Source organism: Xenopus tropicalis, chromosome 1 (genome assembly GCF_000004195.4).
Source record: "Xenopus tropicalis strain Nigerian chromosome 1, UCB_Xtro_10.0, whole genome shotgun sequence".
NCBI classification, from domain to species: domain Eukaryota; kingdom Metazoa; phylum Chordata; class Amphibia; order Anura; family Pipidae; genus Xenopus; species Xenopus tropicalis.
In genome coordinates, this window is record NC_030677.2 from 36,354,749 (window position 1) to 36,409,363 (window position 54,615).

A 54,615-nucleotide genomic window follows, 5' to 3' on the forward strand; every position below is an offset into this window, starting at 1 on the left:
GCTCTCTTCCTCAGGCCTGACATGCCTTTTCATACAAGCTTACATCTACAATCAAGTGCAATGTGCTTTTTTTTCTTTAATTGATGGTTGTAAAGAAGAGTTACCATATGGTATGATACCTTCTGTTTTCTGGTAGTTACTAGTTAAATATATTGATATCCATCGTGTCTGATACTCTGTATATTGTAAGAAATGATTTCTTGAGTATGACTTTATCTATTGCCATTCAAGTAAGCTGTAAGTGACATTGTAATTCTCATTTGACAGCCAAGTCAGTGACCTTCTTAAGATAAACAAAACCCAGTTACAGGGAAGAGATCAGTTCTGTTCTTGACTTTATTATTGCATTCTAAAGAAGTTTCCAAGAGCCATGAAAAGCTATGGAAATGTCATTTACTTATACCTTCAAACTTCAATGAACAAAATATTTATTAGTTCAGAAAAATCCAGGCAATGCCTCCTCCCAGGTTATCAGAGCAGCTATTAAACAGGATATCATGGTTTCTATCTCAGTGTGTTGTGAGTGAGCAGGAAGCGGATATGTATGTGAATTATAGCACACAGCAATTATGACACATCTTTGGTTTCTTCCTCCTTTTCTCCCCCTCCTCCACACAGCAGCCCCTCGCACACCTTCAAACACCCCAACTGCTCTATTTCTGCTTGTTCTGATGGTCTGCCCCTGTTGTGCCGCTGACTACAACAAAGTAGAAAGAAAAGATCTGGCCTTCGGTTTCTTTATTTCATCCATCTAAGGTAACTTTTATTTACTGTTATTCTTCATAACCAGTTCCTTTAAGGCTGTTGCTACTGAGATCTCAGCACCATTAGGCAGATATTCTAATGTAAAATAGAAGTCAGATATGATGGCAGTGAATCAAAACGTAGCACAGTCTATACAGGAACTAACATGACAAGTTAAGCAATAAATGTATATTTATTGATACTTCCTGGCTAGCACTGCATAGACATCTACTATATTCAAAGTAATAAGTTAAAACATTTATGGCGAAGTTAGATATTCACTAGATAACATTTAGTGCGAAGCACAGAATTCTATTATTCGTTTTTACATGCATGTCTGTATCACTAGCATGTTTATGTCACATATAGACATTCTGGCATCTATATCATTCCACAAGTTCTTTCTAAGTACCATAAACCACATTTATTTAATGTTATGAGGATACAGTTATAATTATTGGTGGCATAAGGTATACATTATATACATTTCCTCATTACCTGTTTGACTGTATACGTACATTTCAACATTTGTCTTTGGGATACGTAGACAGACAAAGAAAGAGAGAGAAAAAGAGGTTATAGATATATGGTAGATGATTATATAAATTTGTCAGGGGTACCCCTGACAGCCAGGGGGCAATTAAAGTCCCTTGAAGGGGCACATCCATCCCAGTGGGACTCCAGTTTAACAGTCTATACTTAAAACATGTGTGAATAAAAAGCCTAGTAGCTACTCTGTATTGTATTGTTCTGTAATTCTCAAAAGCCATAAATAACCTGTAAAATATATCACTATAAAGGGTGTTTAGATATAAATGGTTCTTATTGATATCAACTGTCCCATATGACTTCATTAGGGCTGTGTATTATAAGAATTAATGTAATAAAGAAAAAAGTAACCTGTAAATTCCATTAACCTTTATATTCAGCAGTTATGTAACACCTGGGCAGTGGTATAACTAGATGGTATTGTGGCCTCACAGCAAATTTAGTTTAAGGCCCAAAAAATTGCTAATTATGACTCATTCTAACAAGATATATTGAAACTGTTTATTAATTAGGGTCTTACTGGGCCCCCTTCACTCTTCCTCTGTAGTACGCCCCTGCTCCTGGCTAACTTTTAATTATATTTATACTTTACTTTTATTTATACATAGGTACGTTATATCCTATGACTAATATGTAGCTGTGCTGTTCTTTTATAAATCTTCCATTTATTAAGAATCACTCTTCTCCTTTTACTTTTTTTTATATATATATATTATGGTGCCTGACCAGCTGTGCTCTCGGAGCTAGTTAATTGTCGAAAAGTTTCATATTTATATATATATATATATATATATATATATATATATATGCAGAGAATAAATGCCGCACTCACAGGACTTAGTGCAAAAAATAAAGGTGTTGTTTATTTTAAACATCAACCTAACGTTTCGGCTGCTTCCATAGCCTTTCTCAAAGTGAGAAAGGCTGTGGAAGCAGCCGAAACGTTAGGTTGACGTTTAAAATAAACAACACCTTTATTTTTTGCACTAAGTCCTGTGAGTGCGGCATTTATTCTCTGCATTCTTGTTTGTCTTCAATACTGCACCCAGGCCAATTTATAATATATCAGACGTGAGTGCCTGTTGCTCAGGACTTGTATATATATATATATATATATATAAAGCGAATAAACGCAAAGCACTCACGGCATTTGTCCTGAAAAGTACTAAATATTTATTGTTTCATAAATTTGCAGTCCACATTGAAGCGTTTTGATCCACCTGGGACTATCGCCAGGATGTATATATATAATTATCCATGTAATAGGTAAGGCTGTTAGCTTATTAGCTTATTCCTGAGTGTTTAGGGAAGACAAACCCGGATAACTGCCACCTCTAATGCTTGGGTACAAAATTGTAATATACTTGCAAAGACCTGGTGAGAAATGATCCAGAAGCAGCTGTGGTGTCACTTATCTAGCAAAGATCCCTACTGGCACTTGTTGCAAGAATACAACAGTATTCACACTGCCTGGGGCAGTTTTATTGCAAAATACAATTTCATCTGTGTAAGGGGTTATATCCAATATACAAGAAAATTTGACCTCTTGAACCACAAAATAATTCAGGTTCCAATTTAAAATGTACCTTTCAATACTCAGTAGAGGGAGTCATCCAAGTATATAGTATGGTACCTCTTGTGTGGTGTCATGTGCTTGCAGTGGTACCCCAAACTGCCTGGGGGTGCAAGGTGTTAACAAATGTCCCAAAGAGGCCGGAAATGTTGGCTTTTGCTATATACATTTTGGACTGCATAAACAGCTAAGAACGTTATAAAAATGTATTCAGCATTCTGTTACCTGAAGGTATAAGTGATGGGGTTTTTGGGAACGGAATTGGGACAGGAATTCACATCATCACTGGATGAAAAAGTTGCCTGGAACCTCAACAAAATTTTTCTAAAGTGTTTACTAAACAGGAACCTGATGGCGCAGTTCACAATATTTGTCACAAGTCACATCAAGCATGAAAGGAAGACATCTGCATGCAGCCAACTACTTACTGCACACTAATAATAATTATACAGATGTGACAATTTATTAGCAGCTAGAAACATTGTGCAGGGTCTCTTGGGCCTTACACTAAAAAAAACAGTGCAGTAGATAAAAGTATTAGGAATAAGGGCTCAATATAAGCCCTGACCGAGCCCTTCTGGTGTCTGTTCCAGCTGAACTTAAAGTCACCTTTTTGTGTGTTAGGATATTTGTCAAAGATCACAGGGCACGAAGGCATCATGGGGATGGATTTCTTTACTGTTGGTGAGCTGTATCCATTATAGAATTACAAAGCATTCGTACATAGTACACTCCTGTGATTAAATTGTAACATTACACAACAGCACAGCTGTTCAAGTAAAGGGTTGTGTGTGCGCTCGCCATGTAATAGATATGAAAAACAAAAACCCCTTTTCACTATAACAAACAATATTAATATCTTAGCAAAATCGAGTTTGTATTTTGCATTGGTGTTTCCAGTGGCACTTTTGATATTTTCAAGATGATCCTATATTTTACTAAATTCATGCTTTTTCACAATTTGTTTTAGTTATAAATGCTTATATTTTACTTCATACTTTTGCACCGTATGACATCCAGTCTGCATAAAATAACATAGCTTAAACGCGGTGTGGTTTTATTTCCTCTATTTATATCTATTATATATCTCATATTGTTTTATATATTTCTATATTAGGGCCTTACCATGCCTCAGTGGTGTAAAAATGTAATCCTATCTGTCTTGCACATATCAGGTCATACCACTTGCTCTGGCCCTTTTTTTACTATAAAGGTATGGGACCCATTATCCAGAATGCTCGGACCTGGGGTTTTCCGGATAAGGGATCTTTACATACTTTGGATCTTTGTACTTTCAGTCTACTAAAAAATCATTTAAATATTAAATAACCCCAATAGGATTGCTTTACCTCCAGTAAGGATTAATTATATCTTCTATATATCTTAGATGGTATCATGTACAAGGCACTGTTTTATTATTACAGGGAAAAACTAAATCATTTTTAAACATTAGAATTGTTTGGTCAAAAAGGGGTCTATAGGAGATGGCCTTCCCGTAATTTGGAGCTTTCTGGATAACAGGCCCATAACTGTTTCTCTCTCTCTCTCTCTCTCTCTATATATATATATATAAATATATATATATACAGTGGTGTGAAAAACTATTTGCCCCCTTCCTGATTTCTTATTCTTTTGCATGTTTGTCACACTTAAATGTTTCTGCTCATCAAAAACCGTTAACTATTAGTCAAAGATAACATAATTGAACCCAATTGCAGTTTTTAAATGAAGGTTTACGTTATTAAGGGAGAAAAAAAACTCCAAATCTACATGGCCCTGTGTGAAAAAGTGATTGCCCCCCTTGTTAAAAAATAACTTAACTGTGGTTTATCAATTTCAATTTTCAATTTCAATATCAATTTCTGTAGTCACCCCCAGGCCTGATTACTGCCACACCTGTTTCAATCAAGAAATCACTTAAATAGGAGCTACCTAAAGCACCTCAAAAGCTAGACATCATGCCAAGATCCAAAGAAATTCAGGAACAAATGAGAACAAAAGTAATTGAGATCTATCAGTCTGGTAAAGGTTATAAAGCCATTTCTAAAGCTTTGGGACTCCAGTGAACCACAGTGAGAGCCATTATCCACAAATGGCAAAAACATGGAACAGTGGTGAACCTTCCCAGGAGTGGCCGGCCGACCAAAATTACCCCAAGAGCGCAGAGACAACTCATCCGAGAGGCCACAAAAGACCCCAGGACAACATCTAAAGAACTGCAGGCCTCACTTGCCTCAATTAAGGTCAGTGTTCACGACTCCACCATAAGAAAGAGACTGGGCAAAAACGGCCTGCATGGCAGATTTTCAAGGCGCAAACCACTTTTAAGCAAAAAGAACATTATGGTTCGTCTCAATTTTGCTAAAAAACATCTCAATGATTGCCAAGACTTTTGAGAAAATACCTTGTGGACCGACGAGACAAAAGTTGAACTTTTTGGAAGGTGCGTGTCCTGTTACATCTGGCGTAAAAGTAACACAGCATTTCAGAAAAAGAACATCATACCAACAGTAAAATATGGTGGTGGTAGTGTGATGGTCTGGGGTTGTTTTGCTGCTTCAGGACCTGGAAGGCTTGCTGTGATAGATGGAACCACGAATTTTACTGTCTACCAAAAAATCCTGAAGGAGAATGTCCGGCCATCTGTTCGTCAACTCAAGCTGAAGCGATCTTGGGTGCTGCAGCAGGACAATGACCCAAAACACACCAGCAAATCCACCTCTGAATGGCTGAAGAAAAACAAAATGAAGACTTTGGAGTGGCCTAGTCAAAGTCCTGACCTGAATCCTATTGAGATGTTGTGGCATGACCTTAAAAAGGCGGTTCATGCTAGAAAACCCTCAAATAAAGCTGAATTACAACAATTCTGCAAAGATGAGTGGGCCAAAATTCCTCCAGAGCGCTGTAAAAGACTCGTTGCAAGTTATCGCAAACGCTTGATTGCAGTTATTGCTGCTAAGGGTGGCCCAACCAGTTATTAGGTTCAGGGGGCAATTACTTTTTCACACAGGGCCATGTAGGTTTGGATTTTTTTTCTCCCTAAATAATAAAAACCCTCATTAAAAAACTGCAGTTTGTGTTTACTTGTAGTAGTAGTAGTAGTTTACTTGTAATAGTTAAATGTGTTTGATGATCAGAAACATTTTGTGTGACAAACATGCAAAAGAATAAGAAATCAGGAAGGGGGCAAATAGTTTTTCACACCACTGTATATATAGAACGTCATATAAAGCAGGGCACTCACAGGACTTAAAAGTAAGGTGAAAAATAAATAAACTTATAATTTTAAGTCCTGTGAGTGCCCTGCTTTATATGATGTTCTATATTTACTCCTTTGCGGTGTGCACCTAAGCGCTCTCTCCAGTGAGTGAAGCTATTTTTTGCATTATATATAATAATTCCAAAAATATAGGTGCACACAGGGAACATCTACAAATTTTAAAGACTCGTCACTTTATTTAATTTATTTAAAAAAACAAGCCAATGTTTCAGTCTCCTTCTAAGACCTTTATCAAGGTCTTGCTAAAGGTCTTAGAAGGAGACCAAAACAGGCCTGTTTTTTAAAATGAATTTAATAAAGTGATGAGTTTATATATAAAATATCTGTCATGGACAACAGATGGGTTACTATTTTTAAAAAAGAAGGTAACAGTAACGTGACTATTAGGAAAGTGACCTATCTATGAAAGCAGAAAAAAATGATACTTTAATAATATTTTCCATTGTGTATATATGCAGAATGGAGAACTATGAGCCTTAAGCGGATATTTATTAAACAAATAAACTGTTTTAGAGAAGCCAATCACCAGTCCACTTCCATGTGGCAGTCTGACCATTTGATAATGGGAGAACTGTTGTTTGGCAACACCTTTACTGGATTTTTGTGGATACAGAAACACTGGATACATATGCTAGATGGCGATTGTGGTACTAAGGGAGGAAGCTAATCTAGGAAGCAGTATAAAAAAAAAATCTGATTATTTTTCATGGCTTTTTAGTTAGTCTTTGGAAAGGAAAATAGAAATTCATTTTTTTAACTATATCAGTTTTCACTTTTTTGTGCATCTGCTTGCAAATGTATATAAATTAAATTGATCTTTTAACAAATAAGAGTAGGGAGTAATTCACATTTTATGTACATTTTCGCCTTACAATGTTGCCATGTGATTTCCCCTTTCAGAGATTTTCTCTCCTGTAAACCATGTACAGGGGTCTCGTATATCCTCCAATCGGTATTAAATATATATACCGCATTCCATCTGTATGTGTTTATAAATATAATAATGACGTTTTTTTCTATACAAAGATTATGTAGAAAACTGTGAAGAGAATGCTCTTTCTTTTAGGAGGCTTAGCAGTCACAGGAGGCCACACAAGGGGTTAACACTATGATGCAGTATAAAGTTACTAGTAATCCAGAAAGGAGTGAAAGAACAAATGCCATTTAATCAGTTTAGCTTTATAGGAAAAGGTGCAGGAAAGCATTGAGCAGGGTAAGGAGGCATAAGCTATGGCACGTCTTTCATATACAGTATAGACAGGCTTCATGCTAAGGGATTCACAGCATTCTGTATGGAAGGGTTCCAATGCCACACAGTGTGTATGGGTCAGCACAGACTATTGGCAACTTGCCTTGCTTTCAGTACCTCCAAGAGCCCTAAAAGCACCTATTTCAAATAAACATGCTTAAAATAAGTAAAATCCTCTTTAAAGGGCGTCCCATGTTACATGGGCATATTTATGCTGTATAGTTGCTAAGCAAAAATGCTTCAGATATGCTACGGGATGTGCCATGTAATTAAATGCAGTGAAAATTAATTGAAAATGTGCTGTTTTCTTCATTTGAAACCTAGATTGTCAGCCCCCAGAACGTTAAAAAACATCTTTCTGTTATGTAATGTGCTATCTCGAAACGTATATACTAGATTTATTTAGCACTGGAATATTTTTGCAGCATTATATAGAGATTATACATCAGTCTCTGCCCCAGTGGAGCTTACAATCTAAGGTCCATATCAAATTCACACAGAATAATGCTGATTTTCCTGGAGTCGGTGACCTCCCTGTATGTTTTTGGAGGAGGAAGAATCCAAAGGTAACCCACACAGACACCGGGAGAACATACAGATACTGCCCTGGCTGGAATTGGATTCAGGACCTCAATGCTACCCACTGAGCCACAGTACTGCCCTCATATTCAGGATATCCAGTATCTGTAGTTGTGTATGGCATGCACTGGAGATGTTCCTCTAAGTCAGGGGTCCCTGACAAACCACATTCAAATGAAAAAAGTGTTGAGAAGTAACACAAACATGAATAAATTTCCTTGCGTGCCTAAGAAAAGCTATGATTGGATGATTTGGTAGCTCATATGTGGACTGGCAGCCTACAGACTGCTGTCTTTGGCATTACTCTAGTTTTTTATACCAGGAATTAAAAAATAAGCACCTGCTTTGAGGCCACTGGGAGCAACATCTAATGGGTTGGTAAGCAGCATGTTGCTCACGAAACACTGGTTGGGGATCACTGCTCTAAGTAAACCTACAACACTTCCAACAACACCCACAATTTAATGTGACAGACCGTTACTCTGTAAACATTAGTAATATGTAGCATTGTGGTAACAGTAGCTACCTGTGGAATATTATGACACCAAATGATTAAGCAGCTCAGGGGCATGCTGAATTCAAAAGGAAAGACTGCAGTGGTTTCACTGGGAAGTGTAGTTCAGCAAATAAAAATATACATTTCTTAAACAAATTATAAAATCAACAAGATGTTCCTTAACAATACAGGTCCAATGTCACATAGGCTTTTTCAGTCAGACTACCCTCTCCATATTTCTTCCTATTGACAAGAATGGGAAGTACTTTGGGTCGTCCTGCACTGATGATTATTGGCTGAAAATGCTGAAGTATCGGGGGCAGTGTTTCTCCTAGTTAATTCAAGAAAATAATCTACAGCAACTGTTGTGCCGCGATAAGAGGCTGCAAGCTGAGGGCTTTTAGATGGCCTACCTACACAATGCCTCAGTGACGTATCAGTATTAATCTATCTTAATATATTTCTAGTATAAGGGATAGAAATTAAAGTTATTGTGCCATATTTATGTTAAAACATACAAAAGCATACTCTATTACATAAATCATTCATAGGAAAAGTATAGGTACATGTGGGCCTCAGACACCTAGGCTAATGCCATCTTTCTGCTATAAAAGTATAAAACTTAGATGTATTCATTTTTTTTACTTTTTAAAAGATTTAGCACATGTCAAATATGCTGGAATTTGTTACATGCAAACGACCACAAAAAACAGTGCTACTAGTACCCGTTGTAAATCAACTCACCAAAATCATTAGGAGGTCCAGGTGCACAAGGCCCAGACCCTCAGCTTAGGGAGCGTAAAAACTGTCAACAAACAGAAGAAAAGGGGCCTACAGGCACAATGAAAATCCACAGGGCCACAAAATAGTAAAAATCTTTGTTATTAAAATTGAATTAAAAAAAACAGTGGCCCTATGCATTTTGTGCCCTTGTCATGGGCTAAGGGGCATGCACTTAAACTTCACATAGACTTCACTTGTTGAATAAAATAAAGGTGCTGCTATATCTGAGTCTTTGCACAAAAGCAAAGTTTAAGCAGCGTAGTTGTGCAGAAAAACAAACAGAACTTTTTGTAATCATACATTACATAACAAATGTCCGCGTACATGGATTTTTAAAAAGTACACATAGAAAGTAACCCACCTACAAAATCTCAGAGGAACCATTACTTAGAAATGACTAATAAATCCAAGCAATCATTATACAGTTGCTAATGATAGTTCAGCCTGTTTTGGCTTCGTTTTTTGATGAGATTTCATTTTTGCAGAGGATGCAGCGCGCCTGTGCCCTGTGATAGAAATGACTACAGATATGGGGATAAATAAGCCTTTCAGTTTGAAACTATGATCATATAATTTACTAAATATTTAAACCATGATATAATAATCCTTTTTCTTTAAAGTGCATGCAACAGACATATTAAGGAACAATTTCCATAGATGAATGCTGGAAGGACTATGTTGCTTTCTAAGTATATCTATTTAATCGATGTGTGCAGGTATCTACCCAAGCAGATTATTGTTGTGCTGTGTAGCAGTATGTAGCTAGCTATGCACCATACATTATTTTGATATCTGTGAAGGAGATAATCTTGTTAATGGTTTGCGGCATCCTATAAATGTTTTGCTGTGTGGCCCAGTCACATCTTGTCATGATTTCAGCTGCACCTTATAATGCTTCCATTGAGAATCATCTGAAAGGAGCAGATAAGTACAATGTAACTATCCATACCTACACCCAAATGGTACCGTATTCACAGATTAAATGGAAAATAGCCCAGCGTATGGCAGCTTTTAGCTCTTTCATCAAATTATCTGGTAATTTTAAATTAATATATTCAATTAATATATTTACCAAAACTTGTGCCTGTCAAGGTCATATAAAAAATAGCCTGATACATTAGATTACTGGTTTCCAGGTTCAATAATCTGTCATAGAAATGTTAATAAGATAAAATAGCGGGCAGTGAGGATGTGGAATGCCCTTCCTAGAGATGTGGTAATGGCAGATTCTGTTAATGCCTTTAAGAGGGGCCTGGATAAATTTTTGAACAAGCAGAATATCCAAGGTTATTGTTATACTAATATCTACAGTTAGTATTAGTGGTTGTATTTATAGTTTATGTATGTGAGTGTATAGATTGGTAGGTGTGTGTTGTGTGTGCTGGGTTTACTTGGATGGGTTGAACTTGATGGTCTTTTTTCAACCCTATGTAACTATGTAACTATGTAACTATGCAAGCTAAAAAAGTATTTACTCATTGCACAGCAAAATTTGCATAGAGGGAAAAGTCATTGTTTGAACAGTTTACTGGACTAATATGTAACACATACTATGTTACAGTCTGGTCAGGTAAACTGACCAAAACCATGTGAGTAATAGCAGCAACCTCTAATGTGTAGCTCGTAGGTGACAATGCCAGTCATATTTATTATATATTTATTTACTTAACAATAACCTCTCTGGCTATCTACTGTGTATAGGTTACACTTACATCGTGTATATCATTTCCATTGCACCACATAGATAATGCCATAATATACTTATATTTGCTGTATCTTATTAATATATGTCAAAGAATTCAGCTGTATTGGAAACCTGTTTGCGAGTATTTTCCAACTAATTTGTGGTTAATGACAAAGTTAATGACAACTCTTTATTTTGCATTATTTTCTAATATTGTGCAGGTGTTTTAATTGCAACTGTCTTATTTTAACACTGCAAAACACAACCAATGAACATTTTAATGGCTCCTAAGAAACAAAATAATAATTGGGTGGGGTTTAGTGCATTTGTACCTGTGTTTACAGGCAGAAAGATTAGCTCTACAAAAAAACCCTAGTGCAAATGGTGGAAAATACCCTCATTTTGCTATTTTTATTACCCTCTTGTTGTGAAAAAGCCTGCTGAGAACTAAAGGAGAAAAATATGTTTCTCTTTTCACATTTCATGCATCAGCTGCTCTAGAAGATCTCTTTCCTGTGCTTAGATTTTATTGGTGGGCCTTCAGTAATAATCTTATGAATGAATAAGAAAAAAATAAAATAAAGTATAGCCTACACATAAATACATTTTTAAAAGTAAATTAGACATTCAAGAAAAGCTACACATGGAAAATGGCTACATGGACAAATACGGAGGTTTTTGAACAAACATAATATTGGTTCATAATTCTGCTTAAACATTTCTTCTTGTTATTAAGATTTTCTCTAATTAGAAATGTGTTTTTTAAGCATTTTACTGATACTGGCCAGAAAATTGCAAAATTGCAGAGGAAATCACCTCTGGAAATAAATGCTAAAAAATGGTAATAATATAACTAGGTGCTCCAGGAGTTACCTTTAGGTCACTTAGGTACTGGCCCTGAAGATGACTATTTTATCAAATGTGAAGAAGGCTTGGGGGTAATACTATGCTTATGAAGTTAAGTAGAGAATCTGGTTAAACTCTTTCTCTCAATATAATAGCCCTAAACAACATTTATGTTAACCTTACCAGTGACTTCTAGCTTGCCACATTATGGGCCCGATTCACTAAAGTCCGAAATAAGGAGTGCTATTTATAGCATGCGTTAAAAATCTTATCACTTCTTATTTTTCGCTCGATTCACTAAAAGGACACTTGTCATAATTAAGAAGCGATGTTCTTGGCGTTATTTATCTTGCGACGACATATTTTCAAGCAACGTGCTGTGTAATATGTTGTGCACTGCGTAATATATTGCTTGAAAATATGTCGTCGCAAGATAAATAACGCCAAGAACATCGCTTCTTAATTATGACAAGTGTCCTTTTAGTGAATCGAGCGAAAAATAAGAAGTGATAAGATTTTTAACGCATGCTATAAATAGCACTCCTTATTTCGGACTTTAGTGAATCGGGCCCTATATGTGTAATAAGGATTCCAGAGGCCATCCAATTAAGTCTTTCCAATTTGATCCTATACATAAGACTTAAGTGGAGTGGCTACTGCAGCACCACACAAAAAATCAAATGGATCAATTAAATAAGTAAGACTTGAAAAATGTTTTAAATTTGTACATATAAAAATGCTATATACACAGCAGTCTTATTCAAACACCTAGTTTCAATGTGCTAGTTGTATCTAATAATATCAGTGAATAAAAGTGCAAGGTGCAGTATGAAAAGGTGTAAGAAAGCCCTCTACTTACCAGCTGTAATAGAACAGGCATAAAACGTAGCCCTCCCATTGCACATTGTGATTGTATGCAAAACTTTGTGTTAACAAAATCGCATATAAGGAAGTGGTGTGAAATATGTCCGTCTGTCACCAGTGACTCTTGGGCTATTGCAGCAATTACACACAAATAGTTTTGGAGGGCACACCACAATTGCTAAAGCAGAAATAGCTGGCTTTAAAACAGACAGCAAATCTCCTTGACAAAGGACTGTGTTCCGAAACATTGGGGTTTTCTCAAGCCACACGTGTCTGCTTTTTCTGTTTTATTACATTTTGTCCAACTGGTGGTATGTATATTATGCATTGTAATTGTATTTACTGTTTTTTGAATATTTACCATAAGAAGAGCATTATATGTTAAACATACCAATTGATTGGTAATTGATTGTATTAAATGGTTATGTTATACATAAAACAACATTACTTCTTTGTTCCAACTGTTCATTAAAGGGGCTTAGGAATCCCCATTTTCTCTCCTACCCACGGCTGATACAGTCAGATTGTGATGTAGCTCCTTTATACATTCATGTGTAAATATGAAACAAGTATGAACATATCTGGTGCATAGGTGCAAAGATGCAAAGTCATTATGTGATAATAATTCTCTGACTTGTCTAGAAACACATTTATTATAACTGTTGATTCTTTTTGTAAATTTCACCTGACTAACCCATAGGCCTCTAGTCTGCAAATAAACTCCTATTATCCCAAGCTGGCAATAAGCGAGAGTGATGTCGCTATTTCACTTTCTGCTCGTTTTCATCCACTATATTTCATAGCTTCTAACAATTTCAACCAAATGCATGGTAAACTGCCTAATGCAAGACTCCATCTCTTACAGCACTGACAACTGTCATATGGCAAGCCCTTGTCTAGTACACTTCAATGAAATTTTGTTTTCCTTAATATCATGCAATGACGCAAACATTAGTCAAAGGGCAAAATGCCTGAAATGTTGTATTAACTTATTTAAACTGCTTTTGCCCGACCGTTGTAGCTTAGTAACGAAGAACCCACCGCATGTAATAGAAAGGAGGAAGTCAGAGGAGGAAATCATATGTCTGATGAGAAGTGGTTGTCAATTTATGATATTTAACACTTTTGCAGTTGCCATCTTTGACTATTTCAAAGGATTGAGGATTAATTGCACCATGTCCAGTAACCTCTAGCAACCAATCAGCAATAGCCTGATATGGGTTACTAAACCTGGGGTGAACTTTGTGACTTTACATTTCTCATTCATTTATTGTACAGGTATTGGACCTGTTATCCAGAATGCTCAGGAACTGTGGTTTTCCAGATGAGGGGTCTTTCTGTAATTTGGATCTTCCTACCATAAGGCTACTAAAAATTCATTTAAACATAAATTTAATCCAATAGTATCATTTTGCCTCCAATAAGGATTCATTATATCTTAGCTGGGATCAAGTAAAAGGTACTGTTTCATTATTACAGAGAAAATCAGTTTTTAAACATTTGAATTATTTAATTAAAGTGGAGTCTATGGGAGATGGCCTTCACATAATTTGGAGCTTTCTGCATAATGGATCCCATACTTGTATTCAGTTGAAGTTTTGTGCTGTTATCTGTAGAAAATGTGTGACTTGAGATCTAAGGGCTGCTGCAGAAAAGTCTTCCTGAGTGTTTTTGCACCTTACTGTAGCTCTTTATACCAGTGCAGCACTCCCGAGCCCAGAGAAATGTTCTGACAGCTCCTGCAGAACCCACTGGCCCACACTCTATTCACATTACAGTTAATGATAAATAGGCTGAGCAGTTTCAGGCGCTTGTCTGATGGCGGAAATATGCAGGTGTAGAAAGGAGATGTTGTAGTTTAACTGCTTCTGTACAGTGTTTGGTATGCTGACAACATATACATTATTATTTTTCATGTATTATTGTTATCCAATAATTTCCTAATCGATGTTCAAAGAAAATAACCAGCCATATTGCTAGTTTCCTAGCTACAAAAACAGTTAAAGCAAAGCAGCATTTTTTTTTTTTTACACCAGTGGTTAATGATGAAGGGTACCGTATATACTCGAGTATAAGCTGATCCAAGGTACCTAATTTTACCTAAGAAAACTGGAAAAACGTATTAACTCGAGTATAAGCCTAGGGTGGGAAACGCAGCAGCTACTGCCAAGTTTCAATAATCCGTTTGATTGGAATTAACAATGTGTTCAACTTTAAATTACGTTAATTAATAATAATTAACAGTATTCACCTGTATTTGCAACGCTGATTTCAAGATATGGATATAACTGATCAGTATTGCTAATACTGGTAAATACTGTACTTAGGTACTAATTATAGGTAATTCTTGATTGATATGTGTTTAGCTTTAATCAATTATGACCAACTATATTTAGGATCTATATTATCAATTATAATGGGAACCGTTATATATAGATATAAAACTATCACTGGTACCTTGGAGAGACTGTCTGTGCTGTGCGTGTGTAGCATATACCACTGATAACATCACTTGGCTCCATGCTTTGTCCCTACACAATCAAATTCTGCCTGATCTGTAAGTGCCACTGTCTGCATGGCCTGCTGCTTACAATACGGTTCTCCTCTTAAAGGGAAAGTAGCATTTGCGGCAGTCAGGAGTGAGTTGGTAATTATGTAAGACAGAGGGTACGCATTGTGGGCTGGCGGCAGAGTGGCTGGGACTAGTCCAACCCAGTATGCAAGAACAAGCTCGCTTTATCTAGCGCTGAGATCCACAGGGCTGGCGCCCACGGGTGCCCTCAGACCAGCGCAACAGTTAGGGATAGCCATTACACTATTTCAGGTGTGATTGAGCCGACAGGGTCACTTCAGAAGCAGATCATTTTCTGACCGACTGCACATGTATCACTGTGCCCGGCCTCCCTGCCAAGCCAACTAGTTGAGTTTTACTGACTGCCTCACAGACCTATAGGGAACCGTAGAAAGACGCTTTGCCCGGGAGAGTATTCAGTGAAAAAGCAGGTGACAGGATAGCCTGTCAGGTTGGCGGGGGCAGCGGGAATCACTTCCAGGGGTCCGGCAGGGTCCAGGACTCGAGTATAAGCCGAGAATGACTTTTTCAGCCCATTTTGTGTGCTGAAAACCTCGGCTTATACTCGAGTATATATGGTAAGTAAAGTGGCACCAAGAATTAAATTGTTCTGTTTGTTTGACCAGATTTATAATTCTTTGCATTTGACTAAACACTGAGACCTTCATAAAAGCTTCAACTGAATATCAAAATGGATTCCCAATCTAATTTGCATATTCAGATTTGTGTACGGGTGATAAAACTGTGTCATCTATTGACAAAAGTTCCTGACTGAAACTATCTAGGTACAAGTGGGCTATGCTTTATGTAGCCAAGTTCCCTTGGCTTTAGTAACGTTTAATACAAAGCATATTGTATTGGCAGCTGAAAATACCAATGGAAGCAAACAATCTCCCCGTGCGTCAAGCACTAAAAATAGAGAAGAAAAGGCTCTGACATCACAGGTACATTTTTTCAACAGCCAAGAATTTACTGTCAAGGGAAGTTTTACACAAGGGACGGGAAGATTTACACAACATAATTACAATTAAATTATAAGAGAATCATACATGCTTATATACAAAGCTGGAAATTGCTGTTAGCTTATTAGTCAGGTGCATTGCCTCATGGGAACCCTAGATTGATGGCATCATTGAATATGAAATGTAAAATATGCTTTTAACTGTGAAAATACAACAATGGACTGAAGGACTGAACCCCCAAACCCTTCATAAATGATTGGCCGAATACCAAACCAAATCTGAATCCTAATTAGCATATGCTAATTAGGTTTATTAAGGGTTAAATCTCACCATGCACATAGCATGCAGTGAAACATTTTCTACTTCCGTGTTTACGTGACAAAAAGTCACATGAATTTTAGGATTTGGCCGGGAGTGTGGATTTGGCTGAATGTGAATCCTGCCGAATCTTGGCCGAATCCCAAACTGAATCCTGGATTTGGTGCATCATTGATTTAAAGGCACTATTCTAAAGCAGATATGGGTAGATTTCTAATATGCACCAACCGTGCTTTTTATGTTGCTACTCTAGTTTGTTAATATGTTCATTTATTACAAGTCCTTTGTCTTGCAGGGGCTTTTTTATGGATAGTGATCCATTGTATTTCCAATAGACTAGCATCTCCAATATCTCTTTCTGAAACCCAGGGTATAATAGGAAGGTGGTGCTTGCCTTGTTGCCATTCTCAGACAGCTTTTCATTAGGTTGGACGCTGGACGTGGGAGGTCGGCATGGAGGCATTATAGTGATGAAAAGGGCATTCCCCAGATTTTAGACACAAAATAGAAAGCACATCATTGTCACTGATGTTGTGTAGTTTTATGGTGTTAAAGTTTGCTTTGACTGTGGCCTTAACCTAAGTCAGCATTACAATTTCAGGCAAGTAGCCAGGGCAGAAGTTTCTATATAGTGACCTACAGACACATATTTACAACCTCAGCTCAGCTGCCAGATTTTGTATCCTGTGGCAGACTAGGGGGCCCATTTACTTACTCACGAACGGGCCAAATGCGTCCGATTGCGTTTTTTTCGTAATGATCGGTATTTTGCGATTTTTCTGAATTGTCGCAACTTTTTCGTTGCCATTCCGAATGTTGCGCAAAATCTGGCGATTTTTTCGTAGCGTTAATACTTGCGCGAAAAGTCGCGACTTTTTCGCAGCTTTCGCGCCGAGTACGAAAGATTCGGATTCATTCAAGCTTCAGTATGGTGACTTTTCTTGGGCCAGGTTGGAGCTGCAGGGTGCCATTGAGTCCTATGGGAGACTTTCCTTGGGCCAGGTTGGAGCTGCAGAGTGCCATTGAGCCCTATGGGAGACTTTCCTTGGGCCGGGTTGGAGCTGCAGGGTGCCATTGAGCCCTATGGGAGGCTTTCCTTGGGCCGGGTTGGAGCTGCAGAGTGCCATTGAGCCCTATGGGAGACTTTCCTTGGGCCGGGTTGGAGCTGCAGAGTGCCATTGAGCCCTATGGGAGACTTTCCTTGGGCCGGGTTGGAGCTGCAGAGTGCCATTGAGCCCTATGGGAGACTTTCCTTGGGCCGGGTTGGAGCTGCAGAGTGCCATTGAGCCCTATGGGAGACTTTCCTTGGGCCGGGTTGGAGCTGCAGAGTGCCATTGAGCCCTATGGGAGACTTTCCTTGGGCCGGGTTGGAGCTGCAGAGTGCCATTGAGCCCTATGGGAGACTTTCCTTGGGCCGGGTTAGAGCTGCAGAGTGCCATTGAGCCCTATGGGAGACTTTCCTTGGGCCGGGTTGGAGCTGCAGAGTGCCATTGAGCCCTATGGGAGACTTTCCTTGGGCCAGGTTGGAGCTGCAGAGTGCCATTGAGCCCTATGGGAGACTTTCCTTGGGCCAGGTTGGAGCTGCAGAGTGCCATTGAGCCCTATGGGAGACTTTCCTTGGGCCAGGTTGGAGCTGCAGTGTGCCATTGAGCCCTATGGAAGACTTTCCTTGGGCCGGGTTGGAGCTGCAGAGTGCCATTGAGCCCTATGGGAGACTTTCCTTGGGGCAGGTTGGAGCTGCAGAGTGCCATTGAGCCCTATGGGAGACTTTCCTTGGGCCAGGTTGGAGCTGCAGAGTGCCATTGAGCCCTATGGGAGACTTTCCTTGGGCCGGGTTGGAGCTGCAGAGTGCCATTGAGTCCTATGGGAGGCTTCCAAAATCATGGTAAGTCTGAAAGTTTCGCCAGCCGCTTACGAGCGATCAATACGAAAAAGTCGCGACAAGATACGAGCGCATCGTAATGGATACGAAAATCGCGCAAATCGTATTGGTAACGTAAAAGTCGCGTCAATTTCCGCAAAGTCGTAAAGGCGCCGAAAATTCGCAAAAAATACGAAAAAGTTGCAAAATGTTTGTTTTCCAATCGGAATTTTCCCAATTCGGATTCGAATTTGTGTCTTAGTAAATGTGCCCCTAGGTGTACACCTCTCTGATCCAATAGGTATATGTGTATATGCCAATCAAATAGGAGAGGGAAAAGGCCAGTGCTGTAAGTAGCATTCTCTTGGCACCCACCTGACAGATAGTGAAGCTCAAAATTTGCAAATTGGCAAATTTGCACCTGGTCAGTAACCCAAGGCAACCAATCAGAATTCTGCTTTCATTGTTAAACCTACAGCTGACTGATATAATTACTGATTAGTTGCTATGGGTTACTGCCCAGTGATTATAAATGAGCCCCTATGTTTGCAGTGCTCCAGAATCCAGTTTTGGTTGACATTTATACAACTCCAGACAAGGCTTGGCTGTAAGAGTTCCAACTGAGGAGAAGGGGTGTCTGGATACTTATACCCTATATTAATTTAGGATTCTTTTGCCCAACAGGTGTAATTACATATACAAAGTAATTTTAGTTCTTAAAGGACATGTAAACCCCACACACAAATATTTAATCAGTGAACAGCCTCTTTGAAATCTTTCAATACCTGCCTCTCTGGTTGTCCAGAGTTTAATAGTAAGGCTGCAACATTCCCTTAATCACTTAGATTTCCTTCTCCTCCTGTAACTCACTAACCCCCCCCCCCGGGAATTTGCTTTTATTTCTGGCTTGTGGGCATGCTCAGTTGTTCTAAACTCAGATTACTAAACACGCCCCCAGTCTAGCAGCCAGTGAGGAGATGGCATTGCTGGTTCCCATAAAAAGTAAACTCTAGCTATCTGCTTCAATTTTTTTCTCCTGAGCTCAGCTTTACCATTACAGTGCTCAAACAAAGCAGAACTTTTATCAGACAGTTCTGCCCAAGCCCGGATTTGTGGCGAGACCTAGGGCACCTTAAACTTAGGGGCAGCATGCTGCCCCGCCACAGCTCAATTTTGAAAATTTGCTCCCATAGGGAGCAATGGGGACCTCTCTCTACTGCTCCTTATGTGGGAGTGGTTGTTGTGTTTGCGGCATGCATGCTCACGCAGGGGGTGCAGAATGGGGGCAGCCTTGGGGCACCCAAAGTTGAAATCCGGTGCTGGTTATGCCTGTGTGAGCCTATATTCTTATATTCAATATAACCCTCATTGCCATTCATTCATTTTTCTCTTTGTACCTGCTTTAAAAGCTTTAAGAGCTTGTTCTCTACTGCAGGTAAAAAAAAAAAAAAAAGAGCAACCGCTAAGGGGAAATGATCAGATATTTGGACAAAAACACCTCCTCATTTCTCAATGGCTGCCGCTCTGCACGCAATATATATATTAGAAATTTAGTCATAACCAATATGCAGAAACATTTAGAATATAGAAAAACTTTCTACAAAGGTAGTTTGCCAATAAATAATATTCAAAAATCAAAAATTTAAAGCCGGTTCATAATGAGCAAACTATTTCCCTTGAATTTGTATGGCATCACCTTTGGTGTGCACCATTAATAATAGCATTAGCATCTAATTCACTTGGCACAGCTCAGCAGCGCTTACTGACACAACTCACTAGTCCAAACCCTGGAACCACCTCCAAGCTGTCAGTAATTTCAGGGTGGATGGGCACACTGGCGATCCCTCATGTTGTTAGAAGCACTTATGGCAGTGAGAGGCTTTATGAATGGAGTAAACACATACATTATTGCAGACCCATCTTAGTGCTTTGCACTTGAGCTTTGGGTCAGTAATGAGAGTATAAATACTGTATATGTGTTTCAGCATTGCCATTTTAGGAGGGACAGAATGCGGATCATCAGAGGAATAGGGTTTCCAGAGAATGGGTAGGGTTTGGGGTGTTTTGGGGGAGTGTCTGGGCATTACTGAGTATGGCAAGGATGAATCAGGATGTGGCATGAACAGTACTTTTAATATTAAGATATTGAGAGAAATGCATTAGATTATACTTTTCTCTTGACCTAGCAGTAATTTTATCGCAGGCAGGCAGTGTTAAGTATCTGTTTTTTAAATCTGATATTCAAGACTGATATACGCATTGGCAGTTTGCCTTGTGTCTCAAAGTAGCAGCCTTTCTCATTTAATGCATTGTATCACAGTGGCTGCCTGTGATCTCTTTACACATGTTCTCACCCAGTTTACAGTACTGATCAAGTTCAAGGCTTTGTTCCCTTTTCTGTGCTTTTAACCATAGTTAAAAAGTTCCCTGAATGCTAAATATGGCGCCTCTGGGAACCTGTTTTTCATTTTCAGAAAATGCCAAACCACCACAATTTGTCAGCTCTCATAGTTTAGCATTTATGACACTTTATTACTTTGTTTGTTTATTTAACTTTTTCTTCCCTGTTTTGCTTCTGCTAATGATTCAAAAATGTCAAACAGAATGGCCACTCAATATCTGTGAGCAGCATGTAGGCTTAGCTACACAGCTTTCATACTCTGCACTAGCCGCCAGTCATGTTTCTTCAGTGACAGGTGGGTAACATAGGGGGTATCATAGTTATGTTGGTTGGTCAAAGTTCTGTTAAAGGTTAAATATGGGTCCAGTATGAAATAGACTACAGTACTGAATTCACCTTGCATATGAGCTAAGATAAACCCGACAGATCTCCATTCAGCTGAAACCCTATGCCATTTGCTGCAAAAATATGATGGTTGGCTAGCACAGGGTATAACCTCTGAGTATCTGATTTGAAAGGGAAAAATGTGTGCTTATGCGTGCCAGCTCTCAGTATTTTCTTCTTGCTGCACTTTGCGGTGGTTAATGGTTGATAGATGATTAATAAGTTGGGTTTGAAGTTGGTTAAAAATGGGTGCTGTGCAGGACTCCATCACACCACAGCTTTCTTTTTGGGCCCACAGCTTGTGATACCAGAGATTGTGATACCAGAGAATGTACTTACTTTATGTTTGGTTACCAAATAATTAAAAGAGTTAAATAACTGTTAAAATGAAAATGTTTATCTATCAACTATATATGTGAATGTATTTGTTCTAAAGACAACGGACAGTATTTAGCTGAAACAGGTTACAAAAACAAAGATATTTCCATTAGGCGGTAGGGGAAAGTAGCAAAATATCAAGTAACCGTTGAAGTGGAATCTGTGCTTTTGTACCATGGCACTTATTCATAACAGAGAGTCACCACTGTCGTAATATCAGTTCTTAGAAGTCAGTAACGAAAAAAGACACATGAGAAGCCTTTCGGTTTGTTTATCAGGACATCCCTGATTCGTGTATTTTTCCAATTCTTCTTTAGCCCTGCTCTCTTTCCAAATATTCTCACGCTGCAAAAGATAATTTTGCTGTTGGAAGGAGTTTCGAAATTTTGCTCTGTTACTTGCTCTGTCTCTTCTGGAGAAATACGTGTTTGGTAATTCTAGAATTTCAGCAATTGCTCCTGTATGTGCTGGCAGGATCAGCGCATCTTACAAAGAACAGAAACAAAAAGTAAAAAAAAGAAAGAGGAGCCCATGTACCTATGGTACATTTTATACAACAGCAGATCAGGTCAGAGGACGGTGGGCAATTCGGCACAGCTAGAGAATTTCAGTTTGAAAATTCCTGTAAAACACCAGCTTTAAAAAGAAGTTTAATAACTGAGATTACAGCTACAATGCAAATAATGAGACATTTACAACTAACATTTGATACCTGATTTAAAGATTCTCTATATAATCCTAAAGTGTGTGATATACATGGCAATATGGTAGCCTAATCAATAATTTTATAAATGAACAGCCATCCCTTGAAAAATGGTATCATGATGGTGTTTGATGTCTCTGAATGTCTGAAATACAAGTGTCATCAGTGATCCCCAAAAGGACAAATATTGGACCACTGGGCTAAAAAGCAACATTGGAATCATGTAACTTAGAATCAAGAAATTTGACTAGTGGGATAAATGACCAGATTTGTTCAGTTTCTCTATGCATGCACCTAAAGTACATACTGTACACTAGTTAGGCCCTAGCATTCACAGAGACCCAAACAGCCCCCCACCAGTCCACTAAATAGAGACTGTCTGTGGCATCTTACAGCAGCCCCTCTGGCACTTGGAACTCACAGGTTGCCATGCCGGGCCTGTAGCCATCCCATAAAGGTGGAATTTAATCCAAATAACAATTACCAAGACATCTTTTATCTTTTTATGTAAACATGGAAGTCACTGTTGGAAACAACATGATAAAAAAATGCTAAATAAAAATGAAACTATTAACACAGGAGAATAGCACAAAGCCAAGGGCAAAGCCTTGAAGAGCCTCTGTTCTGATTTTATTTTTATAGCAATGCACCAAACGGACATAAGGGGCAGAAGGGGCTGCTACAATATCATGCATTGAGAAGGGCATTTTTTGTGCCCAAAACCTTTACTTAATGTGGCCCCACACTGAATACTGCCTGAATCATTTAATAGAGATAAGAGTGAAGTTACAGCAGACCTGCCCAAAGTCTGCTTCAGCACATTTTTGCAATTAGAGCTTTAATTTATGAGTCGTTCTGAAAATATTTGCAGCTTTATGTTGTGAAATGGGACTTTTGGCTTAGCAACACTCCTTGAGCGCTGCTGCGCTAGTAAACCGGGTTCAATTGAGGCACGTCTGTGTATATCACATGTGATAAAAGCTTTGGCGGGAGATTGGGTTCTAGAGCTTTTTTTGTTTGAGTTTGTTTAAATCAGTACAACAAAAATCAAATTGAGTTTTTATTTTTTGCCACCTTTCTTTATTTTAAACACATTTGATAGATGATGAAAATGAAGATATTGCAACATCTTTTTGAAATATATTAAATCAACACATTGTGACAAGTTGTAGCTTAATAATTTTAAAGGAATTGAGACACTAGACCCACTGTAATCCTATGGGATGCTTTACAAGACTGATCAAGCTGTTGCCGGAAGGTGCTAACAAAATGCCAGTTAAAATCATTGCTCTGAATTTAAAATAAAACTCTCCCCTACAGATACTTTGGAAGAGGCTTTGGGCTTAAAAAAATCAATTTTTATTATCTCTATAGCTCCTGGGAAGTGTTATATTTTGCAAACTGTAACATAATAATGACTTTGTTGGCACTGAAAAGTTTTCTGCACACTGCACATTTTTTTAAATTAAATTTTCAGTGTACTTTAATATTTAGGCTCTGGTGATAGGGGTATAGAGTAAGCACATCTTATGCACTATTTACTAACATGTTGTAAGGAGAGCAAATCAGTAATGATAAAAACCCTGCTTATATTTGAGTCATTCTGTATAAATATTGTTTTATTTCGGTGAAGTCTACAGAAGAATGCATTAAATATTTTGCAATGTTATTGATGATATAATGCCACTATTGGGCCTTGTGCGACAGCATTAGTATTTTAATTAACATAGTATATTGTGATGTGGCATGGGGAGGCAGGTCTGACACCGAACAAGGAAGTTCCTTAGAGGGTTGGCTCAGGCAGGGCTCATTCATGTGTAGATGGGGAATTTGAAAGCTACAGAACTTCAATATTTCAAGGACAGCCGCAGATAAGACAACCTACATTGAGCAGAAAGTAACTTTGTATTATTTTGTTGTGTAAGTATTCATTTTTATTAAATGAAATCTGAATTGTAACTGGTATTGTATAGGAAAGTTTTGCCCCAGATTTGAACTTGGGTATATATAGTTATTTGTATGTATTTAAACTTATTGTTAAATGAATACATGAAACAAAGCAACAGCTGTAATTTACTGTAGCTGTCTAATGTTCAGTAATTTCTCAGATTGTTTTATTTAATTTGAAAAAAATTCAGTCGTGTTTAGTAATTTTTAGCATTCAGGAAAGCATTGTATAGACAATACCAATTGCAACATGGAGGTACCATTATACCAAACAAACTAATAGATTTTTAGATTTGTTTAAATCAAATTAAGATTACGCAAATTAAGCGTTTTTTAGGCAATTTCAGTACGAGTCTATGGTGAGAGGAGGCTTTTAATCACTTTGACAACACGTTTTTGGGCTACTGAAACATACCATTCTCCATGTACCAATACCTCTGGGATGCAAGTGTGAACCCTTTTACACTGAGAGATGTAACAAGGGTAAGCAAACCTTGCAGCTGCTGGGGCAGTAATGTAGGGGGCCAACAGATTTTCATCTTATGTAGTGGTGGGCCCCAAATATATTTTCAATACAATATGGTTTTCTGTTCCTTTTGTTTTTTGCCCGTGCCTTTTTGCTGAATTTTTTCGGAACTCACATAGAACTTTACCGCATATATAGTATTACAGGTGTGGGATCCCTATATCTGGAAACCTATTAAGCTCCAAATTACAGGAAGGTCATCTCCCATAGACTCAATTTTAATCAAATAATTCACATTTATAAAGAAATGATTCCCCTTTTCTCTGTAATAATAAAACAGTACCTGTACTTGATCCCAACTAAGATATAATTACCCCTTATTGGGGGCAGAACAGCCCTATTGGGTTTATTTAATGGTTAAATGATTCCCTTTTCTCTGTAATAATAAAACAGTACCTGTACTTGATCCCAACTAAGATATAATTACCCCTTATTGGGGGCAGAACAGCCCTATTGGGTTTATTTAATGGTTAAATGATTCCCTTTTCTCTGTAATAATAAAACAGTACCTGTACTTGATCCCAACTAAGATATAATTACCCCTTATTGGGGGCAGAACAGCCCTATTGGGTTTATTTCATGGTTAAATGATTCCCTTTTCTCTGTAATAATAAAACAGTACCTTGTACTTGATCCTTATTGGAGGCAAAACAACCCTATTAGGTTTATTTAATGTTTAAATTCTTTCTACAAAGATCCTTTATACAGAAAAGCCCAGATCCTTAGCATTTTGGAGAACAGGTCCCATACCTGTATATATAGGACCTGTATACCCTGTATAGTAGTTTAGCACTCACATTGTGCATACATTTTTATAAAACATATATATTTTATCTTATTTTAGGAAATCAAGAAAGGGACACCTCCAAAAAAAAGAAAGTTGAAGAAGACTCCACACATGCAGTTCTGGTGCCATTTTCCAAGGTTTCACATAATGAAGCCTTTTTTGGAAGAGTGAAATAACAGACTTCATGGATACATGATATTGTGACATCCCTGTGTCCTCCATACATGCTGCGTATTTTATCAAGATGAATTCCATAAAGTGTGTACTGGTGGGCGATGCTGCTGTCGGTAAGACAGCCCTTCTTGTACGCTTCACATCAGAGGCATTCCCTGATTCATACAGACCCACAGTCTATGAGAACACAGGAGTGGATGTCTATATGGATGGTGTACAGATCAGCCTTGGACTATGGGACACGGCAGGGAACGACGCGTTCAGAAGCATTCGTCCTCTTTCCCTTCAGAATGCAGACATTGTGTTACTGTGTTTTTCAGTGGCCAACCACACCTCATTTTTAAATGTAAGGAATAAGTGGATTGGTGAAGTGAGACAGCACTTGCCTCGTATTCCTGTGCTTGTGGTGGCAACTCAGACTGACCAGAGGGAACTGGACCACATGCGACTTCCTTGCATTAACTCAATAGATGGCAAGCAACTAGCCCAGGATGTCCGAGCCAAAGGCTACTTGGAGTGTTCGGCTCTCAGTAACAGAGGAGTCCAGCAGGTATTTGAGTGCGCAGTTAGGACAGCGATTAACCAGGCGAAGAAGAGGGCCAGGCGGCACCGTTTCCTGTCCCAAGAATGCAAAATCTTTTGAATTATATTGGTATATTTTATTGCCTCTGTGGGTAGGACATGTTAGACTTTGTGCAAAGGGGCAAAAAAAAGCCGCCCAACTAATTCATGTGATGTCTTTATCATAGTTTTTATGTACAGGAACTGAGATTTGAAAAACCATACCCAAAGGATACTTTCAACCATTTCCAAATAAATTATTTGAGAAGTTTTAATTTTTGCATTTTTATTTTAAAACAAAAAAGATTTTAAAACACAAAAGACAGTAATAGGAAAAAGTTGTCTTAAATCATTTCATACATATTCAAGCAAAGCAAAGTAGTAAGTGTGCACTATGGGAGGTGCTGTAGGTCAGGGTTGTGTGCAGGTGGTTTATTGGTCAGCTCTCTGTCTCCTAGGACAGGTGGTCGAACCTAAACCCTACCAGCTGCCTACTTGGGCAGAGCTAGACACAGGCCCCATATGGCCAGGAATTTCTCTGGGTACCCTCTAGCCAGCAACACTGCTTTCTGCAGAGAGAGGACCTCCCTGATGGATTTTCTCTTGGCCAATATTGGCGGTCCAGTATCTTTCCACACTAGTAGGATAACCTTGTTAGTGTAGTATAGCATTTGTAGATTAAACAACCTCTGATATGACTTAAATGTGAGTGGGTCTGTGTGGCCCCTCAGTGACCGTACTGTATATTCAGAATTTTTCCCTTATTTAAAATGTCACTGAGCCTTTTCAGTCTGAAAGAAAAACAGTTGTTAGGGTCTCACTATCCAACTTCTGTAATGGCCACAAAGGCCAGGGCCCAGGGAAAAAGAGACTTAGGGCATATGACGCAGCTTCTACTCTACAAAATGGTTCTACTGAGCTGCAGTCACACCATAACAAAATCAGATGCACAATACAAAGCAAAGAATTAAATACAGTAAACAGTAAAAGACCGGCTGCAAATAACCTCAGAGTATTCATCTCTAAATCCTACTTACATATTACAAAGATCATACCTTCTGACTACAATCCTTATATGAAATGTGATTTTAATTAATTAACCTCATAGGTAAGAGACTTTTCAGAATGGCTGCTCCAGGCAAGAAATGACTCAAACGAATAACTTCTTACGTGTTTTAATTGCCTCATAAAATAAATGAAATCATTTTCATTTATGGCTTGTAGAGTTTGTACCTTGCAAGCACGTATTGTTACATTTTTCAGTTCCATGTAAGATGGAAATGTTCCTGAGGATAAAATAAAATCCTTATAAACGGCAGAGCTGGGACATACCATACTTACATACACGTGTGTATTTATTTTGAGAATCTTAAATTATTTTGTGTAATTAGCTTTGTAAAGTATTTGTAAATATGCTTATAAAGATTAAACTGACACCATTCTGGGTTACAGTTATTTTTAGATCATGTTTAGATCATGTGGGTGATATCAAATGACATTTCTGGAACTGGACATACAAAATTGTCACCCATACATTTCCCAATATGTATTTTGCGTAACATTTTATTACATGTAAAAATTATTTCTGCAGTCAATAAAGACATCTAATTCATAATCCCCTTGTAATTATACAGAATTGGCTCTTGTTATTAATTGCATATGTTTAGGTACAAATATATATAATAAATGCAAATGAATCAAGAACAGGTTTATCAGCAGTGTAACTGAAAGACAGAATAATAATTTGTGTGTGTTTTAATATTCTAGTAAGGGTAAGTAAAAAGCTAAGTAAAAGTAAGTAAAAAAGCTAAGTAAAAAGTAAGTAAAAGTAAGTATAAAAGCTAAGTAAAAAGTAAGTAAAAAGTTGTGGAGCTATACACACTAGGATTACCCAAAGCAGTCTGTACGTATGTTAGAATGACCTTTGGGCTTGTTTAATACATACATACTGCTGAAAGCCCAGTCTGAATGCCTGCTGGGGTGAGATTTTGGGGTGACAATTATTTGTGGTACAAGTATGAAATCTATTATGTGGAATTCTTGGTACAGGTATAGGATCCGTTATCCAGAAAGCTCCAAATTATGGGAAGCCCATCTCCCATAGACTTCATTTTAATCAAATAATTCCCCTTTTTAAAAATAATTTCCTTTTTCTCTGTAATAATAAAACAGTGCCTTGTACTTGATCCCAACTTAGATATAATTAATCCTTATTGGATGCAAAACAATGCTATTGGGTTTAATTAATGTTTAAATTATTTTTTAATAGACCCCAGGTCTCAAGCATAACAGCTTCCTTAGGCTAATAAAAAAAAGGAATATTTTAAAAAAAATGCCTTGCCATCAGATGGGATTAGTGCATGTTATTTAATCTCAAATACATGGTACTGTTATTACAAAGAAAAAACAAATCGGTAAATAATTGTTTAAATAGGAGACTCTGACATAGTTGTAACATTTTAGATAACGGATTTCTGGCTAATAGATCCATATATGTATAGATATTCCTGAAAATGTAGCAGGTTCACTGATATGACAATATATGGCCAAATACATTGATCACAGGCATCTAAAAACCATTGTTATGGTGCGGTTAGAAATCTAAGGGGCCGACATATGCCTTTTAAACAAGTATGGAGCATTAGTCAACCAACCAAGCCCTGCTCTAATTCTGGGGCCCCTAAATTGACAAGAATAGAGGTATGCAGATTCCCCAGGTTTTAGCACCACATTCACTCTTCATTGCAAAACTGTGGGGTCTGTAGACATTGCTTTAACAGTTCTAAGAGTTACTTGTTATATAAAGTAACATGACCAGCCCTCACTTTCTCCAGCAGCTGAATAAAACAATGTTGGAGAAATGCTTCAATATAACATGCTGTATTATATCATGTCTTATCAGCACCACATACAAAACATATGGTACTGCATTTTTAAACACCCCAAAACTCATTAAGAGTAGTACTAGAAATCAATATATTTTACATTCAATAGCTATTTAGCTGCATCCCAGAAATGGGAGGTTCCTTGCTTTATATCGACTGAAGAAGTTCGAAAAACAGGTAATTTCAGAATAAAGTACTGTATATCCAGAGACAATTAACCTGCCCCTTTAGTGGCTGCCATATGACTGACGCTGAATGTGGAAAAGACATTGCATCCATATACCAACCTATGTTGGCAGTTTAAAACAAGACATTTTATCCTGCAATTCCTTTTACTCTTTAGTGGTCCAAGCCTGATTACCTTTCAGTATAACCCCTGACTAATGAGTTGTGTGTGCTAATGCCATGTACACCACTGACTGTAGCACCCCCATGTGACACAAGCACCCCTTCAACTTCCTATGCGTCTACATCTTTTTTTACCCACACTACACACCTCCAAAGAACACATCTGTGCTTAAAATTGTACAAGGTACGTATTATAAGAGATAATGTGTCCCACCAGCCAAAATTATAAGGCTATTACAAGCTGACTAAGGTTATGTGATTTATATATTCTATAGATAGTGTAACAGATCAACCCCCAACATGTCATTAAACATAGCAATTATTAAGCAATGTTAAAAAGTCCATAAAAGGAGATATTTAAAAGAATAAATATTGTTCCCAGACTTCAGTGTGCCCCACAGTTCCGGAACATAATAAAAGCTAACCAGAATTACTGTTATACAAATGAACACAAAGATATGAAATCCAGCTTATGAACATAAATTACCCCGGTGTACCTCCCCATAAGGTGAATGGTAGATTTAGGTAAACTGATATATACTAATTAGGACTGGCTAAATTACAGAAAAAGAATATTAAAAAACATGGAGGCTAATATTCTTACAGTACATAATATAATGGGAAAATGTCATAACCTCTGTATGTACAGCTAAATATAAGAGGGGCATTTGCATAACTACATACATTGTATTCTGTCTGATAAAGTCATATGTAATATCTGTGTCTGACTCTTGACATGTGTCTTACATGATTGCCCCTTTTACTGTGCTCCCACCTTTCCTATGATGGTTGCTAGGAGTGTCTTTCATATTTGTAGTGACACTGAACATTCTTGCAGATACGGGGAAGGAAGTGGAGCCTGCGGTTACAAAAGGCATAACCAACAAAATTATAAAAGCCATACTCTGTCATGACAACGCTTCACTTAGCTTACTTTGGTCAATCAAAGGAGAGATAAGACCTAGCTATTATATGTTACGCTGCTTTATCACTCCAGGCAGAATATGTGTGAAGTCTCAAAAGTTCCCAGTCTCTCTCAGTGTAAATGCGTAGGCAACTTCCAGCTCTCGAGTGGCTACCAACTCACAACCACCATCATCCTCAGTCAGGACTGTTATAATAACTCAAGGAGAGGGATGATATGAGTGCCATGTTCTATATTGAAAGATATAAGGTTTAATAGAGAAGGATTTTTTACAAAAAGGATGGTAAGAACTAAATGTTACAATAACAAGCTGGGAAAAAGAAGCCAGAAACTTAACATAGTAAATAATCACTTAACAAAGTGTTAACCTTCCTATTTGAGAACAAATAATTTTTTCTGCGTAATGCATCATTCTTTTTACAGTCTTTATATTTGTGGCATTTTCCTGATGTGCATGTATGTAAATACACAGTGTGTGTCACTTGGAAAAGAAATTCCTGCATACTGTGGTGCATACGTTTCCAGCCTACACCTTACAAATAAGGGCATTTTCAGTGTGACCAGAGACATATCAATGTTGTGGGAGGATACACTGATAATGGGACCAACTAAGAGGTCAGCCAATGAGACTGCCCAGGATGGTTAACCGATGAGATTTATGTGCCTAGAAAACCTCCCTGTCTTGCTACCACCACTAATGGGGGGGGGGGGCACTAAATGTAACTGAATACGCAAGAACCATGAGGGGATGGAAAAAAAGCTTAACTCACAATATTTAATAATAAAGGATTGGATCAGTTTAGGCCATGTCCTCAGTCAGCCCAGGCCATGCCCAGTTACACCCACACATAGGTAGAATCCAACCCACTGCATCCCACCCTCTTTAAATTAATGAAGGTTTAGGGAGTCTGAGCCTCCCCAAAAAAAGGCTAGCAACCATATAAGTTCTGCTATGGAAAGTAATTTATTGGATGGAGGAGGGGGCTGCAAAATGGAGAAGGGAAAGAAAAGGCTTTATGTAATGGGAGAGAAAGGAGTGAACTGGGGCAGAGAAAAGAAATGGATAGATGAGAAGATGAGAAAAAGGAAGGTGATAGAGAAGCGCAGAGTATGAATAACAGGTAACTGAGTGAGATTGAATGGGAAAGAGAAAAAACAGAAATAACACTTTTAGGTCCTTTTAGAACGTTTAGAGCACTTATCTTACTTTATTGTAGCTTACACACTTTGTATATGTGATACTGTGTTAAAGTGCGAGTGGTACTATATGACTATACACATCAGATTTACTGTTGATGAGCATCATAATCTAGGGAAGAATTCAAGAAGATATTTATTAAACTAGAAACACGGGGCAGTGATATTTAATACTTACTTATGGACTTACATGCTCAAATGAAAAGTAGCAAAGAGTATTATATGATATGGTATTAAAATAAAGTTATCCACACCCTGATTGTTCCTCCCTCTGCCCCTATCAATATCAGGTGGGGCGTTCCTGACCTGTGCATTGCATATGTACTTACACATGTATTTGTTTTTGTGCACGTAGCATTATGATTATGGTGAAACTATGATTAATTTAGAATTGTAATCACCAGCTGTTCTTAACAATTTACATTTTTTGTTCTCTTTAGTTTTTGTTTACTATTTTGATTGGTCGCTTTTGATACCAGTTAATAAAGGTATTGTACATGCCATTTACTAATTTAGATGCAGCTAAAGGCGATCTTATCTTTTTATCAGTATAGAAGCTGCCCCTTTGCTATTTTTTTTCAATAAACTGAACATTCAAGTATAATTACTACCAACACAGTTAGATAAGTGGTCATAAGGTCATCATAAGGAAACAAACTATTACTAAACATATAGTACAAGTACTTGTGAAGATTATTTTTGTATCTTACCGAATATCTCTGTCATTACTCAAGGGAAGTACACGTCTGGAATAATTTTAATGGCACAATATTTATATTTAGCATTTTAACATTCCTGGAAGTGCTCAAGTGAATGAAAGGGGTAATTTTTTATCTTGGCAACTCAATAAGCCTGATAATATTTTGATTGGGAATAAAAATCAATCTAGCTGACAACCAATGTCAACCCCATGTATATGGGCTTAAATTAAAGATTCACAAATGATTTCCACAACGTTTTGGCCCTCCTACTTCCTACAGTATATGCTCACTGAGATAAAGTCTACCTTGTGCCCATGCAATATATAATTAGAGTACGTCAATGTTAAATCTTAAATGAGCAAAAGAATAAAATGCCTGAAACATTTTTCCTGGGAAAAATATATAGTTTTTTAAATTTGGTTTTTAACCCCCACATTAAAACTAGAAGCAATATGACTTTCATTGTCTGCAGCCTGCACTAATTGTGCCAGCTACCAGGTAGAACTTCAGAGTTGCCTTGGTCAGTGCCTTTTACTCTGGACTCATATTTCTTTTGAGCTCTAACCAATCATGTTTTATGACTGTGGAGCACTGTGACTATGTGGGTAAATTTAGGGGCATATTTATTATAGTGTGTAAGTCAATATCACCGGTGATGCAACCAGTCAGATCTTTACTTTTGTTTTCTAACTTGTAGGTGACTAATTTAATTGCTGATTGGTTGCCATGGGCAACATCACTGGTGATGTAGGCTGACAGACTATAATAAACATGACCTTTATTGTAGCAGTGGGCCCACCAGATAACCTGACACCCAAGCCATGAACTATTTGTTATAAATCATGCTAAATGTCATTGCTGATCATTACTTTATGTTGGAAATAAGAGAGTTGATGGAAACTGTTCTTCATTGGGGCCCAATGGGAAATTACCTGGTGCCCCGGCAGGCCCATCTCACCCTGGGTACATTGATAACAGGGCAATGCCAGGGCACCATTAGCGTGCTTGCACTTAATGCTGTTTCCATGATTTTTGTTTAAAATAAGTGTCCTTTTTGTGCCGCGCCAGAGCTCCATATGCTGAGGTCATACTGTGCCGAGCAATCAAAAACATGATGGCCCAATGCCACACAGTAAAAATACCACAAAACCGCATATTTTATATCACTTATGAATAAAGGTATTAAAATTCTAAAATGTGTTGATTTATTAGAGTGTTATTTTATAACCCATAAATTTCTTTGTGATGCAGTATTTACTTGTGAGAAAAAGGGGGACCTGAAGTCTATTGTCTTATATTGACACATTTATTGCAGAGAAAACATCCTGAAACTGTCATAGAGTTTAGAATATGGAAAAGTGGACATGGAAAATCAACACTTAAGTAAAAAATGACTGAATGGAAAAACGTTTTGTAAGAGCTCAGCTGCACGGCAAGGCTACAGAAGGCCCAGGTTCCGAGAAGTATAGACCTGCAAGATCATGTACGTTCTGGCACCACATTTCTAAAACTGCCTAGGAAATCCAGCATCGTGTGGGCAGTGTATACAGTGATATTAACTTTATGAATCATGTTCAGAAAAAGAGGAACTGTGTTACTGAAAACCCCCACATCTTTCTGCATAGTTCAGGGGAAATACTTTGTTTACCTTTCCTGTTTTATCACTGCAGTTGTAAACTATTCAGTTTTTTATTAACATTCAACAAATGCAGTACTCATCTGACAATCTCTGAACTGAAAGATAATCTGAAGATTATAATAATAATAATAACATGCATGTATGGATATATATAAATGTGTGCAAGAGCCAAATAAAAACACTTTTGTTAAATAGAACCTCTGTTTATTGAGCAACACTTTCACAACATTTCACCTTGTCACACTCAGAAGTAATCAAGCTCTGTCCTAGTCTCTCCCCTAATATATAGCTCTCCCTGCATTTACTCACTGGCAGAATAGGCAAAGCTTCTCCTCTTCCTACTTCTTAAATAACCACCTGAAAGGACATATCATGCAGAATAAGGAGCATAAAGAACCAACATACAGTATCAATAATAACAATGAATGAAACATACCCTTGACACCAGCTCAAGATATGGGGTATACAGGGTTGGACTGGTGCCCCACCAAGGTGCCCCCGCTGGCTGCATCCCCTGCCACACTTTGCCCCCCACCTCCCAACGTCCTCCCCTGAGCGTGCATAAGTGGGAGCAACAACCAGCATCAGTCTGACCCTAGGGGTATAGCCAGATAGATCCCAGCCACAGTACCGCAAAATGGCACATTAGGTTCAATGCTGATAAATAAGGTTACGCAAAAATAACATAATTGCTAGTTATATACTAAAGGGCTCATTTACTAAGCAATTTTGACAAAAAGTAGATGAAAGAATGTTTGATGAAAGATTACGGTTTTACACATAGACACATGACATTTAAAGGGGATGTAAACCCAAAAATAAAATGTTGCCAAATGAAAGAACACTGTGATGCAATTACAAAAATAATAACCTAAAAAGCACTGAAAATGTTAAACTAATGTATATGGGAAAGTTGCATAGAATGGCATTTTCTAGGCTACACGGCAGTGCAGATATTTAAAGCCACAATGGCTTATCTGAATCGTGTAAGCCCCACAGACCATGTGTCACACTGCTGCCGGCAGCTTTAGAAGAATCACACTTTTTTCATAGCTGAAACCTTCACAGAGGTAACGTGAGTAACAACCAACCCATTTCATTTTCATATACGTAATATCTATGAACTGATTAACAGAGGAATCCTGAGCTCGGGGAGAAGGGGATGTAAGTTTATTATATCAAAAAAATATATTATGTAAGAGTCGAACCTGAACGTGTTAACCTACATTCACTTTCATCTGTGCTATGTTTTAGCCTTGATACATGCCAGTATAAGTATCATTGTTCTAATGCTAATGTCTAGTGATGTTAGATCAGTTTAGCCTCTAAAGGGGTTAATGAGTTTTGAAAACAATATTACATTGCTGCTTGCATGTGAAATGGACATTTAGGGTAGAAAAAAAAATTCCAGGTAGGTGGGACCCCTACATTTGTGCATAAGCTACATTTCCATACACATACCCACGCAACCACAAAAAAAGAGAGATCCTATGAAGTACAGTGTGAAAGTACGGAGGATAAGCACATTTGATCTGCAGAGTAACAATATGACAGATGACTTTACAAGGCAACAATACATAAAATGCAGAGCTCTCTCCTTTCTGTGCTCAATTGAAGCGAAACTCTAAAAGAAAGAAATGTTAAATAAACAAATGCTAATATATAATATAAAAAGTTATAACTTTGCCTATGTTTTTATTTGACACATCATATAAACCTTGGGGCTTTTTAAGCTTCTCATACTGAAATAGATCTATTGAAGATACAAAGCACCTATAACAACACTTGCTGAGGGGCATTTAAAAACAGGACTCATTAAAAATGTGTAGTATTAGGTGGTAGTAGCAGTGGGATAATAGCCTCTGGGAAGGGACTGTGGCTATGGGATAGCAGGTATAGTAGGGAGAGATGGTGCCTATAGTAGCAGTGGGGGATAATAGCCTCTGGGAAGGGACTGTGGCTGTGGGATAGCAGGTATAGTAGGGAGAGATGGTGCCTATAGTAGCAGTGGGATAATAGCCTCTGGGAAGGGACTGTGGCTATGGGATAGCAGGTATAGTAGGGAGAGATGGTGCCTATAGTAGCAGTGGGATAATAGCCTCTGGGAAGGGACTGTGGCTATGGGATAGCAGGTATAGTAGGGAGAGATAGTGCCTATAGTAGCAGTGGGATAATAGCCTCTGGGAAGGGACTGTGGCTATGGGATAGCAGGTATAGTAGGGAGAGATGGTGCCTATAGTAGCAGTGGGATAATAGCCTCTGGGAAGGGACTGTGGCTATGGGATAGCAGGTATAGTAGGGAGAGATGGTGCCTATAGTAGCAGTGGGGGATAATAGCCTCTGGGAAGGGACTGTGGCTGTGGGATAGCAGGTATAGTAGGGAGAGATAGTGCCTATAGTAGCAGTGGGATAATAGCCTCTGGGAAGGGACTGTGGCTGTGGGATAGCAGGTATAGTAGGGAGAGATGGTGCCTATAGTAGCAGTGGGATAATAGCCTCTGGGAAGGGACTGTGGCTGTGGGATAGCAGGTATAGTAGGGAGAGATGGTGCCTATAGTAGCAGTGGGGGGATAATAGCCTCTGGCAAGGGACTGGGGCTGTGGGATAGCAGGTATAGTAGGGAGAGATGGTGCCTATAGTAGCAGTGGGGGGATAATAGCCTCTGGGAAGGGACTGGGGCTGTGGGATAGCAGGTATAGTAGGGAGAGATGGTGCCTATATTAGCAGTGGGGGGATAATAGCCTCTGGGAAGGGACTGGGGCTGTGGGATAGCAGGTATAGTAGGGAGAGATGGTGCCTATAGTAGCAGTGGGGGGGATAATAGCCTCTGGGAAGGGACTGTGGCTGTGGGATAGCAGGTATAGTAGGGAGAGATGGTGCCTATAGTAGCAGTGGGGGGATAATAGCCTCTGGGAAGGGACTGGGGCTGTGGGATAGCAGGTATAGTAGGGAGAGATGGTGCCTATAGTAGTAGTGAGGGGATAATAGCCTCTGGGAAGGGACTGTGGCTGTGGGATAGCAGGTATAGTAGGGAGAGATCGTGCCTATAGTAGTAGTGGGGGGATAATAGCCTCTGGGAAGGGACTGTGGCTGTGGGATAGCAGGTATAGTAGGGAGAGATGGTGCCTATAGTAGCAGTGGGGGGATAATAGCCTCTGGGAAGGGACTGTGGCTGTGGGATAGCAGGTATAGTAGGGAGAGATGGTGCCTATAGTAGCAGTGGGAAATAGCCTCTGGGAAGGGACTGTGGCTGTGGGATAGCAGGTATAGTAGGGAGAGATGGTGCCTATAGTAGCAGTGGGGGGATAATAGCCTCTGGGAAGGGACTGGGGCTGTGGGATAGCAGGTATCGTAGGGAGAGACGGAACCTATAGTAGCAGTGGGGGGATAATAGCCTCTGGGAAGGGACTGTGGCTGTGGGATAGCAGGTATAGTAGGGAGAGATGGTGCCTATAGTAGCAGTGGGGGGATAATAGCCTCTGGGAAGGGACTGTGGCTGTGGGATAGCAGGTATAGTAGGGAGAGATGGTGCCTATAGTAGCAGTGGGAGAATAGCCTCTGGGAAGGGACTGGGGCTGTGGGATAGCAGGTATAGTAGGGAGAGATGGTGCCTGTAGTAGCAGTGGGGGATAATAGCCTCTGGGAAGGGACTGGGGCTGTGGGATAGCAGGTATAGTAGGGAGAGATGGTGCCTATAGTAGCAGTGGGGGATAATAGCCTCTGGGAAGGGACTGGGGCTGTGGGATAGCAGGTATAGTAGGGAGAGATGGTGCCTATAGTAGCAGTGGGGGATAATAGCCTCTGGGAAGGGACTGGGGCTGTGGGATAGCAGGTATAGTAGGGAGAGATGGTGCCTATAGTAGCAGTGGGATAATAGCCTCTGGGAAGGGACTGGGGCTGTGGGATAGCAGGTATAGCAGGGAGAGATGGTGGCTATAGTAGCAGTGGGGGGATAATAGCCTCTGGGAAGGGACTGGGGCTGTGGGATAGCAGGTATAGTAGGGAGAGATGGTGCCTATAGTAGCTGTGGGATAATAGTTGTAATATTGGTGTGTAGGTGCCATCACAGAGCATTGTGCCTTAGTCTGAGCTTTCAGAAAGCGCTGGCTCTTTCTGAAAGCTCAGACTCAGACACAGTGTTTCTGTTGTTGCCTCAATTTAATCCACTAATTTCTGTTTATTAAAAATATTCTTCAAATGTTTAAACTTTATGAAATTATTATTGCTGTACATTTTTGAGAAGTTTTTAGTTCATATTACAACTCAGAAGAGAAACAGCACTGAGGGGGTAATAAAGCCTAACTGTAACATAGGAGCATTTATATTGGTTATGCACAAACTGATAATTCCCTCAGTCCTGCAATCAATACAGTGTTTGGATTTAGTATATTTCTAACTCTGCTATACAAATAAAACCCATGGGCAACTCAGAGATATACCTCTGTATTACCTACTAACTGCTACATAGGAGCTGTATATCTTACTGAAGGATCAAATGTGCATTTATATCTAAGGGGGATGTAAAAGCATCTCAGGATTTGGTAAAAAAAAAAAATTACAATTCAAAATATGATGGAAGCTGTTGGGGAAGCTTAAACTGTAGGGGAAATGTGGCATTATTGTAACCTCACTGAGGGGATATGAATGGAATTGCGTACAACGTAAGGAGAATAAGTCACCACTTTCTGGCAGCTGCATTTCACTTCAAATAGCAGTTTCTTGTTATGTAGCACTGTATTGTGAGATGTCAGTCTGCTATTCAAATAGAGATTGGTAACTGCAATAAACTGAATAGTAATCCCTTAATATTGTGTGCATTTCCATTTTAAGGTCCCTAAAATAATTACTATACAGGTATAGATCCCGTTATCCAGAATGCTCGGGACCAAGGGTATTCCGGATAAGGGGTCTTTCCATAATTTGGATCTCCATACCTTAAGTCTACTAAAAAATCAATAAAACATTAATTAAACCCAATAGGATTGTTTTGCCCCCAATAAGGATTATTTATATCTTAGTTGGGATCAATTACAAGGTACTGTTTTATTACTACAGAGAAAAAGGAAATCAGTTTAAAAATTCAGAATTATTTGATTAAAATGGAGTCTATGGGTGATGGGCTTTCCGTAATTCGGAGCTTTCTGGATAACGGGTTTCCAGATAAGGGATCCCATACCTGTATATGAATTTATTGTTTTGAAATGAATGTTTCTAGTGAAAATACATACAATTTAAAGTCATTTAGTTTTTTTTTTTTTTAAATTGACCTACAGGAATTTTTCTCAAAAAAGAAAAAAATAAAATAATTTTGGGTGTGAATGCGTCAGATTAAGAATAGAGGCATTTGAGACCTACATATCTGAATGGTTATCAAGCTTCCAAATTACTGTCTCAGCTTTGATAGCCACCATAAAATGACAGATCTTCTTAATATTCACAGTAACTTGGGAAAATATTTTCTCCACCTAGGAACATACAGCTACCAGAAATATAGCTAACAGAAATTTCAGATGCACAAGATTAGTAAAAACTCATTAGTTGCTATGGGCTATTAGACCATGGTGAACTTTTGCCCAGGTTGCTACATCAGCCAGCTTGGCTGTACTAATAGTGTAAGTTTTTGTCCTTTTGGCAGTACAGCTATGGAACCCGTTATACAGAATGCTCTGGTCATGGGGGATCCTTCTGTAATTTGGGTCTCCATACCTTAAGTCTACTAAAAGATCAGAATTTTAGTCTACTAAAAAAATGGGACTGTTTTTCCTTAAATAAGGATTAATGATATCTTAGTTGGGATCACGTACAACTTATTGTTTTATTATTACTGAGAAAAAGGAAATCAATTTTTAACATGGTAATTATTTGATTAACATGGAGTCTATGAGTGACAGCCTTCTAGATAAAAGGTTTCTGGATAAAGAAACCTGTATTTGAAATGGAGTTGAATTGAGGCTCTAGTTAAATAAGGGCGCAGCAATATGATCTAATCTTGGTGGCGCACCCTTAATGCTTTAGAAATTCAAAGAGCCAACGTGAATGAACTTTTGTGATATTGTAGGATTTATTGCTATACCTGATGCAAGGGTTGTTGGTAATGCCATCAGTGGCAAATACATGCAAAGAGGGGGCAGGTCATTTCCATTCTCTAGTACAAATACTTGCACTTCGGCATCTCATTTTTGGCTCCTTAAAAATTCAAAGATCCTTACATCACGCTTAAGGTAAAACGCAGCCATTAATAAGGTTTTCTGTATTTAGATCATCCGAAACATAATTTGTTCCTTGAACTTTTTTACGTTCTCAGTAATTATTTCACCATAGTGTTCCTCTTCTGTGTTTTACTCAAGCTATGTTTAGTTAAGTACTTCCCTAGTGGGAAATTACCTGCCACCAGTAGTTATAATTAGTATCCTACAAGGTACAAGCATTTCAGGTGTATTGGAAACAACCAGCTCTAAAAGGCTTTACATTTTTACATACATCCTTTCACTTTCTTTCCCATGACTTTCTCTCCAACAAAGGGCTGCCTATGAGACAAGAAATACGTTATGTTTCAATCTGCAATAAAGCTTTCCATTATGGAGCATTGGTGTGTGCATCAGTTTGGTGCTATGTGCAGCTACATGGGTGCTATATGGAAGTTCGGTCAGGCGGTATAAGGGGGGCAAAGGACACGAGATATCAAATCTGTTTTACCACATGGCTCAGTAATGAAATGTGAGCAGCTGATTCTCTGACTTAATTTCTAAGCCTTAAGGCAGTGGTTACCAAAGCTGGGCCTTGGCTGCCTTCTGGGGGTGCTTGATGCTGTAGCAGGTGAAACTAATGCTAAAGGTCAGTTATGGTAAGAATTTGAGAGAATGGTGATTTTCTCTGTGAGATATGCCTGAAAGACCAGTATGAAGGTCATGGTGGGATGAATATTTGCTGTCCTAGATATTTTTGCAACCAGGGCCAGAACTAGGGGTAGGCAGAAGAAGCAGCTGCATAGGGCGCAACGATTGGGGGCGCCAGGCAGGAGCCTCTCCTGCCTACTCCTAGTTCACTCTCTTAGTCATTGCCCCTGCCACTTGGCACTATCGCATCATGACCCCCCCCGACTACACATGTGCGCCAAAGCACACGCGGGGGGGGGGGGGGGCGAGATGGCCTGCTTGCAACTATGGCTGAATGACTGATACACTGATATTTTCATATATCTGTAATGAGCTAAGGGGTGCCCTGACTAAAGGCTGGACTTGCAAAGGGAGCCCTGGCCAAATTGGGCTTAAAATGAAAAAAGTTTGACAATTATAAAGTACGATTTTCAGACAGCGCTAGGAATGCCTAGGAAAGCTAAATAACATGGCCGTGAAGCACTCTTAGGGGGCATATTTAACAACATTGCAGATAAACATCCCTGGTGATGTTGCCCAAAGCTACCAATCAGCAATTAGATTTGAACAGTCACCTACAAGTTAGAAAACAAAAACAAATATTAATGTGCCACTAAGTTTATTTCCTTAGCCAGTGTTTTTTTCTGAGACAAGCATTTCATAAACCTTCAAGATTTGTTATACCCAATGATTTAGTCTGTCGCAATTTACTGAGCCGAACAGCAGTTTTAATCTAACAGAAGAACTTTACACCATTTGCAATTCATTATTTTCAAAAATGTAAACATAATTTTTCTTTCTTAGTTCTGAATAAAATCAAGTTATTTCCATTCATTTTTAGCAATTTAGCATTTTGTTTTGTAACTTTAGTTTGTTCTCTGCTGATTTTGTTCTCACCGCCGAAGCTATAGTTCCCATTTGACTTCGCCCCTCAAATTCCCAACATAGGTTACGTTCACAAAGCCACTTCCTCCAGTTGTTCCTTCCTCTGAAGTAAGGTAGAGGAAGTTTTGTACTAATGTTATTTTGTAAATTGTTTCATCTTTTTTCTTCCAAACATATATAATTCTACACTATTCTAAATGATTTAACACTAGAAAAGGTACACAAAGCAATGTGATAGCCTCAAGCTGAAATTCACTTTTGTGTATGATCACTTAGTTAAAGCCAAAACAACATAGGTATTTTTATGTAATGCAGAGAGTAGTATTCATTTGTGTGCAATGGAATAATTGTCTTCTTTTTAATTCAATTTAGATTCACGTGAGTGCTTGTTTTTTTCTTCCAATTTTTTGCTGCACTAAGGCTAATGTCGCCGGGGCTGTTTAGTGTAAGTGCTGGTGGAAAACAGCCCCCCCCGCCCGCTTCTATCTCCTTCCTTCTGTGCCTGTACTTGGGGCCACTGTATCAGCCTGGGTACAGACACACAGAGCGGATTTTATTGCTGAAATGTGTGATTGTGAATTCTGCTGCAGAAATCCGCTCCATGTGTCTGCACCTGGGCCAATACGGTGGCTGTACCCACACTGATACTCACAGATCGGCTGATTCTCTGCCTGTAGTTATACACAGCCCAAAAACCGGCCCCATGTGGCATTAGTCTAAGTGGATTTTGGTGCAAAAATGCATTCTTTAGGGCCCGGGCACACGGGGAGATGAAAAAAAAAAAAAAAAAAAAAAAAGGACCCGTGTGCAATTAGACTAAATAAAGGATACAAAGTATGTCAAAATGTATAATTTACCCAGGAATTAAAGGGGATGTGTAGTCAAAAAGTACTTATTTGGTTCTATTCTGGGCAGTTTTTGCTACTCAATTGACTTCTAAAAGGGTTTAAAAGTAAAACTAAAATCCCTAGGTAGCAGGGATTAAAGGAACAGTAACACCAAAAAATGAAAGTGTATAAAAGTAACTAAAATATAATGTGCTGCTGCCCTGCACTGGTAAAAGTTGTGTGTTTACTTCAGAAAGTCTACTATAATTTATATAAATAAGCTGCTATGTAGCCATGGGGGCAGCCATTCAAATGAGAAAAGGCACAGGCACATAGCAGATAACAGATAAAACACTATTGTATTCTACAGAACTTATCTGTTATCTGCTATGTAACCTGTGCCTTTTCTCCTTTTTTCCAGCTTGAATGGCTGCCCCCGTGGCTACACAGCAGCTTATTATATAAATTATAGTAGTGTTACTGTAGCAAACACACCAGTTTTACCACCAAAGAGATGGTATAGAGTCTGTAAAACCCAATCAGTATTGCTTAGCATTAGTTATCCTTTAGAAAAACGAGTTTTGTAAACCATTTTGGTCTCTATTTTTTTTCTGAATAGCAACTCCTAATAACAAAACATGGTTTATGTAAGATAAGCTTACCATTTGTCCCCATTTCACGGGGACAGGCCCCGTTTCAAGACTCCTTGCCCTGTAGAAAATTGCCCGTAGAGTGTCCCCATAATTTGGAATAAACTTTAAAAATCCCAGAGTAACGCTAGCAACATCCCCATGTAAAAATAAATCTCATTGGGCTCATAAAATGCCATTCAAGATTGTTTCTGCCTTCCCATTGGCTAAATTTTGTCGCCAAGGAGAATGGGGCTGGGTAGAGATTATTTATATATAGTTGTCCTGTCCCCTGCAAGTGTACAGTTGATGGAGAGGAGGCCGTTATGTAGCCAGGTGAGCGTGAGTGGCAGGGCAGGGCAAGAATTTAAATGGAATGTTGTATTCAAAACAATCACAGGACAGACTTTGTCCTGTGACTGTTTCAAATCCAACTTTCCAAAAGAGCAGCAGCGCAACTTACTTCACACAGGGCAGACTCGGAATGATAGTTAAGAGCAGCACCACAACTTCATTGAGCTCTGTACTTTGTCAGTACGGAGCTCAGTGAAGTTGCTCTGCTGCTACTGCTTCTCCGCCGTTAAGTAAGTTGTGCTGCTGCTCTTACCGCTCCTCTCTGCCCTGGGCCTGTGAAGTAAGCAGTAGTAATTTGTAGCTCTGTACTTTGTAGTTTCAGCACAGTAAGGAGCTCAGTGAAGTTGCGCTGCTGCTACCGCTTCTCTGCCATAAAGTAAGTTGTGCTGCTGCTCTTACCGTTTATCTGTCACTACAAAGTATGGAGCTACAAAGTACAGCTGCTTACTTCACAGCAGAGAAGCGGTAGCAGCAGTGCAACTTCATGGGGTCCGTACTCACTGTGCTGGGGGGGGGGAAATAATAATGATATGGGACTCCATCTAAAAAAATCTGTCTGTCTGCCTTATCTGAATGTAGAGATTCCAGTACATATCTTAATATAACCAGTGAGCTACCTGTGTGTACATATAGCTTCTGCACTGGAGTTGTATGCACTGGAAAAAAAAATATATTTATATTTATTAATGAAATAAGCAAGTGGTGTCCTGGCTTAGTAACCTGTCTGTGTACATACTTATACTGTTTGTCACACTGATCAAGGCTGAACAAATGCATGGCCAGAAATGGGCGTGTCCTAAATTTTCAGTGCTGTCCCCGGATTTCAGTTTTAAAATCTGGTCACCTTAATGTAAGAGACTGTTGTAGAATTGTCTGACTGAATGAGAACTTGATTATTTTTGAGCTTGTCCTTGTATTTTCCTTGTATGTAAGAGCCCGACGGACTGCTCTCAATTCTCTGAAATTGCAAGGTTGACTCCTTTCCCAATAAGACCACCTTCCTTAGATTACATGATCGCCAAGGTGAGCTCCCCAACCTGATGCGGATGTATCCATCATCAATAATAGAAATTCTGGAGTCTGGAAGGATTTCCCTTGGGTTAGATTGTGACTGGACAATGACCATCTCAGATCTTTCTTCAGTTGGATGTTCAAATGAAAGAACTTGTCCAGGGATTAAGGTTTCTTGTCCCAATCCCTAGGATTACTTCTCATATGAGCTCTGGCCCAAGGAACTGCTTCTAATGAAGATGTCATGAGCCCCATAACTCTCATGGCTTGATGAATAGTTACTGACCGTAACGGATTAGTGATTTTATCGCTGTTTAGAGAGATCTTGCATGGAAGCAGAACTTTCATCTGACATGTGTCTAACTGGAGACCCAGAAAAATGGCTGAGGTTGATGGCAGAAGATTTGATTTTTCTATGTTTATTATCCAGTCGTGGTTCATCGATACATCTATAGTGAGATTCATATGATTGATCAATTGAGCTGTTGATGCAGCTTTGATCAGCCAGTTGTCCAGATAAGGAATCACAACTCCCTGCTGCCTCAAAAAAGCTGCCAGAACCACAATCAGTTTTGTAAAAACTCTTGGAGTGGAAGTAATCTTAAATGGAAGGGCTCTGAACTGGAGATGCAGAATTTTCATCTGCTGGTTGAATGAATTGGAACATGAAGCTTTACATCCTTCATATCCAAGGTAATCATCAGCTCTCTCTTCTGAAGAATACGCAATACTGATCTGATGGTTTCCATTCTGAACTTTACCTTTAAAATGAACTGATTCAGGATATTTCAGATCTATAATAAGTCTGAATCTGCTGTCTGGTTTGGGAACCAGAAAAATTTGGGAATAAATTTCCATCTCTTCCTCCATCAAGGGAACTGGTTCCAGGACTCCCTTCTACAAGAAATTCACAACAGCTTCTTCTATAGCCTGTTGTTTTACACTGTTTGCCTTTTCTTTGTTTACACAGAAGTATATGAAATTCCCCAGATTTTCTAATCTGAAATTGTTCTTTCCCATTTCAGGAGAAAATGGGATGATCTTGCTCCCACTTCTCCTTCACTTCTGGCGTCAGAATTCTGTCTTCTTTGAAGAAGAATCTTTCCTCTAATTTGTATCTTTGGATGCTTGAGATCTAAAAACCTGTTTATCTGAAATTTCTGTAATTGTATCTGTTTCCCTCTCAGAAGTTATTCCTTCTGAAAGTAATGGGTTTAGGGGAATATAAGATCTACTCAAGGCACATTCTGCTCTATGGTTCATCTGGTCCTTTATTGCCGCTTCTTCCATAGGAATTGTTGTTCTTATAGATAATCTTGCTACTGGAATATCGACTTTAGGTGGATTTTGCCATTCCTCAATGTCTTTAGGCCAAAGGGAAACATAAGCTTGAAGTGTTTGGAAGATTCTGGTTTCTTCCCCGGATTCTTCCATTCCTGTTCAATAAGATCTTTAACAGAAGGGTGTACCGGAAAATTTTATTTAATTTTCTGAATAAAAAAAGAAAACCCTGAGCCTCAGATATTTCCTGACCAGCACCCTTAGGTGAAATGACCTCACAGACCTCTTTTATGAGTCTGGGCATTTTTTTCCACAGGAAAGAAGAAAAAAATCCTCTTTTTGAGAAGTATGAGGTTCAGAAGAAGAGGAAGAGCAGGATAAAATTCCCCTGACGACTCCTCATCATAAACTTTATCTTGATTTAAAGAGGCATGAGGCAATGGTGGAACTGGAGAGGCTTTATACTCATCAACTACTTTTTAACATAAAAGTCTTTGTGAGCAGAGGTTTGTGAACATGAGGAACATTTATTATCATCCCAGTTATCCGGAAGTAACTGATCAAATTCAGCACACATTAAGTGCCTTGTCTTCCCTTTTCTCTTGCCAGACTTATCCACCTGCAAAGAGAAAAATCAATATAAGCAAATAATTCCACCCATATGTAGAATTGATGAAGAGATTGAAGGGATGTTGGCTAGCTACAGGCACATTACCTTAGCAGCCAAATCAGTGAGATTACAGCCTAGCAGCACACCAGCATGTAAAACAGCAGAGGCAACCAGAACCCAAACAGAAAGGGTTTAAATACCTTAGAGCCGCCATCCCATCACTTTTCCAGCAGGTAAGTACGGCAACTGTGCTGTCTCCTTCTCAAAACTTACGCGTGTACAGCGGCTCCACACCCCACAACTTCTATCTGCAGAGCAGCACCCGCAGAAGGGTAACCTTTCATTGCCTAGGGTACACTTTTCTCCCTGACCAACCCGCTCTCAAGAGGTTAGCCAGTGGCCTTGAGACTCCTCAGAGTCTGGATCTTCAGCCTTTCAAGGCCACCACAACTTCTGGCTACCTTGAGAGGACAAAAAAACACTGAGGGGCTGGAGGGAGCTATGATGTATTTATAAGTTGTTTTAATTGGTTATTCTATTCTCCTGTCCTACCAGAGAGGTCTAGACAATTAACCCTTCATTTGATGCTGCCCGTAGGGCATAAAGAAAACATTTTATACTCCTTGCAGATAATGTTCTCCCTGGAAGTAATCCTAGAACCCCAGTGCTGCATGGTAACAGTGCTAATAATTGTGCCTAGGGTTTCCACCCTGCACAGCCCAGAACCCCCCCTTCCTGCCCTCGTGACATCACAGCCCGACCCCTGCCCGGAGTAAGGAGCCAGGGAAGGTGGCAAACCTAATGGTGCCACTGGGATACCCTACCACCTGTAATCACTAATGTAAATACATCAACATTTTATCATACACTTACAGTAACGTAAAGCATGTTCTTTTCTTCTAAGAAATAAGTTTAATTTATCCCCTGGCAGGAGGAGAGTTAATGTCGCCCAATCATAGCGAGGGATCAGTACACCTGTCTTGATTCTCTGGGGACTTTAATTCTGAGTCATTAAACAGGAAGTGCCGTACTTCTTTGCATTTCATCTTCCAGAAATAGTCTGTAAGGGTGAATAGAAAGGTCCCGGGGGTACGTTATGGTAAATCTGCTTCAAAAAACTATAAACCTTTGAAAAATAAAACAATATGTGTAACCTTCTTAAAGGGGAATGTACTATATCTTAAGGAGGGTTTAATGATACATTGAATTTAAAAAATCCATTCATGTAAACATGTTTAACATAATAAATTATGTGCACAGAGCCTTTTCTGCATGATTTTTGTTCATTATCACCTTTGTTTATTATTAAGCAATTTATCAGCAATAAAAGATTCATAAATATTTATTTTTTTTAAAACCCATATCCAATCAGTATAATGCTCCTTTAAAAAGTTTTTTCAAAGTTTTTTTGAAACAGTCACAAACTAATGGAGAATGCAATTTTAGTTAGGAATGATTAATTTCCTTGTTGTAGTTTGACAATACACAGTAACACAGTACACAATGTTGCAGTAATATCTCTTTAGCTAGGCAAGGTCTAATGTGTCCCCATAGGGCAGGGGTCCCCAACCTTTCTTACTTGTGAGCCACAGTCAAATGTAAAAAGACTTGGAGAGCAACACAAGCATCATAAAGTTCATGGAGGAGCCAAATAAGGGCTAAGATTGGCTATTAGGCAGCCTCTATGCACACTATCAGATTACAGGGGCTTTATTTGGTAGTAAATCTTGTTTGTATTCAACCAAAACTTGCCTTATCAGGAATTCAAAAATAACTACCTATTTTGGGGGCACTGGGAGCAACATACAAGGGGTTGGTGAGCAACATGTTGCCCCCGAGCCACTGGTTGGGGATCACTGCCATAGGGGATAAAGGATTTCACAGGGTTACACAATTGCACTGTTAAAAGTTCCAAGGTTAACATGGAAAGGGGGGTATAAGGAGTTCTTACTCCATATACTATTAAATGTAGTATGTTTAGGTTTGAGAAGATTCTCATTCTTCCAGGTCATGGTATATCTGTAGTAATAAGTCAAATCAACTGGACTTGCTGTGTTTTTCTTGAAGACATTTCTTCTCATTCATTTTGCATTCTTCTGAATTGAGAAAGCCAGTCGGACGACTGGCGAAAAGTTTTTAAGAAGAACACAGTAAGTTCAGTTGATTTGACTACAGATACGTATGTAATAGGTTTACCCCATCTAGTGGGGAGTGTTTCTCCTGGCTGCAGGAGTTATGGACTGCTTTGAGCCAAGCAATATGAGAGGGGGCTCCCTCAGATGGATGCAAGAACCTTTAATGAAAGTGGTTTCAGGTGTAACTTTCTTCAGGGAAAAGCACAAGTTGCCCACTGTGTCTGTAAATTAGTCCTTAAATCTGCAAGCTGACATTGGACATTATTAATAATGATAATAATAATAATACCATTGCCTCTGAATGTTTCTGTTAGTTTCCAATAATTGCTCTAACCATAACACCTTTATTTGTAGTAAAATGATGATGTTTGTGTTTATTTCTCCACGACCAATCCCTGGTATTAAACCAAAGAACACAGTGCTAGATATATGCAGTGGCAATTTCAGGTAAAATAAATCCCACAACACCTTGCAGGAATATTTGTAGTGTCAGTTTCATGTATAATACACTAGCACATGATAATAATACAGTACCAATATCATACATCCCAGAGCAAATGGCAGGCTAAATACAGTTTTAATACCATATACAATGCTCCCAGAACACAAGGTAGTAAAATAAAGAGCTAATTTCCTATATAATACCCCAGAACACATAGAAAGTCAAATGCAGTTCTAGTTCCATGTACTGTATAATACCCCCAAAATACATGGCAGGATAAATGCAGTGACAATTTCATGTGTTATCCCTCCATCCTGTTACTTGAAGGAAATGTATTGGTATAAATTTTTTATGCCATGTCTGCCATGTATAATGGTCTAACTGCTGTCTATGGCTTAAAGAAATTTTAGACAGAGGGTGATAGATATCAGATTAAATAATTTTTCCTCCTCTGCCAATTGCTCTAATAACCAAGAAGGTAGGAGCCAGTGTAGATCTCAAATCTTCACTTTCCCTGTTACATACTGTTTGGCACCACATGTAATAAAAATTGTTTACTTTGTTTTGCTTCTTTAATATCCAACGCACAGAACCAGATTAACCAATCTATACATTTTCTTTAAAGGAGAAGGAAAGGTAAAAACTAAGTACGCTTTATCAGAGTTCTAAGTTATATTTAAATACAGCCATAAGCACTCACAGAAAAGCTGCACGGAGTCCTATATAAAAGAAACACAGAATTTCTTGTGTCCTATTTTGTGAACATGTTCTTCTGTATCAGACTTCCTCTCTCAGAAAAATCCTTCATTCCCGGGGCCCAAGTCTGCACAGCTCTCTCCTCTCTCTCTGGAAAATATCAGGGAGGTGTGCAGCATAGACAATACAGGCAATCATTCCCTTGTGCAACACATTTAATAAACATGCAATATTCCATTAATGAACAAAAACAAAGATGCAATATTAATAATGAAACCTGAAGTAAAGCAGAAGCAGGTAAACTATTATTAGATGAGCAGAGCCTGCAGACGTACAGACCTTGCTGTGCTTTTGCTGTGCGGTTCTCACATTCACTCGCAAGATGACCAGAGAAGAGAGGAAGTACATTTCACGCTCAGCTAAAGGCTTGTACAAAAAGAAAAATGATATATACATTTTATTTCCTTTGTATTCGCTTGACGTGTAAAATATACTCTATTAAGAGAGGTTCTTATGGACATATGTTGTTTAATTTTTAATTCTGTAGGTTTACAGTTACATTTTAATGATAGAGGCACTTGCATTACCCTTATTTCTAGGGATCTCTCAGTTTCAGAGCTTCTATTCCTGGGCAAATAGTGTCATGACATGATATATGACATATATCATATCATGGATGGATGTGGGCTAATATGATATATTCATACCTCCTTTTAGCGGGACAGTCCCGATATTTATGGCACTGCCCGCTGTCCCGGATTCACTGGGGGGGGAAAGCCCGCCCCCTTAACTCTTGAATCTCCCCTGCTAGCTCAAGCTCACAGGTTTACCTTGATGTTTAATTGTCCTGGGAGGAGCATTTGTGACAGGCAAGGGTTAACTGTCTGCATTGGCTCCGCATCCCTCTCCTGCTCACCGGGTCAGGGGCTCTGTCTTTTATCAGGCAGAAGAGGCTGCTGCCTTTATTTGTGTGCTGGGCAGTTTCACCTTTCCCACCCCTAACATATATCCCTCACTCCTGGGAATCTCTGGCAGAGCACAGCACGCAGGGGAAGTGGTATCGCTCGTTCATAAAATATAGCAGACATTTAAAAGGGGCCCTTATAAGTCTGGGAACCTTAGGCCTTGTTAATAGGGCTAGAACTTGTAGTGGTACATTAATATTGTTTTGCTTTCAACTGATTAAGAATGGAAGAAAATTTATGTACCACTGGAATTGGCCCTGTTTATAACTTTGGAAAATGCACAGAACTGTTGGCATGTCTGAAGTTGATATGCCCTTTATCAGTTTAGTTTATTAATTTTACTGGCATGTCTGGGGTTAATATGCCCTTTATCAATTTAATGTAGTCATACTGGCACCTTTGAAGTTAATATGTCCTTTTTTCTTTTTATTTAGTGATTATACAGGCACATCTGGGGCATGTAAAGTGGGTGTGGCATGTGGGGCATGGTCATAAAGCATGCGTGGCCAAAACATTTTTGCCGCATCACCAGCGTCATATATTTTTGTCCCTCTTTCTCCTAATGAAATGTTGGGAGGTATGATATATATATATAGAAAATAATCATCTGTGACCAGCACACCCTTCAATGCTTTATCAAAAATTTATTGAAAATATATTGTTAAAACCGACGTTTCAGTCCTCATTAGGACCTTTCTCAAGGATGCTTGAGGATCCTTGAGAAAGGTCCTAATGAGGACCGAAACGTCGGTTTTAACAATATATTTTCAATAAATTTTTGATAAAGCATTGAAGGGTGTGCTGGTCACAGATGATTATTTTCTATATATACATAATTTTGGCTATGCACCCCGCAGAATATTGAGCCTTGGAGTGCGGACACCATTTGGATTGTGATATATATATATATATATATATATACAGTATAGATGTATATATTCTGGCAAATGCCAGAAGGGCTGCTGTAAGATGCCACAGACAGTCACTATTTATTGGGCCTGTGGCAGCTGTTTGGCTCTCTGTGTAATTGAAATACCAGGGCCTATTTTGTATCCTAGTCCAGACATGTTGGCAGACTTCTGGTGAGTGAATTATCTAAACCAGCTAGAGTATATACACTATTAGAAATAGCTGGTGAAAACAATATATTTTAACTCAGCAAGAAAAAGCCAAGAAAAATAAATGTCTACTTTTATAATAACCCAGAAATTGTTTTTATATAGTGATGTGTAGGGGCCCTAGTGTGGATATGCAGGAATGATGGAATCTTCTACTAGTGATGACTCCCTGACAAATGACAAATTGTAGCACCACCGGATGTATGTTTCTGTCAAGTAAGTGCCACGTGATCTGAAGAATCATTTGGGTATTTATTTGTACTTAGGGGTCCTAGTCTGAGAAATAGGCTCTTCACTAAATAAGAAACTTAACAGTGGTTTTGGTTTTGGTTTGGGTGAGCAGTGCCCATGCTGGGTTGCCTGACAGTAGCAGCGAGGTAGTTGCTGTGTGAGGCAGTACTGAGTTACTGTATGAGTACTTAGGAACCCTGTGAGTTTGTAACTTCAAAAGAATCTTTATTTCTAAATGTTATATCTACACCACACCACAGATTTGATATCTCTTCCTTTGCCTGTACAGAGCAAAATGGGTCAGTAGAATTACAAGTTAAAACTTAGGGGCTGATTCATTAAAACACGAGTTTGAATCCCAAATGGGAAAAATACGGATTGGATACGATAATTTCTGAACATCGCAAATATCACGAAAATGCTTATGAAAAAATCGTATTAGTCACGATAATATCGTATTGGCGATCCGAAAGTCACAAAATTTTGGTACCGAACGATTGTAAACAGTGGCAGAACCTTTCCAAATTTTTCGCGCAAGCGTACGTAAAAGTCACACACGGGTACGAAAAAGTCGCGCGGGCATATGAAAAAGTTGTGCAAGCGTGAAAAAATTGGCGAAAATACGCTTGCTCCGAGCATTCATGTCTTAATAAATCTCCCCCCTAGTGTGGCTTACATTAATGACCCCTTTTGTTTGTAATTGCGATTGGGTCCAGTTCATCAATAACAGCTCAATTAGTATTACTGCAAAGAATCACCAAACAGACTAAACCATCCAATTGTTCAATTCAGCTAATTTTTCTTATATAAAAAAAAATATTATTGATCCATGTTATTTATAACACCAACCAAGCCAAGAGTCCTTGTAGCCATTTTAACAGTTTCTCTGTTACTAAGCCCAGGGCACTCCTTTCTATTTTGGCAGGGTTTCTAGCTATGCTGTAAGGATCAGGGCCAGTGTCACATAAGACAAAGCAGGATCAATACATTAGTTATTTGAATGGCTCATACACGTATAATGAACTTCATCTTGGAAATGTCTGTGGTTGATTAAAAGCTGAGAATGCGGGAGATAAAACAGTTCAACAAAGGCACAGTGAACATATGTAAACATAATGTGATTCTGGATAATGGATCCCATACCTATATTTAAACTGAGTATGCAGCGCACACCTTATATATGTATTTTACAATACATATGGTGAAGAGCCACCCGATTCCTACACAGAGTGCTCCCCTCCAGGTATCTGTCCATAGCAGGTTTTTCATCTGATTGGGCAATATAAGCACCAAATTCCACTAAACTGCATTTGTGTTCATTTTTTACCAACAGTAATGCTATAAAATATATTTATATGCAAGGTGTATTTTCCATTTTACCGGGGTAATAGTTTTGCTTTATTGAGGGTATATATTCCCTTTTATTGCCATTCTTATGTACCCAGGGGTAGAATAGAGTTAAATGCATGGTAACTTAAAATGCAGGATCAGCATAATCTTCCTGATTACGATCTTTAGAATATTTGTTGAATTGCCAGCTTCATTTTTAAAAATTTTCAGTATCAGGAAATAAGTGACTACACGTGAATTTAATCTATATATTTTATAAGTAATATGAACATTTACAAAGTAAACTGCCTAATAAACTTTAGTGCTATTCTTGTGGCCGGATTAAAACAAAATCTTTGACTGCTGTCCTATTCCCAGGTAGCGGTTTATGATGCCTATTGATATTACTATATTACTGGGATATAAAAGACTGAATTACACAAAAAACAAAATTTATAGAGAATATAACAATGAATATAGAAAAGACAACATCTAGGAATCAGAGTAATTTCTGTCCTTCTCTTCATGCCATGAAATCAATTTCCTACATTTATTCTGCCAAATCTGAAAGCGGTTTTTTTTTTGTTTTTTTTTTAATGTTGTGCTTTCCCTTCCCCCTTGAAACCTGAAAGGCACTGTTGGACCTAGTACATTCCTGCATTTAGCCTTCTGTTGAAGAGTTAACTTTATGTGTTGAATGTAATACTCAGTGGTAACCAAACCGCACCTCTGTTTTCTTGGTTCACAGGAAACACCTGCCAGAAGAGCGATGCTGTATCACAAACTACCTAGAAAATGTTGTATAATCTCGCGTACATCTCTACGGTCTTCACAAGGCATCAGAAGCAGCAGTTACACTCACAGCCTTTCCTTGCTCTTGTGGGTTTGGAAAAGGCTTTTAATCCAGAAAATGAACTAAATATACTTTATACCTATATATAATTCTTAAAAACAATCAAAACACTACATTCTATAAAATATATTTATATGCAAGGTGTATTTTCCATTTTACCGGGGTAATAGTTTTGCTTTATTGAGGGTATATATTCCCTTTAATTGCCATTCTTATGTACCCAGGGGTAGAATAGTGCTAAATACATGGTAACTTAAAATGCAGGATCAGCATAATTCCCCTGATTATGATCTTTAGAATATTTGTTAAATTGCCAGCTTCATTTTTAAAAAAATTCAGTATCGGGAAATAAGTGACTACACGTGAATTTGCAGCCATGGCATGACTACAAAGGACAACTATATGGAAAGGTTTGTGCCACACATAGTCATTTCAAAATATTAAACGTACCTTACTTA

General features: G+C 38.7%; 1 protein-coding gene across 1 annotated transcript; it reads left to right on the forward strand.

Moving 5' to 3' along the window:
- The first annotated feature begins 724 nt into the window (after nucleotides 1-724).
- rhoh (ras homolog family member H) lies at nucleotides 725-27,850 on the forward strand. Its single transcript, NM_001126963.1, is given in 2 exon segments — nucleotides 725-756; nucleotides 25,544-27,850. A coding segment is annotated over 1 exon segment (573 nt). The 5' UTR covers nucleotides 725-756; nucleotides 25,544-25,730; the 3' UTR covers nucleotides 26,304-27,850.
- The last annotated feature ends 26,765 nt before the right edge of the window (nucleotides 27,851-54,615 follow it).